We start from the raw sequence: 72,089 nt of genomic DNA, 5'->3' as shown, positions 1-72,089 counted from the left end.
CATAAAATGTTTCATATCAGCCACATCCTTTTCTACTCTAGTCAGTCTTTCTCCTAGCGATTGAGTTATATGCACTATTAGAGAGAGTTGAGAGAGCACAATAGTTTGAAAGTTGGAGCTTGATTCCCCTTGATAAAAGGAAGTAGTTTAAATAGTTGTTGGTATAGGTGGAACAATTGCATCTTGAGGAGAAGGAGACGTTGATCTTGGAGAAATCACACCTTGAATCAGTGGATCAATAGTTTCCATTTGAGGTGGGGTTGATCCACACTGTACAATATCATCTCCAGAGGGAGTGGATGAAGAAGTAGAGGAGAATCGAATGTGCTTGTTCAATATTGGAGGAGAACTCATTCCATGAACAGAAGCTTCACCTTTATCAGTGACAGGTTCATCCTCTTCATATTCGGCGTCTTCATCATCATCAGCATCTTCTTCATCATCAACGCCTTCATCATCATCATCATCCTCATCATCATCTTCTTCAGATTTAGAGGATTCAACAATGTAGGGATTTGAAATCCATTTTTCCATCCTCTGCGTAATATGAAAATCATCATCAGAAGGAGCAGCATTGATGATCTTTGAGGAGAGGTCAGGAATTGGAATGATGATCCCATGATTATCAATATAACCTTCATCACGAGCTAAAATCAGTCCAAGCCAATGGGGATAAGGAACATACGTTGGCTTCTTGCTCCCAGTGATACAATCAATCAGCTGATCAAAAAAGAGTTGAGAAAAATCCAGTCTTTTGTTGCACACAATGGAATACAACATTCTTCGCTAAAAAATATTCAATTGATCTTAGCTCCGAGTTTTGTGTCTAAGGCATTTACCAATTATCCCTGATAGGTATTTCCACCCTACACCAAAGCATTGACAAAGTGTGTATTTTAATGGATCATGAGAGGTGCCCTTAAGAGAAAATTTATACCCTATTTTTTCACCAATGGACTTGAATTTTTCTTCCGATGGAATTTCAGAATAGTTTTATGATCGAGGAAGACGAAGAGCAATTCGAAAAGATTACACATCAATAGTAACCCTAGATTGACCATCTCCAATGGTTTTGGTAATGGTTTAAGCACTAGAATCAATAGAGCAGGAATAGTATAACTCACATACTTGCTTAGGGTAGAATGGCTCTGGGAAGTCGCAGATGGCATATCAAAGAGGGCAGCTTTTGACATAGTTGACGAAGTTTTTAATTCATGATTTCACGAACTATTTTGGTATGACATCAGAGAATGCCATATTGTTTGCTTAAATGACAATGGGAGAATCAGGGGCATGATGGCCTTTGACGAAATTGGCGTTAGGAGAAAACTCGTACATAACCTTTGAGATGATGAGAGCTTGAGGAAGACGACCGTTGATATATTCTTTTTCGAGAGAAAATCAATTGCTTGAATGAATTGCAAAATAACCTGGGAGAGAGAGAATTTTGTTGGGTTTTGAGCATTCTAACACTCTTATGGTGTACATGCAACCCTATAAACCTTGTGTTTTCTCTATTATACATGCAAATATTAACTATTCCAAGGTTTCATCCTAACTAGCATATTATGAAGCACCTATACTACAAAGTTCTAGTTAGATGACATACCTTTTGATGTAGCTTGATGTCTTCAAGCTTTAAGAGCTTAGCCCCAATAGTGTGGAAGCCTCAAATGGAATCACAAATCACCAAAACACCTTGGAAGAACTTGAGAGAATATGTATGCACACTAAAATCGGCCCACTCTTATTTTCACACACTTGTGTCAATTTTGTGAGCCAAGGACCCCTTTATATATTATGGAGGATTAGGGTTACATCCATGTAAACCCTAATACCCATGACCTTTCATTTACATAGGATCCATGGGTTAAAAGCTCCATAGACCATCCATGAAAGCTTAGCCCAACCTAAATGAACTTGGCCCATTCCATATATATAAAAGTCCATATTTAATTAGTTCTTTTTGATCACTTAATTAATTCTAAATTAATTCTTGATCAATACTAATTAAATAATATGATTTCATATTAATATATTAGAACTTATAATATATTAATATAAATCATAAATATACTATTCTCAAAAGACTATCCATATAAATTGTGCCGGTGAAGTGCAACCCAAATGGACCATGCCGGGTCGGGTGAAGTACATACCAAATATAGTTATGGACTTAGACATTAATCCAATAGTCTCCCACTTGGATAAGTCTAAAACTGTTATTGAGTATGACTTCAAAACCTAACTGGCAATCGTAGCTCTTAAAGCCGCTGTCGAACTCTGACCTTGTCAATGACTTGTCCATTAGATAAGGGATCATATATTCCTCCATTCTAGATATCATATGGACTGAGACATGGATTATAATCATTCTCTCTGTCCATTTGTTGTTTCCCGATTTTTGATTTATGATGACTGACTGATTGAACAAATCAAATCAGTCCTGGCTTGGCCAAGCACTCACATGTGTCATCGCTAAATCATCGAGGGGCCCACAGATATCACTTTTATCCCGAAGGTAAAAGGAATGGATAAACTTCGACTCATATGGCTTGTTCTACTACTTGTTGAATCATACACAAAGGCACGTTTTATAACATCGAGTTACCAAATGCGTTTTCGTGCAATCAGTGTATAACCAACTCATAGTAACAACTCATATCTCTAGGTTTGAAGAATATAAGATATTATCGTCTCATGATCACTCGTGATAAAATCCATGAAGTGATTCAAATGAGCGAGGGTTGAATCCAATACTCAGAACTTATGAGCACTCATGAGTGTTGTAGCACCACTTTGTCCACCAACTTGGACCTCTACAAAGCAACCCATGACAGTCTTGATTCATATCTACTTCCAACATATGACCGACTGTAGATGGTTTGAATAATTTAATCATTCAGGAAGAGCGACTTAGTTATTCTGGAAGTCAAAACATGCAAAGTGAAACACAAGAATAAATTAATCAAATATGGTATCAAACCCTATGAATATAAATAAACACTTTTATTTATCACCATACTGATTACTCATTATTCATTGTTTCGGTTTTGTCAACTTTATACTTGAATTAAAAACACTAGTTGTCCCATGCTCCAAGCATGTACACTATGTTTTTCTTAAACAATAGCTTTGCCATACACCAAGTATGCACTCTATGTTTGTCTATGATCCTTACTTTGTGAAATAAACAATTGAACATAATTTCAATGATTCTAATTTCACACTCCTAAATCCTTATCGAAAAATGTGAGAATTTCAAATTCCTATAATTTATCGAAATCTGTTTAGATTTTAAACTTATATGCACTGACCCTCCTGTAATGAATATGTACAAAGTCACAAAGACTTGTCAACAGTCATTATAAGGTATTCCAATGGAGATCAACTCCATGGAAACTAAGTCTCATATTCAAAGTACATTGCTTTGGACATGCTTCTTGCATTAAGTTTTCTAATCTTACACAGATAACTTCCACCTATGGAGACAACTCCATATTCTCATTTTGACTATCACTTCTGAATAAGAGATGCCTCTTTTCAGAATATGTCAATATGGTCCTTCCAAAATTAGCACTATACTTCCAACTGTCCCTGAGCAACCAATCTTTGGTAAACCTCAGATTGTCCTCGACAATTGTTTAATCATTTTAGTCATATCCAATTCAAGACCTTTTCCCTTCGTAATGCCTCTGGGCATTTGGAAAAATTTAGAAATGACAAATATTATAGCACATGAAATCGATCCTGTAACCAAAGCAAATGGTACACGATTCATGATGTCTCACATAAAGACATGATTCTAGACCAGTCTTTTGCTACAATATTTTTTTATTTGCCATGTTTTCAAAATTTGACTATGAAGAGGGATGCCGTAATCATAATCGAATTTTGAGAACGCAATATATAGAATTTCCTTAAGTTGAACCAATACAACATGAAATTCATATATATATTCTTGACTAAAGATGATTAAGGTCTCAATCTAAGCCTTTAGAACTGAAATGAAGTATATCCTCTCCCTTAATTATAGCAAAACAACTTTTTCAATCCCTGCAGCCTCACGAATTGAAACTTTTGTTTTCTATAATTAACATTGCTAACTTGCAACACTAACAATAATTATCATGCTCCCACTAACATGATGATTATTAGCATAACACTTATGCTCCCATTTGCTTTGACATGTACTCAGAAATCAACTGGACTTCTAGAAATCAATACTTTATTGACTTTCTTACCAAAGTTCAGATTTTTGATACGAGATGCTTTGATAAAACTTTATCAAAATCATACACCTTTCCTTAGATAGCATGCATGTGTGTCTAAACAATTTCAGAACTATGAAAAGGGATGTCGTAATCATAGTCTCAATTGTTTAGACCTTTTGCCATCTGCTTCAAATCTACTTGGTGGAAGTGTTTCCTCACCATCATTTTCATGAATCGGAGAGAAACCTTATGACCCTTAGATTTTATGGTTTATGTGTTCTTATTCATGTGAATCGTCAAAACCATAGTCACAAGACAAGGATAATGACAAATCCAAACTCATATGGACTGAACTTATGCAATCTTAACTTCTTGCTACTTGGCAGTACATGGCCTGCCATTGCTTCCAAGTTGTTATGCAACCAATTGAGAACTTTCAGAACTCCTATGCAAAGCCAACTTTAACTGGAATGGGCACAGAATATGTCAACACGATAGGTTATAAACCTCAAGTCGTGTGCTAGTGAAGAACCTCAAGTTTTATTCTTGATTAGTTCTTGAAATTCTTTTTAGGATCTTTAAGACTCCCACTATCCTCTTGACATATAAGACTATCTTGCCAAATATTCAAGAGATAGTGCAGATTCTTTATCAAGACAAACACTTCACACAATTGGCCTTAGTTGGTCTTTGTTTTATCCAAAACATCACAACTTACCAATTTCAAATGTACAAGAGTAGGACACTTTTACTCTTACATTTGACAAGTGTTTTAAACCTTTCTTTAAGATATGTCACTCAAGTTACAATCTTGGAGTATGACTCTAAGAATTGTTTTGGAACGAAGTATGACTCATCTTCCTGATCTAACCATTTCAACAATTCATGACTCCTCTTCTTAGTCATAAGAATGCACTAAGATGACCATTAGAGGACTAATTGTGATATGATTTCTAAATCATTAAGATGATCACAAACATGATACTAAAGTACTCTCCCATCTTTTCAGATTTGAGAAACTTTTATCTTTCTGCCTAATTTGATTCTTCCCATTCGTTCTGCCATACATTGAGACTTTTCCAATTTTTCAGAATTATACTTAAACTTGTATGTATAACCATATTTACTAAACTTTAGTAAATCAAATAGTCTTAACGAGCTTTGTGGTGGACATGACCAGTGCACAAGAATGTGTACTCGATCTCTTTAGTCCTTCACTTGACTCACACATCCATGTGAACAAGTAATTAGTCTTGATTTTCCAATGCTTGAAAGTTCTCATTCATCATACTATTCAACTTGCATGATTCCAAGTTTCGGTCCAATTGAAACTTGGGTGATGAGGAACTTTCCTGATTTGGTAAATTTAGACACTACCACAAATGAAAGAATCAAATCCATTTTCCAATATTGTTGTCAGTGGAATCATATAAGCAACAATTTTCTACAAATGCCATTGTAAGGATACTTCAAATAAATAAAATTAAACAATTTTCTTTTATTTTAAAACTTTGCGGAAAAACTTATCCTTACAATCCACATGGAAAATTGTTGTTATCTATTCCTTAGCAATATATCATAACTTCTTAAGCAACTGCTCAAAATTCTGATGCGATCGAAATCCGCCTTCGCGATCAGAATTAGCATATACTTCCTTTAAGATTTCTCTCTATTCTTTGATTCTTAAAACGTCAACATGTGACCCAGTCACATCATGTAATGAGGATCTCAGAATAGAACTTAACAGAGTTAGATAATGGGCTCTACCTGATGTAGAGTCAAACTTATTGACTTTAACATCCTTAGGTAAATTTGGCAGCTTTGCAATCAACGCCCCTTCCTTTGGAAAAATAAACATATGGACCCTTTGGTAATGGGACTATCTTAGACTTAGCCTTTCTCTTTACCATTTGGTCAACCGGGTTGACTATGGCCAATCCCTTTCCATTGGGAAGAGAATGCTTTTTCTGGATTTCCAGTGTCACCATTGTCACTGTCCATAAAGTTTTTGGGAAGTTGATCTTTTAATCAAATTTGCTTTACTATCATTCCAAATCATTGCTGATTCAGCAGCACCAAGCAAATAGATATGATCATTAAGGTTCATGTCATAGTCTGTTTCATAGTAGTCCCAAAGGAACTCACTCTGTGACTTAGAAAGTGATTGAACATCCAACTTTCTCAAGACTTTGACACCCAACTCTCCCGGCTTGTCAATATCTGACTTCATCTCTAAGATGTGATCATACATAGACCTTGCTTGCCATTAGGGCTTGAGTGACCTTGAACTTGTGGGTTAGGGAGAATAATTGGAGGAGGTGGAGGAAGAGAAGTATGACTTCCATGAGCCAAACTCGGGAAGTCATATTCATTAGGAAAGCTTGGTTTGGGAAGATCATTGTTGTCTAAACCAGACATCAACAATGGGAGAAATTCACGTAAAGTTGATTTAAGTCCTTAATATAACACCCAATATGATATATTAAGGCTAGGACCCAACAAACTATTTTATAACTTGGAAGAGGGATGCCGTAATCCAAGCTATAAAATTTTTGAAGGTAGGTGAATGACGATTCACCAATTTCCACCAAGATAAACGAAATGTATTATTAGGTTTTAATTGGTTTTGAAACTCCTAGATTCTTTTGAGATTCATTGAACTTTTCAATGGCATGTTTCAATCTCGAGTGTGCCCTTCAGGTTTTGTGACTGGGATGCCGAGGATCACAAAACAAGGTGTGAAGTAACCATGCAAATATACTTGGTACCCTTAATATTTACCCCTCAATCGATGTGCCGGTTAACCACACACGCTCCAACGATACTATGATAAACATTAAGTTACCCTTTGCCTACCTTGTTAAGTCCAGGTTAGTGTGCCGGTTAACCACACACGCTCCACTAACAGCTTAAACAAAGTGCAAAGTGTAATTTCATGGATTAGCACCTTATTCACATTTTCCTAAGTAACTAAGATTGAGAATTTATATGTGTTTAGTTACTTAGTATTTATCATTAATACTTTTAATGAAGGGAGAATTATAGTCCTTGTCCTACCTGTTCGGCTAACGACCATCCACCAGTCAAGGAAGCGGTGGGTGAGAGTGGACACCCATTAAACTTCCATTTTATAGGCAACAACCTTATACCCCCCTTATAGACCGGCTTCGTGAATGAGGCCTACTAATGGTAAGACGACTTGCTCTTATACATATAATATATTAAACTTTTAATATTATAATAATATAAGGGTGTATTTTAGACATTTAAAATACTTGGTGGTTTAATCTATTAATTAAACTAGACTTTTAATTTAATTAAACTCAAACCATATATTTATGGATTAATAATACTCTTTTAATTAAACGCTTTAATTAACTATTAATAAAGTCCATAAGAGTTAATTTGAACTATTCAACAAAACATCATAATTCCAATTATTAAACTCAAAATTAAAACCATTTAATTAATTGTTGAAGTTATGAACCCAAGAGTTTTAGAATTCAATTCTTTTTTTCATAAAAAACTTTTCTCAAATTCTAAAACTTGAGGGCAAGTTTTGTAATTCTTGAAAACCTTTGGATTCCATAACTTATGGAATTAATGGTGTTTTATGATGAAACTTTCCATGTTCCATAACTTAAGAACAAGTTATGGAATTCTTTAAAACATTAACACCAAATTTTGTAACTCCATAAAAACTTTGAATCAAATTTTTTTTTTTAAAAAAAAAAAACTTTCATATCCATAACTTATGGAAGTTTCAAAAACCCTTAAGATCACAACTTTAAAAAAAACTTTTGAGCTCCAAAATTTTATGACAAAATATGTAACTCCTTAAAACATTTAGATCAAACTTTTAAAACTAATAAAATAATCATATCATTTTATCTTTTACTAAATTTGACCTAATTCAACTCATATTACAAATGATTCAAATTTTACAAATAATTCGTTTTTCACAAAACAAGTAATTATCTTAAAATTTGACAAACGTCATGTTTTTTTTTTCCTTTTTTTTCAACTTGAAAAAAAAACATTTGCATCAATATAACAGAAAACAACCCATGGCTCTGATACCACTGTTGGGTTTTGAGCATTCTAACACTCTTATGGTGTACATGCAACCCTATAAACCTTGGATCTATGTTTTCTCTATTATACATGCAAATATTAACTATTCCAAGGTTTCATCCTAACTAGCATATTATGAAGCACCTATACTACAAAGTTCTAGTTAGATGACATACCTTTTGATGTAGCTTGATGTCTTCAAGCTTTAAGAGCTTAGCCCCAATAGTGTGGAAGCCTCAAATGGAATCACAAATCACCAAAACACCTTGGAAGAACTTGAGAGAATATGTATGCACACTAAAATCGGCCCACTCTTATTTTCACACACTTGTGCCAATTTTGTGAGCCAAGGACCCCTTTATATATTATGGAGGATTAGGGTTACATCCATGTAAACCCTAATACCCATGACCTTTCATTTACATAGGATCCATGGGTTAAAAGCTCCATGGACCATCTATGAAAGCTTAGCCCAACCTAAATGAACTTGGCCCATTCCATATATATAAGAGTCCATATTTAATTAGTTCTTTTTGATCACTTGATTAATTCTAAATTAATTCTTGATCAATACTAATTAAATAATATGATTCCATATTAATATATTAGAACTTATAATATATTAATATAAATCATAAATATACTATTCTCAAAAGACTATCCATATAAATTGTGCCGGTGAAGTGCAACCCAAATGGACCATGCCGGGTCGGGTCAAGTACATACCAAATATAGTTATGGACTTAGACATTAATCCAACATCTTCGACTCGAGCAACTCCTGGATTTTGGTGGGATTAGGCAGAATCCCTTCCTTGGATATTCTATACCTAAGGAATTCCCCTTCTTCTACCCTCAAAGTACACTTAGTCGGGTTTAACTTCATCTTCTCTTTAGCTAGCATTTGGAAAGTTTCTTCCACGTCGTGGAGTAATGTTTCTTCACTGCGGCTCTTAACTACTATGTCGTCGACATAGACTTCGATATTCCTACCAATTTGATCGACGAATACTTTGTCCATGAGCCTTTTGTAAGTAGCACCCGCATTTTTGAGCCCAAACGGCATTTTCTGGTAACAGAAAGTGCCCTTTTCAGTGTGGAAGGCAGTTTTCGCCTCGTCCTCTCGTTTCATCTGTACCTTATGGTAGCCATTGTACGCATCAAGAAAACATTTGAGCTGAAAACCTTCGAGCGATTGGACTTTTTGATCAATCTCCGGGAGAGGATAACAATCCTTTGGACAGGCGTTGTTAAGGTCTGAGTAATCAATGCACATTTGCCATGACCCATTGGCTTTCTTTACCATGACAGGATTTTTTATCCATGTTGGGAACATTACCTCCCTGAGTATGTCGGTGTTCACCAGATCGGCCACTTCTACATTTATGGCCCTGTTCCGTTCTACTGTCTGGCCCCTCTTTTTTTGTCTAACAAAATTGCTTCCAGGCGTGATATTAAGGCTGTGTTCTATAACCTGTCGATCAACGCCTGTCAGATCTATGGTTTCCAGGAGAAAACGGTGGAGTATTGCTTCAGGAGTGCTACCAGTCGTGCCTTAGTCTCATCTGATAAGTGAGTGCCGATTCGCACGAGTTGTTCTGTATATTCCATGTTTATCTGGTGTTGCTCGGTGGAACATCCCTCCTTGGACTTCTTTGGTTCTCGCACAAGCTCTAGAGCGGCTATGATTTGGTGGAAATGTTGTGCCCTGGTGTTTGTGGCGAGGATCGTCGCTGATCCCTGGCGTGTGCTAAATTTAACAATGTCATGGATCGTCGATGGTACGAGTTGTAGTAAGAAGATTGTCGACTGTCCGAGCAGAATATTGTGTTCTGCTGGGTACCGGATCACAAATAATTCAATTGTTCGTGTGATCCGGTCCCTCTCGTCGTGATTGACCAACGTTAATGGCAACCGAATAGTGCCCAATAGCCACAACCTATGTCCGATGAAACCTACCAATGGCCCACCGGTTGGGGGCCGTAGCCCCTCCTTCCACGCATTTGGTAGTTGCCTAAAACAATGCTCATAGAGTATATCAGAGCAACTACCATTGTCAATGTATATCCGATGGATTTTCATGTTACGAATGAATCCAGATATGAGGAGTGGGTCCCGTAGATCCCAGTTCGATGGTCTGGGATCGCTGCTCGAGAAACTAATATTGAGTAGGTTTCTCGAGAGTACCCCTATCTCGTCCTCCGTGTGGTGAGGTGTGTTCCTCTTACGAGAGTTAGAAATAGTGAGTACCTCTGTGCCGTCATACGGAGGCACCTGCAACAGATCAGGATGTGATATCACCGTCTGAGGCAGTGAACTATCCAACGATCGTTGCCAGAAAATGCTATGGAGTATTGGCTCCGTAATCGGTGGGATCTGTGCCGTGAGCACCTGGGTTGGGTCATGTGTTCTATACTCGTAGTGATGGTTGTTGTTTACCATCACCAGTGTTTGAAACAGGTCGTCTGCTGCAGTCGTAGATATTGTTGGGTTTAGATTGCCCGTTTATTGAGAGCCAGCATCCTTTATTGGTTGTATCACTCTGAGGATACGTCCAGATGGCGCCAAATGTTGTGACATGCTCTACAGGATTTTGGATGCCGGATGATGGATCTGTCCTGGAAGCTTTCGTGAGAACACAACACAGAAGAATCGCTAAAGGACGTACGGGTGTTCACCCAGGACGTCACTCCAACAATCAAGTTGGGTTTTTGAGAGAGAGAATTTTAGGGTAAAATTGGTGAGGGAGAAGATGGATCCCTTTCTTGAGGCGGAAGAGATCCTTTTATACCTGTTAGTAACGGATCGTGGGGACCTCGTCCAATTAGTGTGATACGTGGCATCCTCTGACTGGGAGAATTACGCCCATGTTAACTAACTGCTTGGTGACGTCAGTTTTGGGCGTCACCTAAGCTTCTTGTCATGTCCTGATTGGTCGTGAGTGAATGAGAAGATCACGTGGAATATTCTTTCCTCATGAAGGGAAACGAACTGCCACCCTGGTGCTGTATTACTTAGGCTAAGGTCAGGCCTTAGCCAAGGTTCTGGCGAGATAACGTCCCATTTGTATATTTCGTTACATTTAACATGGCCATTCATGGTAACGTTAACAAACACTAGTAAACTCTTTAGTTTAATCACTTGATCACTGCTTGAATTGATTTGTTTGCTAAAGGATTAATAATAATGAACATGAACCTAATCATATTAGAAATCGGTAATTAATGATATATTAATCCATTGCACTTGCCACGAAATCAACCATAGGAATAAGTGAATTGAATCTAAACAGAAGTCTCTTTAATATTATTGAATCTAGTTGTCTTTTGTTCCTCTTTCTAGTCATTATTTTACTTGCTAATTGTTTTAGTAATTGCATAAGTTTCTAGTCTTGTAAAACTAGAGAAAAACCCCTCTTTAATTCATTGTTAAAATTAGATAATATTAGTAGTAACTTTAATTGTTTACCGTTCCCTGTGTTCGATACCGTACTTACCTTCACTAAACTGCTAATCGATAGGTACACTGCCTACCGTGTGTTTATTTTTGTGTTTAAGTTAGCTCGGATTAAAACTAGTAGATTTTACACGTATCAGGGCCTATGTCATCGATATCGGTAGGAGATGGGACTCCTACCTGCCTCTTTTGGAGTTCTCCTACAACAACAGTTATCACTCCAGCATTGGTGCTCCGCCTTTTGAGCTCTTGTATGGGCGGAGATGTCGTACCCTGGTTTGTTGGGGGGAGGTTGGTCACAGGATGATGGGATGGACCGAAGTGGTCCTTCAGACCACGGAGATGATTCCGCGGATCAGAAAGATATTGTAGACTGCTTAGAGTCGGCAGAAGAGGTATGCCGACCAGCACCGATCCGAGTTGGAGTTTCAGGTCGGCGACATGGTACTACTGAAGGTCTCACCTTGGAAAGGTGTGATCCGCTTCAGAAAGAGGGGGAAATTGGGTCCCCGATAAATTGGGCCATTCCGGGTTATTGCCAGGGTTGGCAAGGTTGCCTACCGATTGGATCTTCCTAAGGAGCTCAGTTAGACTCACAACACCTTCCATGTTTTGCAGCTGCGGAAGTGCATATTGGATGAGTACGCAATGGTGTCCTTGGATGATGTTCATGTCGATGAGCGTTTGATTTATGTTGAGAGACCGATGGCTATTTTGGAAAGGAAGGTAAACGTTTTGTGTAGCAAGGAAGTACCTTTGGTGAAGATATGGTGGTAGCACCCAAAGGGCTCCGAATGGACTTGGGAGCCGAAGGCGGTGATGCGGGGGCATTATTCCGATTTATTTACCATAGCAGACTTCGAGGACGAAGTCTAGTTCAAGTGGGGGAGAATTGTAACATCTTGTTATTTTAGGTATGAAATTAATTCCATTCATGCATGTCTTTTCCCTTGGAACACGGCGTCGTGAAGCCTCACCACGGCATGTTGAGAACTTTTGGGTTGTGTATTTTCATGGACCAGCATGACATGTTGGTGTGTAAACACGGCGTGTTGGCGGCTGGTTGAGAAAAACCCTAATTTTAGGGTTTTGCACCTTATATAATCCACTTAAGTCCAAAGAGATGGCCTTTTATCAACCTCCAATTCTGCAAATTGACCCTTGAAAACCCTAATCATCTTTCCCTCTCATTTGTGAGCTAGTGGGGTGCTTTTGGAGCCAAAAAAAGAAGAAGTTGAGAGAAGAAAGCAAGGATCAAGCAAGCAAGCCCTCATCTTTCAGTGTGGCACTCTTATGGACCTTTGTAAGTATCCAATATCCGATTTTTATTCTTCCATGTTGCTAGATCTTGGGTTTTGTCCCTTTAGCTCCTTGCTCTTGAAGGTTGGGATAGGTAGATCTCATAAAGTTTGCATCTTTATGTATCTCCAGGTCTAGGTGACCTAGTAAAGTCTTGGATCTGGCCTATAGTTGAGTTTTGGTGCCATTCATGGAGATTAGGTGATAAATCCCCATTTTGACCTAATATGGGTTCAAGACATCCATATCTATAAAGCACCAACTTTTTGGGACGCTTTTGGTGCTAGAATCTCTTCTGGAAAGGTTGGGCTTCAGACTCTAAGAATTAAGTACTTATTGGTTAAGCCCTTCTATAGTCAAGCCTTGTGGTTGGGTGTTTAGACCTTTTGAGTAGTCCTAGTGGATAAAGTTGGAAACTTTATCCTTCATAATAGCATTATGGGCTAGATCTGAGCTTTAGAGCCATTGGAATCGAAGAAAGCAGCTAAATGTATTAAGTTATTGGAACTCGGGCAAACACAACGTGTTGGCTGAGGTTTTCCCGATCATTTGGTTATTGGTGGAACACGGCATGTTCATGAGTAAGCACGACATGTTGGGTCAATACGGACTATTAACCTCAACCGTTGACTTTGATTTTGACCAAGTTTGACCTTGACGATATTTTGGGTATTTTGGAGTCTTATGGAAATTGGTCAATTAATGGAATCAGGTATCGTGTAGGGAGCTAATATTCGGAGTCGGGCCTCATGAATTCTATTCAATTTTCTAGGTGAGTGTTCCTCACTGTACTTTTGCGTCAATGGCACCAAGGTCGGCCCTTCGGATTGTCATCCTGATTATCGTATGATTGAGTATTGTAATGATATGTTAGATCTGTATCCTGGTAGATATGATGATGCTATGCTTAGTGATCTGTAAGATCTATATGCTTGTTATTGGCTGGTAAATTGTACGATTCTTTGTTATATATGTGTGTTGACACGGTGTATGTGTGGTTGGCTTGAGGCAGACCTGATTGTGTTGAAGGCCAATGTAACATACACGTTTTGAAATCGTGTTATGTAATTTTAAAAGTGAAAAATATAATAAAATATTATATGAATTTGAGCGTTGAGTTCTAACAGATAGTTTTTACTAGAAATGAAGTAAAACTATGTTTAGAATCACTCGGAAAATATTGGAAGTCTTATGAGATTCCAATCTAATATTGAAATTTAACGAAAATATAAAAATTGAAATAAGTAAAATTTTATTATTGAAAGTTTTAGAGAATCCCATTACAAGCATTTAGGCGAAAACCTCATCGAAATCCGAATTATAACGAAGAAGTTATGACCAATCGAAGATCCGCGACAAAACCGGCACGGCGCCGAATGACGTAAAAAGTGAGTTTTTGATAAACTACTTTTTAGCCTTAGTGATCTAAATGAAAGTCTTATTATTCGTTAAACCGAGAATTTTCATAAAAAGAACGCCAAAATCTGACTTCGTATGAGGAAGTTATGATTTTTGTAAGTTTCAGCTTAGCAGTAGACAGCTAAACACTCGAATTTTAGATCGAGTGATTTTTAGCCGACACAACCTAAATGAGAATCGAAGGTCTCGTCAATAGTAGTACAACGGTAAAAAGTCTGACGAAAACGGATGTCGGATGAAGAAGTTATGAATTTTTAACGGATTTACCAGTCTCGGTCTATTAAAAATAGTAATATTAAAAATAAATTCAAAATTATCCAACGGAGTCTAAACGAAAGTTGTAGAATATATTCCCGCCTACGCGTGCATATAAAGAACGTCAAAAACGGAGCCCGTATGTGAAAGTTATCGATTTTAGAAGGTTTGGGCACAAAATCCGAGAATTTCGCTTGGCTGGTGTTCGGCTACGTCACCCCTGTCCGGAACTCGAACCGTGTCCGATGCTGAAAGCCCCGTGTCCGACGCCGATGACTCAGCCGAAGCAGCAGCCGATGCGTGTACAGTGACTCCTCGCATCCGAGGCGATGGACCAACCGCGGAGCGACGCGTGCCCTTCGCGTGTCCGAGCTTCGCATGAGCCGCGTGGCCTTCGCTGCTGCTGCCACTTGCCCTCGCTGACTCTCCCTTCTCGGCCGACCCTCGCATCTTCGCACCCTATAAATAGAAGGCTGCGAGCCTTCCCGGGTATTTTGAAGATTTTGCCACTTTTTCACCCTAAATCAATATTTTCACTATTTTGACTTCTCCCGAAGCCCCGGTATCATTTTAAAGCCCGAAATACGTTCCGAAGTGCCCGGAGATCCCGAGAAATTTATTTTTTCGGTTTGAAGCTCTACCTTTGCAGAGCCCGGTTTTCAATAAATCTCCCGGTTTTCAACGAAGGAAGTTATATTTAGAGCCGAAGTGCTGCCCAAATTACTATTTTAACCCCCGGTTATTTCACAGTGAGTTCAATATATAGGAACAATTGTATGTTATGTGTTATATACAATGTGCTTTCTTGTGTTATTCTGGTTTTATACCTTTGGTTATGTAAAACATGATTTGTATACTAACGGAATACTAACGGAGCTATACCTTTGACTTGAAGTGTATGACATAAGCATCACTTGGGTATTGGTATGTAGCCTCTGGCCATGTAGAGCATGTCTCGTAAGAGAATGAATTCTATTCTATGGCATTGGCAGATGGTTAGACAGGGCTGAAAGCCTGAAATCTACCAAAATGTTTAATCAGAAAGTATATGTCTTCTGTGCCATTTGGGCCGAAACTTTATTGATGTATATCAATTATTATTGAAATTGTTATGTCTTATTGATTGATATGGAAAGTATGTCATATGATACTCATCTGCTCTTGTTGTTCTTTGTACCTCTTTGCTTCTGTCCTATTGATATGTATATGGCATAGCGTTATATTGTATCTATTATTGAACTCACTAAGCGTCACCGCTTACCCCTCTCAGTGTTTAACAATTGCAGGAAATAAGTAACCGGTATGGTTATATACTGTCGGAAGATGTAGAATAGTTTTTACTATTACTTTTGTATTTCGGTTTATGTTTGTATAAAATTACAATATCCTGGGTAGTTATGTAAAATATTAAAATATAGTCGGTTTGTATCCAATCTTTTGTAATCACTTTATCAATGGAAGATATTGTTTTATAAATATGCATGTAGCATGTTTTGGTGTAACAATTGTCTTTAGTTCGAAAGTTAGGGTCTTTCAGCCAACAGACCCAGGGCGTCCCGGATAGACTGAAGGCCAGTAGGGCGTACCAGTTAGGCCGAAGGCCCGAAGAACGATCCAGATGGGTTGAAGGTCCGGTGTGGCGTACCAGTCATGCTGAAGGTTCTGTGAGCGTACCAGGTAGACTGTGAGCGTACCAGGTAGACTGCAATCTTAACTTCTTGCTACCTAGCAGTACATGGCCTGCCATTGCTTCCAAGTTGTTATGCAACCAATTGAGAACTTTCAGAACTCCTATGCAAAGCCAACTTTAACTGGAATGGGCACAGAATATGTCAACACGATTGGTTATAAACCTCAAGTCGTGTGCTAGTGAAGAACCTCAGGTTTTATTCTTGATTAGTTCTTGAAATTCTTTTTAGGATCTTTAAGACTCCCACTATCCTCTTGACATATAAGACTATCTTGCCAAATATTCAAGAGATAGTGCGGATTCTTTATCAAGACAAACACTTCACACAATTGGCCTTAATGGTCTTTGTTTTATCTAAAACATCACAACTTACCAATTTCAAATGTACAAGAGTATGACACTTTTACTCTTACATTTGACAAGTGTTTTAAACCTTTCTTTAAGATATGTCACTCAAGTTACAATCTTGGAGTATGACTCTAAGAATTGTTTTGGAACGAAGTATGACTCATCTTCCTGATCTAACCATTTCAACAATTCATGACTCCTCTTCTTAGTCATAAGAATGCACTAAGATGACCTTTAGAGGACTAATTGTGATATGATTTCTAAATCATTAATATGATCACAAACATGATACTAAAGTAATCTCCCATCTTTTCAGATTTGAGAAACTTTTATCTTTTTGCCTAATTTGATTCTTCCCATTCGTTCTGCCATACATTGAGACTTTTCCAATGTTTCAGAATTATACTTAAACTTGTAAGTATAACCATATTTACTAAACTTTAGTAAATCAAATAGTCTTAACGAGCTTTGTGGTGGACATGACCAATGCACAAGAATGTGTACTCGATCCCTTTAGTCCTTCACTTGACTCACACATCCATGTGAACAAGTAATTAGTCTTGATTTTCCAATGCTTGAAAGTTCTCATTCATCATACTATTCAACTTGCATGATTCCAAGTTTCGGTCCAATTGAAACTTGGGTGATGAGGAACTTTCCTGATTTGGTAAATTTAGACACTACCACAAATGAAAGAATCAAATCCATTTTCCAATATTGCTATCAGTGGAATCATATAAGCAACAATTTTCCACAAATGCCATTGTAAGGATACTTCAAATAAATAAAATTAAACAATTTTCTTTTATTTTAAAACTCTGCGGAAAAACTTATCCTTACAATCCACATGGAAAATTGTTGTTATCTATTCCTTAGCAATATATCATAACTTCTTAAGCAACTGCTCAAAATTCTGATGCGATCGAAATCCGCCTTCGCGATCAGAATTAGCATATACTTCCTTTAAGATTTCTCTCTATTCTTTGATTCTTAAAACGTCAACATGAGAATTTATATGTGTTTAGTTACTTAGTATTTATCATTAATACTTTTAATGAAGGGAGAATTATAGTCCTTGTCCTACCTATTCGGCTAACGACCCTCCACCAGTCAAGGAAGCGGTGGGTGAGAGTGGACACCCATTAAACTGCCATTTTATAGGCAACAACCTTATACCCCCCTTATAGACCGGCTTCGTGAATGAGGCCTACTAATGGTAAGACGACTTGCTCTTATACATATAATATATTAAACTTTTAATATTATAATAGTATAAGGGTGTATTTTAGACATTTAAAATACTTGGTGGTTTAATCTATTAATTAAACTAGACTTTTAATTTAATTAAACTCAAACCATATATTTATGGATTAATAATACTCTTTTAATTAAACGCTTTAATTAACTATTAATAAAGTCCATAAGAGTTAATTCAATTATTCAATAAAAACATCATAATTCCAATTATCAAATTCAAAATTAAAACCATTTAATTAATTGTTTAAGTTATGAACCCAAAAGTTTTAGAATTCAATTCTTTTTTTTTATCATAAAAAAAAAAAGTTTTTCCAAATTCCAAAACTTGAGGGCAAGTTTTGTAACTCTTGAAAACTTTTGGATTCCATAACTTATGGAGTTAAATACTTGTTTTATGATGAAACTTTTCATGTTCGATAACTTAAGAACAAGTTATGGAATTCTTTAAAACATTAAGACCAAGTTTTGTAACTCCATAAAAAACTTTGAATCAATTTTTTTAAAAACCTTTTCATATCCATAACTTATGGAGGTTTTAAAAAACTCTTTAGATCAAACTTTTAAAACTAATAAAATAATCGTATCATTTTATCTTTTACTAAATTTGACCTAATTCAACTCATATAGCAAATGATTCAAATTTTACAAATAATTAGTTTTTCACAAAAACAAGTAATTATCTTAAAATTTGACAAACGTCATGTTTTTTTTTTCTTTTATTTTCAACTTTGAAAATAAAACATTTGCATCAATATAACAGAAAACAACCCATGGCTCTGATACCACTATTGGGTTTTGAGCATTCTAACACTCTTATGGTGTACATGCAACCCTATAAACCTTGGATCTATGTTTTCTCTATTATACATGCAAATATTAACTATTCCAAGGTTTCATCCTAACTAGCATATTATGAAGCACCTATACTACAAAGTTCTAGTTAGATGACATACCTTTTGATGTAGCTTGATGTCTTCAAGCTTTAAGAGCTTAGCCCCAATAGTGTGGAAGCCTCAAATGGAATCACAAATCACCAAAACACCTTGGAAGAACTTGAGAGAATATGTATGCACACTAAAATCGGCCCACTCTTATTTTCACACACTTGTGTCAATTTTGTGAGCCAAGGACCCCTTTATATATTATGGAGGATTAGGGTTACATCCATGTAAACCCTAATACCCATGACCTTTCATTTACATAGGATCCATGAGTTAAAAGCTCCATGGACCATCCATGAAAGCTTAGCCCAACCTAAATGAACTTGGCCCATTCCATATATATATAAGAGTCCATATTTAATTAGTTCTTTTTGATCACTTAATTAATTCTAAATTAATTCTTGATCAATACTAATTAAATAATATGATTCCATATTAATATATTAGAACTTATAATATATTAATATAAATCATAAATATACTATTCTCAAAAGACTATCCATATAAACTGTGCCGGTGAAGTGCAACCCAAATGGATCATGCCGGGTCGGGTCAAGTACATACCAAATATAGTTATGGACTTAGACATTAATCCAACAAATTCGCCTATTTTATAAGAAGATCTTTTTACCCTTGCGTAATGATTAGTAGAAAAAAGACCGCCGTAAAAATCTCGTGCTTCAAGATTATGAGATAGTCATCTAAAAGTTATCATTGAGATAAGGAAGTTATATCAGTGTGACATAACATAAGCTTCAAAGCCATCAACGGAATCAATCAGCATATCAGAGTTACAGCTCGTAATCTAGTGAGTTTGTGATGTCTCTTTATAGTATAGGTTTGACCTACCATTCATTGACATAGTATTGCGATATTTCATGAAACATCCCAAAAATACAGTCCAAAATTTTCATTTTAAAAACTTATTATAAAACCACAAATCATCCATTATCATAACGAAAATCAAGAATCATGTATCTCAAAACATCATGTCAATCACTATATCAAAATCATATGAGAAAAATATCAGAGTCTAAACATCCCAGGCTAAAGCTGTGGTGTGTGTCATGCGATCATCCTGATCCCTTCCCCTTGCTAGTGGAAGTACCTGAAACCAAAACTGAAAACCATAAGCACGAAGCTTAGTGAGTCTCCCCAAACTACCACATACCATACACATATAACATACAACTAGGAGATACGGGCCCCACCCACACTCATGGAGATACGGGCCCCGCCTACACTTCGCTAACTGGGAGATACGGGCCTCGCCCACACTCAGCTACTACGAGATACGGGCCCCGCCCACACTCGGATACTATGAGATACGGGCCCCGCCCACACTTAGCTGCTATGAGATACGGGCCCCACCCACACTCGACTGCTAACATGCATACAAGTGTTACACAGACAACAAGTATCACTAAATCTATCAATCAAGCATATATCCATAATCAAACTAAGCTGTAAGATACGGGCCCTGCCCATTCTCAGCTAACTGGGAGATACGGGCCTCGCCCACACTTAGCTACTAACATAATCATACTGTGGGCCAGCCTGGGTGCCGTAGACCCGTTCCTACTGAAGGAAACTCACCTCGTAAGGCTGACTGCTGAAACTTGAGTGAAGAATCTCTGACTACTGCTCCAGCGACTCCCCGGCTATCAACTACATAATACACTTAATCAAAAATCTAATAATCCTTCTCAGGGTAACATGACCATTTTACCCTTGTTCTAAGCCAACATCTAGGTCAAATTCAAAGTCAAGGTCAACTCCCAGTCAACCCCAACTCGTCAAGTTATCTCCTAACCCGTCGATTTACATGCTACTTAGTCTCGTGGTCAACCGAGTCAACTCCACGAGTCCTTTAACAAACTCATCGAGTTCTGTCTGCCATAAAATCGGGACAACCCGACTCAACACGTCGAGTCTTTCTTTGGACTCATCGAGTTCTTGAACCCTCAAATCCAAAACTATGTCCAGCTCACTGAGTCATCACCTAAACTCAGCGAGTTCACTCATTAACAGGAGAGTTGGGTAACCACGACTCGACTCGCCGAGTCGCAAGAACGACTCGTCGAGTCCCCCATATGCCAAATCCATACAGTCGATTCTAATCAATTCCAATGCTTCCAACTCATAGATCTGGACTCCTTAGACTAGCATTACACGTAAATTTGCTAACTTTACGTGCACGCATGGTGTTATGAAGCTAAAACACCCACCACAAGCTAAAATGGAGGTCTAAGGAGATGTCTAGAAACATGGTTTAGGAGTTAGGATAATTTAATAGATTGCTATTACTCTTAGGAGATGTCTAGAAACATGGTTTTTTCATTTTATGCATTGTAAGGATAAGTTCCAATTTTCGTTTATTTTCAATAAAAGTGAAATTTTTGTTTATCTAGTTTCCTTATTCTTATTTCCTTGCAATGGAATTATGAAAGTGTTCGTTATGTTCCTAATATTAGCAATATTATTTGTGGATTTGATTCTCATAATATCGTGTGTGGTATTGTTATAATTGACCAAGTGAAAAGAAATCTCATCACCATCTGGACATATACTTGGTGTTGTACAATTCACATTGTATAGTGTATGAGAATCTTGTTCATTGGAAAATTATAACTAATTCATGGATCACATATTTATGTGAGTCAAGTGAAGGACTAATATATCTAGTACATATTGATATGGACTCTCTAGATCCACCACAAAGGACGATAACTCTATTCATCATGATTTTCTGATGTTTCAGTAAATATGTTTTTGTTCATAAGATTGAATAGAATTCTACTAGTTTTGAAAAGGTTTTCAAAGAATAGCAGAACAAATAGAAGAATCTATTAGGCAGAAAGATGAAAGTTTCTCCAATCTGTGAAAGGAAAGGAGAGTACTTTCGCATCATGTTTTATGATCATCTTTATGATTGTGGAACTATATCACAGTTGATCCTCAAAGAACATCTTAGTACAATTGTATGACTAAGAAGAGGAATTGGGTATTGTTGAAATGGTTCAATCAAGAGATGAGTCATACTTCGTTTCCAAAATCAAGTTTTAGAGCCATACTCTAGTTACTACAAATCGTATCTAGAAACTAATTTCAAACTAATAAGGTTTATAACACCTTGTGAAATGTGGAGTAATAATGTTTTCTTACTCTAGCAGATTTAGATTTGGAGTTGTGATGTTTTCGTCAAAACAAAATGAGACCAATTCTATGAAGCGTTTTCTTATCAGGAATCGATACGAACTTTTGAATAATTGTTTTAGCTCGTCAAAGGAATGTTCATTGAGAGAAAACTCATATCCCAAGAAGTCAGTGGGAGTCGTATTGATCTTGAGAGTTTCAAGAGTCAATCGACAATAAACCTTTTAGTTATCACTAGCACGTGACGAAGTTGATAACCAATCGTGCATGTTTGATACATTCTTATTTCTATGCACCTTCCAGTTGAGTTGGCAATGCTTATGAGTTCTATGTTTTCATTTAACTACAAAAGAAAAGCACGTTGGTCAGTAAAAATACATTGATCAATATGGGTGAGTTGCTAACAACACAGAAGCACTGGTAGGCCCTTGTGCTACCAAAGGGCAAAAGATTTAGAATAGCGAAGTTCAGTCCATGAAGGAAATCGAAATTTGAATTTGTTTTTTTTGTCCTAAACCGCGTCTTATGATTGTAGGTTGGAAATGATAGATTCACATGGATGGGAACGTATGCACCATAAAATCTAGGTGGCAAAGGTTTCACTCTAATTCATGAGAATGATTGTGAGGAAATGCTTTGGCTAGTAGATTTTAAAAGAACTGATAAAGATAGTATGGATATTGATTGTGTTAATTGCATTCTCAAATTTACAATATGATTACGGCATCCCTCTTCGCATTTCGAATTTTGAGGAATGTCAAGAAATTGTTTGAACTTTCAAGACATATATCTATAAGTTTTTAAAGGGTTCAAACACATACACACAAGCTATCCAATGAAGGTGTATAAGCTTTATAAGTCTAGTGGGAGCATAACTGTTTGTAGGGAACAAAGTTTTTAATTTGAAAATTGTAAGGTTTAATAGAACTTTGTCATAGATACATGTGAATATCATGTTGAAATGGTTCAACATAGGAAATTCCATATATGGAAATATTATAGCAAGAAACTGAACAAATATCGGATATAATGAGTCGAGTCCCATATGCTTCAGATATAGGATCGATTACATATGCTATCATATTTACTTATTCTGATTTTTCCAAATTCATTAAGCATTGAGAGGAAAAGGATTAGAATTTTTTGTGTGACTGGAGTTTTTAAACAACTATCAAGAACAGTCTGAGGTTTACTGAAGATTGGTTGCTTATGTATATTTGGAAGTATGGTATTGTTTGGGAGGACCATAGTGAAATGTTTTAGATTGCGATGATTCTTGGTCAAAATTGATGGTCATATGGGAATATGGAAAGGTTTCCATAATGGGAATTGATTATTAAATCTACATGTGAATTGGAAAATTTAATGCAAGAGAAGAGTTCAAGGAGTGTACCTTGAATTTGAAACTTCATTACCATGGAATTGTTTCTAGTAACAAAGTTCCAATGGAGCATTCTGTAATATCGTTGGTTCGGTCTCTATGACTTTGAAGTCTCGTTATGACAGAAGGTCACTGCATGTAAAGTTGGAATTCCAATACATTTTAGATAGTGACAAGAATTTGGAATTGTGAAATGAGCAACATTGGAATAATGTCCAGTTGATCTGTTCACAAAGGAAGGACCATAGAGAGGCATAGTATGAATGTTCATAACATGGCATGACTGATGTTATTTAATTGAAGTGGTTAGTTTGATTACTCGAAACATTATACAATGAATAAAGTCGTAATTATTATGGTGGTTAATTAATAGAGATTAGTTATATTCAATAGGTTTGAGACCATAGTTAATTAGTCTATTATTGTGTTTCACTTTGCATTTTTTACTTCCTAAATAATTTGATTATTCGAATTCCACAGTCGCTCATACTTTTGGAAGTAAGTAGTGAATTAAGACTGTCATGAATTGAATTGTAGATTGTCTATGGAGATTAAACATTGAAATAAGATTGCTACAATGTTCATGACTACTTAGTAAATGGGGATTTAGGGTATTGGATCAACCCACGCCCAGAGAATTGCTTCATAGATTCTATCACGAGTAATTATGAGATGATAATACCTTATATTCTTGAAATGCAGATATATGAGTTGTAATTTACAATTCATTTGTGCATTGGTGTTACGTAAATGCATCAGTAACGTGATGTTATAAAACGTAGTATCATGCATGATTTGGTGAGTAAAAGATACAAGCATATGAGTAAAAATTTATTTGTTCCTTTACCTTAAAAGGCAAAAGCGATATCTTTGGGCCCATTGATGATTTGATGTTGATATTCATATGCAAGGCCTTGCCCGGACTGAATTGATGTGTTCAATTAATAGTCTGAATCTAGTCATCATAAATTGGAAATCGAGAAACAAAATCTTGGACTAAGAGATTGATTATGATCCATGTCTCATGTCCATATGATATCTTGCATAACGAAGGAATATTTGATCAGTTATCTTAGGACCAATGTCTGATCGGATCAGATTTTGGTAGTTGCTTTGGAAAGCACACTTTGTTGTTTGATTTAGAAGTTATACCTATAATTTAGTTTTAGACTTATCCAAGTGGGAGACTGTTGGATTAGGTGTCTAAGCCAATAACTAAATTAGTATAATCTTGAATTATTAGCAAAGTTCCTTTTGGGTTACCGTCATAACCAGAAATAGCTAGAAATGATATTAAGAGAAAAAGAGATCAATAATTTGTTAATATATTATGTGATTAATATATTAATTGGAAACAGATAATTGATATGTTAATTTATTATGTAATCAATAAATTAACCCGAGATCAGTTGTTATATAGTTGATTTATTAATTTATATAATTAATAAATTAATATGAAATCAATTAGAATTAATTAATTATTAATCAGAATTAATCTGGAATTAATTTGTGATTAATGTGAATTAATTAAATGTGCAAGGGGTGAATTATAATTGTTCAATAGTTGAACAAAAGAAGCGATTGTAGAACAATCCAAGGGGTGGATGGTTTTGGTAGCTTCCTTAGGGTTTCCATAAGCCTCCTAGATGTAGATAAGGAAAAGATTTGAATAATGATTAAATCTATTATTTAATTATTCAAATCTTGCTTTGTCCCTAAGTTACCTAAACTATAAATAGGACCCTTTATAGCCACAATTTTGTCCATTCTCTTCCCATAAGGCTTAGGAATGAAAATTATACCTCTTTTCTCTCTCTCTCTCCTCTTCATTATAGGGTTTCTAGATTTTGGGTGTGAGCCATTAAAGGAACGATATTGATGGTGCCTGCTTTCCAACGTTTTCAAGACGGAGATTGGAGTGATTTGTTTACTATAACAAATCAAAGGTATGTAACCCTAATTATTCAATTAATTATACTAGAGATTTATTAGGGTTCAAGTTAATTTTTGTTGTTCATAGCATGTTACATTCAAAGTGTTCAAGACATAGATCCTTTAGGTTGCATGTGCCCTTAAATGTTTAGTGAAATTATGCAAGCACATTGTTATTGTAATCTATAAAACCCATCATGTTAAGCTAAAACACCACAACTTACCACATGCATCAATCCATTCTTTCCATAACTTATTCTTTAGAATTTTATGATTCGGCGTATGAAGCCAGGCGCTAATGAGAATTCGAAAAATTTGTGTCGATGGGTATATCAATGTCCGTGATGTATTACACGCACCTACCCATCCTTTCCCAATAATTATTCTATTAAGAATTTAATGAATCACTGTACTATCCATAGACCGATAAAACTTCGACACTCTTTGCTGATGGGTACATTTCATTCTGGAATGTATTACACACATCATTCTACTCTTTCCCTTTTCTTCTAATAAAAGTGATTAATGAGTCAGCATATGAAACCACATGCTGATGAAATGTAATGCCTTATTCCTGATATGCACTTAAATTAATTATTTTTTCATTTTGGAAGGGCTACTCGACGAGTTGGTGGCCCTAACTCGTCGAGGCATTATATGCACGAGTTTTTAGCGAACTACTCGACGAGTCGAAGCCCTGACTTGACGAGTAGGACAGTATGGATGAAACCCTAATCTTTAGGGCTTGCACCCTATTTAAGCATCATATCTGGCCTCCGCCCCAGCCTCCATCACCTCTAAACCCTAATTTCGAAACCATAATCAACCTTGAGTGATCTTGAGCTATTTCTTGCCATTTTTGTGAGTCAGAGCTAGAAGAAGGAAGCAAGAACTTGGAGTTGCAGAAGGAAGGTTGAAGATCCATAGCTTAGGACTCATTTCTGATTTGATAAAGGTATAAAGCTTATACCTTGGCTTCTATTCACTTAGATCTTCATTTAAGCTTGTATATTGTCACTTTTGGGCCATCTCCAAGGTCATTCCGAGATTTGAACTCTTGGGGATGTAAGGACTTCAGATCTGGGCACTCTTGAGCTTTAGGAGCTCAAAGTTGCCACCTTTATTCAGCCATGGACCTATTCCATGACTTATACCTCCATTTTATCTTTTGGTAGGTGTTTTAGCTTCATAACACCATGCATGCATGTAAAGTTAGCAACTTTACGTGTAATGCTAGTCTAAGGAGTCCAGATCTATGAGTTGGAAGCATTGGAATTGATTAGAATCGACTGTATAGATTTGGCATATGGGGGACTCAACGAGTCGTTCTTGCGACTCGGCGAGTCGGGTCGTGGTTCCCCAACTCTCCTGTTAATGAGTGAACTCGCTGAGTCTAGGAGATGACTCAGTGAGCTGGACATAGTTTTGGATTTGAGGGTTTAGGAACTCGGTGATTCCAAAGAGAGACTCGACGAGTTGATTCGGGTTGTCCCGATTTTATGGCAGACAGAAATCGACGAGTTTGTTAAAGGACACGCCGAGTTGACTCAGTTGACCACGAGACTAAGTAGCATGGAACTCGACGAGTTAGGAGATAACTCGATGAGTTGGGGCTGACTGGGAGTTGACCTTGACTTTGACTTTGACCAAGGTGTTGGCTTTGACCAAGGGTAAAATGGTCATGTTACCATGAGAAGAATTATCATATTTTTGATTAAGTGTATTATGTAGTTGATAGTCAGGGAGTCACCGGAGTACTAGTCAGAGATTCTTCACTCGAGTTTCAGCAGTCAGCCTTTCGAGGTGAGTTTCCTTCAGTAGGAACGGGTCTACGACACCAAGGCCGGCCCACAGTATGATTATGTTAGTAGCTGAGTGTGGGCGAGGCCCGTGTCTCCCAGTTAGCTGAGAATGGGCAGGGTCCGTATCTTACAGCTTAGTTTGATTATGGATATATGCTTCATTGATAGATTTAGTGATACTTGTTGTCTGTGTGATATTGTATGCATGTTTAGTAGCCGAGTGTGGGTGGGGCCCATATCTCATAGCAGTTGAGTGTGGGTGGGGCCAGTATCTCATAGTAGCCGAGTGTGGGCGGGGCCCGTATCTCGTAGTAGCTGAGTGTGGGCGGGGCCTGTATCTCAGAGTCAGCGGAGTGTGGGCGAGGCCCGTATCTCCCAGTTAGCGGAGTGTGGGCGGGGCTGTATCTCCATGAGTGTGGACGGGGCCCGTATCTCCTAGTTGTATGTTATATGTGTATGGTATGTGGTAGTTTGGGGAGACTCACTAAGCTTCGTGCTTACAGTTTTTAGTTTTGGTTTCAGGTACTTCCACTGGCAAGGGGAAGGGCTCGGGATGATCGCATGGCACACACCACAGCTTTAGCCTGGGATGTTTAGACTCTGATATTTTTTGTCATATGATTTTGATACAGTGATTGACATGATGTTTTGAGATACATGATTCTTGATTTTCCTTATGACAATGCATGATTTGTGGTTTTATTATAAGTTTTTAAAACGAAATTTTTGGACTGTATTTTTGGGATGTTTCAAGTTGGTATCAGAGCCTTGGTTTGAGGGATTTGGGCACACTCTTGGGTGTGTCTGAACTCAAACTAAGGACATGGTATGAAAATTTTCAAAAAAAAATCATTTTTACAAAAGAATTTAGTAAAGAAAAGAACTTGGAAAAGAGAAAAAGGGTGTGGTGCATGCAATCAGCCGAGCTCAAGTAAGTACTCCCAAATTACCCATACAAGTTATGTTATGATATGTTTATGAGAATTGCATGCTAGATTAGGACTAATGATCTACGAAGGATGCCTTATTTGCCTATTATATGTGTAGCAGCTTTATGAGAATTGCATGCTAGATTAGGGCTAAGGATCTAGGAAGGATGCCTTATGTGCCTGTTATATGTATCTCAGCTTTATAAACCGCATGCTAGTACAGATTAGTCAGTGATAGCCTGAATGTGATATGCTTGATTATGTGTACTCGATGCTCGAATGCTGCTTGCTTTGTGCTTTTAGGAGTTCTAGTTATCTCTTACTAACTAGTAAATGAATATGTTAAGTTATATATTGCAAGGATTAAATAATTTCAGAAGGTTAGGTCTAGCTCTATCGCGCAGCTCTTGTTTGAGTCCAACCGTTGTAGGGTAGGATCTTTCATTTGAAGATTTATCTAGTCTTAGTGATATGTAATAGTATTCACAAGCTAGTTAGGGGGAGATAGCAGACACTTCTTATGCAGCTGATAGCGGAGAGTGGGTTGGTGATTACCCTAGGGCAAGCCTAGGATGAGTTTAGCATTAGATCAGCAGTAGTAGTAGAAGAGACTTGGTGGAGTCGAGGCAGTTCTTGAGGAAAGTATGGATAGATGTGGAATGTAGTATGGGCCCGTACTACTAAAAGCAGAGGATGCGTACTCGAATCAACGAAGGCTGAGATGAATCCAGGAAACTTGTAGTATGTGAGAACCCTCGAGATATGATGAGTATACTGATGTTTATTATGGTGTATTTTTAGTATGGTGACGCTACGCACTAGGCTGGTTGGCACTTTAGGCACTAGTGAGGGATTAGGCTCGGGCTCTGGAGCTGGGTAGCTTGACGAGCAGACGAGGGAGTTCATCTCTTCTGAGGTCACACATACTATTCTAGGCCAGACTCCTGTGATCTTTGGTTCGGTCAAGGAGGGTATTTTGGAGCTTCTAGATGAGAAGTTAAGCGCCTTCCGCACTGAGGTGGAAGCCATGATGGGGCCGCGCACGCTGAATTTCAGGGAGTTCAGGGCTAGTGGAGCTCCCGGTTACCATGGGGCTCGGGACCCCATTGCTAGCACCAGATGGTTGACAGATGTCTCCAACACATTCCGCACCAGCAGATGTCCCGAGGAGGACAAGGTCAGACTTGTGTCATGTCTCCTGAAGGACAAGGCACGGGACTGGTGGGAGGAGGTTGGGAGAGCTATTGGAGATGATGCAGTGTTGGATGCGATGACCTGGGGTGACTTTTCGACCAGGTTCAGGGCCGCGTTTTCACCTGTAATAGAGGTGCAACAGTTAGTGAGGGAGTTTCAGGATTTAGAGCAGACGACAGAGACTGTGGCGGAGATCACCACCAAGTTTAGGGAGAGGGCCCTTCTCGTTCCACAGAATGTGGCGGACAAGGAGATAAAGAAGACCCGATATCATGAGATGTTGCGGAGTGATATCCGCCAGTTTGTGAGCCGCTCCAGCTGCAAGACGCTGGAGGACATGATTACTAGGGCTCGTGAGAAGGAGATTGATTTAGAGATGGAGAGGAAGAGGAAGCCAAAGTCGGTGTCTGGCTTGGAGGGTTCGGGCAAAAAGCCCAAGGTAGATTCCGGAGGGAAATGCCAGCAGGGCCGAGGCCGTTGCGGCAAGTGTGGCAGGTCGCATGAGGGGGACGTGCAGGGTGGGTAGTTCGGGCTGCTTCAAGTGCGGCCGAACTGGACATCTGAGCAGGGATTGTGCTGCTGCTTCTACCACTACCACCACCACATTATCTGATCTGATTTGCTTTCAGTGTAATCAGAGGGGCCACAAGAGGTCCCAGTGTCCGAGTTTGGCAGTAACAGGGAAGGTGGTGGCACCTGCCTTTGCTACATTGAGGATTACAGACGGCCGTCAGGGCCGGACCGAGGCGCCAGTGGCGAAGAGCAGAGCCTTCCAGTTGACAGCATAGGAGGCACGAGCAGCTCCTGATGTTGTTACGGGTATGTATCTTCTCCCTATCTCTCTATTTATCTTGATTATTACTTATGTTTATGTGTTTGTTATAGGATCGTTCTTAGTGAACGGTATATCAGCTTTGGTACTGTTTGATTCGGGTGCAACCCGATCTTTTGTGTCGCTCGTGCTCAGCAAGCAATTCGTAGGAGCTCTGGGGGAGCTAGATTGTCCACTGGATGTAGAGATAGCGGATGACAGGACCGTTAGGGTTGCGAGGGTTCACAGAGGTTGTACATTACAGCTATTCGACGAGCAGTTTTCAGTGGACCTGGTTCCTATTCCCCTGAGAGGGAACAAGGTTATAGTGGGTATGAATTGGTTGAGCCCCAATGGGGCAGTGATCGACTGCGAGCAGCAGCTAGTGAGGATTCAGACTCCTAGTGGGGGAGGGTTAGTGATACAGGGTGAGAGACCGCAGGGTGGATTGACTTTATGCTCATCAGCGAGGGCGAGACACTACCTTCAGCAGGGATGCGCGGGTTATGTCGCCTATGTTATGGATACTCGGGATAAGGGTAAGGCGACAGTGGATGATGCACCGGTAGTGCGAGAGTATCCGGACGTATTCCTGGAGGATCTGTCTGGGTTACCTCCGGAGAGGCAGGTTGAGTTTAGGATTGATCTGGTCCCTGGTGCGGCTCCGATAGCCAAGGCACCATATCGGTTGGCTCCTCCTGAGATTTTTGATTCTATTACTTCAAAATTTCAATTTATGGGGCAATTTAATTGCGTTGAAGAACTCGATTCCAAGTATGTGGCAAATGCTCGATGATTTTAATAAGGAGCTTGATTCTATATTCGTGTTTATTTGTCGACAGAAAATTTAAATTTGTGTTTTGTGTTATAACAAGGGTCATACATGAATTTACATGTTTAAAAATGTATATGACACTAATTTTTTTTTTTTTGAACGGTGAATACATAAAAAAAACACTAGCAAAAAGCTAGAACAAGAATATAATTAGTTCATGAGTGGGTTTAGCATCCACTCATTCCAATTCAAACTTGCCTTCTGACGTATATATGACACAAATTAAATTAATGTGACACGCAACATGTGTAAACATGTATAATTTAATAAAATTAAAACAAAAACTTTAATCTATTAAATTTTAACCCTGATTGGCTAATAATCATCAATGCCCTTATCCTAGTTGTCCTGCCTTTCACTAGAATCAAGATTCACTCTCAAGTCTCACCATCTTAGGCTACTCAGTCATGCTTCACGACTTCACTCCAATTTTTGTCGAGTCTCACTATATGACCTGAATTACACCAAGCTTTTAGAATCTAGATTCAATCCTCGGATTCCTGTCAAGTCTACTGCAAAAGTTCAAGGCTTTCTCTTTCACGACTTGACTTTCCCAAATGAAACCTGAAGCTCCGCTCAAATTTCTAAATTCCACCTTTGTTTCTTCAGAATTTATGGCTTCTAACACCATGGTACGTTTCTTTTTTCCTTTTTCTGTATGACCTCTAACTTTTGATTTTAGTCTTTGATATTCATAAAGCTTTCAAAATTTAGATCCTTATGTATGTGGATTTTGGTGCGATTTGTAGCAGATGTGGTATTTAGAAAGCTTTCACCATAGCTTCTTGAGTTTAGTCTTTGGTATTCCTTTTTATGTGGTGTTCATAAAGCTTTCACCATAGCTTCTTTAGATATACGGGTCCCAGAAGGCTAAATTTTGACTAAAATCTCTTGTTTGAACAATGAATTTCTTAGATGGTTTACTGTATAAACTCTCGATTTTAACAGTCAACTATATGAACTAGTTTTTTTAACTATTTGTTTCTTTTAGATGGATGATTTTTTTCATCCAGTGACACTAATTAAAAATGGACAATTTTTTTCATATAAGATGTACTCACATACTAAATTTGATGGTTCAAGATGGGTAGAAAGAGATTGATTATTGTGTTCAAAAAGCAAGACAAAGTGTGAAGTGTAAAAGGTTTGTCAAGATCGCAAATAAAAGTTTTGGTTGTGTGAAGTTAATTTATACCAAAACAGGGTTAAGTAAGTCATTTACTTGTTTTAAAACATTTTGGGAATGCCATAAGGAGTTTCTATTTTGTACAAAATATAAATTCGTATAAACCTTTTTTTTCATGTTAACACCGTTAAAAACATATCATATTCGTGGTGTGTCACAAGCCACACAAGTTATTTGATCAATCAGATAACACATTAAAGAAACAGCTACTACAAGTACACAAAAATTGTTTAAAGATGGACAAAGGAAATTATTATTACTTTCATTAAAATAAGAGAAATATGAGTCCAAAGTTCATACAAGATCATACCATTGTTTAAACTTTAGAACAACAATCACAAATGCATAAGGGAGCACAAAAAGGGGCAAAAACACCCTCCAAATTAGGTGTTACCTTATACACAAATGATCACCTCTATACATGAAACCACAATCTCTCTCTCTCTATTAGGAATATATATTGCATCTCGGTTGAAATTGTGCGACCTATTTCTCTGCAACCTAAAAGAATACAAAAAATATAATTATTATCTCTATTAGGAATAAATATTTAGTAAATAGTCTAATTACAATGAGTTTATAATGTTATGTTGATCATGAGCCTACTAATGATTGAAAAAACTGCATGTTTATCCCTGAAGTCAGAGTCACCATGTAAGTATCTCTTAAGATGAGATAACACCACACATCATCAAAAGCCTACTAAAATACTAAAACAAAAGTAAGACATAAGATCATCAAATATATACCTGGTTAAGTGGATTATCAGGAGATTTTTTCCATAGCTTCCATATCATGTCCTTATACTGGGTGTGAGTTAGGCCAGGCTTTTCAGCTTTCAGATTGGGAAGCTCAGCTTCTTCAAAAGCCTGCAAATTTCAATAATTCAACACTTGAGAAAGACCAAATAACATCATAAAATTCAACTTTTTAGTTCTAATATAGGCAGGTTGATGATGTATTAACCAACATATATGTAGCCAAATTCAGCATTCTCACAGCAAAAAACAAAACTTCTCAAACAATCAAACACCCAATAATCAAAACAATCAGAACTGTAATCTGTAGAAGTTATCCATTGTCACTAATGAACTAAGAACCAAAAACGCACCTTAAACGAGGCTTTAAGCCTTTTCTCAGGATGTTTATCCACAGGCAAGCTATCCGCAACCGACATCTGAGCAATCGCCTCCTCCACTGACCTAGCCTCGATCACTGCATCATCCCGATTAGTATTCTCAACAAGCACCATTTTCTCATACTCCTCCTCCTTCGCCGTTCGACTCTGCTTCCGTTTTTCCTCCTCCGCTTTCTTCAAGATCTGCGCCTGCTCCTCCTCCTTCCGCCGAATCAGCTCCGCCTCAGTCACCTTCGGCACCGGTATCGAAACCCTAGTCGCTTTCTTATCCACCTTCTTAAGAGACTTCTCGAGCTCTTTCTCCTCAATCTCTGCCAGCCGCCGCACCTCCGCCTTCCGAGCAGCAGCCTCGGCTTTCTTCTCCGACTCCTCCTCGCGTTTCTTCGCAGCACGTGACTTCCCTCCCTCCGCTTCACGCCAGTATTTCTCCTCCTTCTCACGCGCGTCCTTTTCCTTACGCTCCGCCTCCGTGGCGCTCTTCCGTGCCCTAGAAGCCTCCGCTTTGCTGTTCACCCCCATCTTCTTCGGCGGCATCGTTACGATTTCCGATCACAAATTCCAATCCCCCGCTACTAAATTGTTTTGATTAATACGTTCAGTTCGGAGAAATGGAGGAAATCTTTGATCGGTTTTCTGTGTTTGTGTCAGTCCGTGTTCATTATGTTCTAAAAAGTTAGTTTAATACATTCAATTTAACACGTTATCGATGTTGGGCTTTACTTCAAGGCCCATCGCACAAACATCCTAAAATTAAGACAGAAATTAGCCACTTATGTCTAGTTAGGCATGCACAAACCGGTTTTTTTATGAATAATACAGGTTCAGAAAATCGGTTTGATTCTGGTCAACGTAGTCAAAACCAGTTCACTCGGAAATCGGTTCGGTTCCAAACTGGTAGTCCTAAAAAAATCCGAATATATGTAAACCGGTTCAGAAAAAACCGATTCAAAAAACCGGTTCAAAAACGGTTCAAAACCGGTTCGGCTCATATAAGGTTTTTTAAGTGTAAAATAGGAATGGTTTTTTTTTAGATTATATTGATTTTGATTGTGTTTAACCATAAAAAAAAAAAATTAGGCTTCACAATAGGTTTTTGGGGGTTGAATGAATTGGAAGGTATAAAGCCTTATAATACACACATATTACATATACACGTCCATATATATGCCAAAAGATTTTTTTCATTTTTTTTTATTTGTTTCTTGTTTAATAATAAAATACATATCTTTTGATGTATTAACTTTTTTTTTTTTTTGGTTTTATATTTGATGTTTGTGTATATGTACAAAAACATAATGTATGTACAAAATTGTTCAACTTGAATGAACACATTTTTTGGAGCAATTTTCAACCTTTTTTTTTTGTTTTTTTATATTGGAAATACATAATACAACTTCAAACATAAAAACACAAAACATCCAAATTGTCAAACTAATACATCTTCAAATATAAAACATTGTTGTCGTCGTAGTCTTCATTCCAAGTTCGTAGTCATTGTATTTATTCGTCATCCGTCATGTCGTTACGTAATCCTCTCTCATACTCGATCTCTTCTAGGGTGAGTGGCACCTTCTTCCTCATGTACTCGTGCTTCGGCATGCAATGATGTGCCTTCTAGTACTTCAACGTCTTGTATCTGTTCCACGCCATCAAGGTAGCATTTCAAGCAAATACACACTTCCACCGACAAAGGGGTTAGTTTTGTTCTTCTTGGTGATATTACCCTGCCACTAACAGAAAAAGCCGATTCCGAAGCTACCGTAGAAGCTTAGGAGCTTAGTAGATCACGGGACATAGCGGCTAGAATCGGAAATTGGGTTTCCTTTCCTTTCCACCAAGCCAAAATATCAAAATTTTCAAACTCTTGAATACTCATTTGAGACAAGAAATCGGAACCAATGTACCTTCCGAGCTCACTACTAGGGGTGTTAGACCGAGCTCGTTTCGAATTTTCATTCCTCAAAGTATTATAAAGCCTAATTGTTTCGTTATTTTGGTGAGAAGTGGATCCGGATGCCCCCGTATTTTGCATCATGTCATGAATTAGGGGTGAGCATGATGCGGTTTGGTGCGGTTTTAGGATCAAACCGAACCGCAAACCGCACGGTGCGGTTTTTGAATTTTAGAAACCGTTGTGTGCGGTTTTTCAATGGTTCGGTTTTACGGTTTTTAAGTGCACTTTCGGTTTGTACCGGTTCGGTGTGGGTTTTAAACCGAGTTAAACATATGGTGTAGTTTTTTATGTTCACTGGTACGATTTTTTTAACTGTGATGTTCATGTGAAGATTTATGATTGTATGACATGGTGTCATTTTATTTCCTCACATTTAGAAGCTGTAATTTTGAGTTTTTTTATGTTGTTTACTTGATCACTTCATTTGCAACTCATATTTCCAAGCTCATTTTTTTATTCAATTTGCACTTTGAAGTTACAAGCTTGCAAGTTGTAGCCCACATAGTGTTTACACTTACACATAATCATTAAGTCACAAACATAAAGTGACAAACTCACATATTAAACCTAATACCCAATTACTAATTACTGTCAAGTGTAATATATAATATATGTATAAATTAGTGATTTGTTTTAGTGTTAATAAGCTTGCGGTGCGGTTCGGTTTTGGAGGTCCGGTTTCTAGAAAAAAACCGCACCGCACCAATAAATTCGGTTTTTCAAAAAAATAAACTCCGCACCATCGGTTTTTGAAGAACTTTGTTAAATTTTGAAACTTCATTTGATGCATAATCCATGTCATCATCCAATAAACCCAAATCGTAACAAATATTTTCAATTAAAGTCTCAACCCCCCCAACATTTAGAGCCGGATTCAAAGCGGCAGAACAAGTAATAATGGGAGGCATTTCTTGAAAATATTTTTTTAACTTTGCTTTCATCGGTTTCATCATATTAGCAAACATTGTGCTCATCATTTCAAACTCATTTATTTTCGCACACATTAAAAAAATTTCGTTTAAAACTAAAAAACTTGTAGGACAATAAACCCCCGATAAAAAAGTAGTTGTTTTTTAAAAAACATCAAACATGTCCATGACAAGTTTGATAGTATCCCAACTTGATTCCGGATAAGCCATAACCTTATTACGGTCCGCAAGGTTGTCATGGAACATTTTTAAAGTATCTTTTTGACGTAAGGCACATTCAAACATTTTGCAAGTGGAGTTCCATCGAGTATTATTTTCCCAATTCGGACCTAAAAAGAGGGCATTCGCATCGACAAAAAGTTGCATATAATTATGATATCGAGCGTTACTAGAACTAAAAATATCTTTTAGCATGTCTTTGAAACCATCTTTTATAGTTTCAATGCTAGTTAGTCCATCTTGCACAACCAAATTAATGATATGTGCAACACATCGACTATGAAAAAAAACACCATCACAAATTAGTTTATATTTTAGTTTTAGTTGTCCAACCGTGACGGTGTTGTTTGAAGCATTATCAAAAGATATAGAAAAAATCTTTCCTTCAAGTTTATAAGTTTTGATCCACAATCGAAAATTTTAAATAAGTTTCTACCGGTGTGCGGGTACTCAAACAATTCAAATGTAATCGTATGCTTCATCATTACCCAATTAATTGGATTAATCCAATGAGCGGTAACACAAAGGTACGCATCCGGTGAACCGTGAGGAGCCGTCCAAACATCAGAAGTTAAATTCACACCGGTTTCTAAAGATTAAAATCCTAAGATCATTTCATTTTTTTGCAAGTTTCCAAATTTCAATACAATCACGTCTAATAGAAGTACGACTCACATGGCAATATCGTGGTTGGAGAGTATCTTGGATGAGTGAAGTCAATCGTTTGTTGTCGAAGTGGTCAAAAGGCAAGCATTCTTGAATCACGAACTTCGCCATCCTATCCCGAACTTTAGCCAAATCGTAACTCCACAATGTTGCATCATTCGCCATTGTTGTTTGATTATGTCCCGACCCAAATTTCAACGCGGGGCATCTTTTGGTCATATGAGTTTTCAATGTCGAATTCCCATCTTCATTAAAAAAAGCACCACATTTCTTGCATCGCGCTTTTTTTATACCGTTCGACATTACACACAAATCATAGTTGCACCAAATAGCCGGATTTCTATTTGTTTCTTTGATGCTAACAAATGTAAGATTGTTTGATGAATCTCCAACACCAACGGAAGCCGAATCCATTGTTTGAATTAAGAGCGTTTTTTGAACTAAGAGAGGTTTTTTAAGGTTTGGTTAAGGTAAAGTTGAGACCTAAACATCTAATACATATATATACTATAAGCAATGGTTAATATGGTCAAAAAGGAGCCAAAATCGGGTCCTCAACAGCCTCAAACATCTATATAGCCGTTAGGAAAAGACAAAAAATGGTAACACTCGAAAACCGGTTCAAAACCAGTTCACCAACGGTAATAATCGCAAACCGGTTCAGAAAAAACCAGTTCCAAACCGGTATCAAGGGTACAAAGTGCGAATTGGTCCAATCCGGTGGTTCGCTTCGGCATCGATTCGGTTCTTACGTGAACCGGTTCAGGGCTAAACCGGTTTTCGGTTCAGCTACCGGTTCGGTTCCTGAACAGGTTTTTTTGCCCACGCCTAGGTCTAGTAGTCTATAGGTCCAAATCAAATAATCTAATTGGTGGTCCAAGATTCGTTGGATCGATCTCGAAACGGTCCGATCTTTTAAAGCAGGTCTCCAAAAGGTTCGACATTTATCTGACCATTCCCGAATGGTCTCGAACCTTGGTCTGGTCTTTTTGGGTCTGAAGTCTTTGTGTGCGCTTTTTTCTGTTCGATTTTGGTAATTTTTTGGTTTTTTTGTTTGGTTTCGATTTTTTTCGTTAACAAATGTGTGATTAATACCAAATGATACATTAAGATTTAATAAAAATGGTACACTGAAATTTACTAAAAGAAAGAAGGGAAAAGTTAGGTAATGTCTGATTAAAAAATGTGTAATTAACATAAAAATTATATGTATATTGTAACTCCAAGTTTTTTAACATAAAGTACATCCAAAACATTTCACTTATTATTTATAAAACACATTGGTGTATATTTTCATTATCAATCCAACATAAGTAGTTATCAACATAATTGGTTCAAAAAAAAAAAATACAATGATTTGAGTCGGGTATTACTCTCTCTCTTCTACGATCTTTATTTCAGAAATAAAGTTACCTACGAAACTCATATCAACAAAAGAATAATCTATAAAGAGCTTAATGAGTAATCTTTAACAATGATAAACATAATAATTATGACAAAAATACACCACTCATCGGTGTATATTTTCTCGAAACTCGGTTACCTATTAAAGTTTATATTTACTCATTTCTCAAGTTATCATATTCTTTCTACATTCACTCTCTTTTGCTACTCTCTTTGTACTCATTCTCTTTCTTTCTCTCTACTCTCTCTCTCTCTCTCTCTCTCTCTCTCTCTCTCTTTCTCCCTACTCTCTCTTTCTCTCTCTCTCTCTATCTATCTATCTATCTATCTATCTATCTATCTCTCTCTCTCTCTCTCTCTCTCTCTCTCTCTCTCTCTCTCCATCTCTCTATCTCTCTCTATGTCGCTATACAATACTTTATCTCTCCCAACCTTATACTTACAATCTATCTCTATACTTCTCTTGTCTATATCTCCTTCTCTCACTTTATAATTGTCTCTATCTCTCTTGATATATATATATATATATATATATATATATATATATATATCCTTCTCTCTGTCAATATCTCTCCCACTATATAATTTTCTCTATATATCTCCCTCCCCATCTCTCTTATTCTTTATAAATATCTCTCTTATTATATATCTTTTTCTATCTATCTCTCTTATTATATCTCATTATATAGATAACTCACACTCTCTCTCTCTCTCTCTCGCTCTCTCTCTCTCTCTCTCTATATATATATATATATATATATATATATATATATATATATATATATATATATATATATATATATATATATATATATATATGTGTGTGTGTGTGTGTGTATGTGTGTGTGTGTATATATATATATATATATATATATATATATATATATATATATATCCCTGTCTCTCTCAATATCTCAACTATAATAACTCATTAACTTGTATAATAATACTCTATTATTTATCTTAGTAATACTTGCTCCTTAATGCCTATAGTAATATACAACTATATGTCTCAATCATAGTTGTTTATTAATGCATCTGCTAATACTCTATTTTTCCTTTCGAATGTACTTGTTATGAATATTATACTTTGTTATGTATGTCAATCATATTCTTCTATTTACTCAAATAGTAGTAAAGTACTATAATTCCCAATTATTCTGTTAATAACTCGTATATCATTAGGAAGCTATAATTCTCAATTATAACAAATACTCAACTCATACAATATTAGTAAATAATAGTTCAAATACTATACTCAACTCAAAATATGTACAACAATCATCACATATCTAGATATCAATAATTTAGAGAGAGGCGAGGTTACTTACTTGATTAGTTAGTGAAGACTAACCATTATTCTGGCATCCATATCTGCACTGCTTTCAATTCATCACTTGTCCAACCCTATTTGGACAATATATCAAGTTCGTTGGAACTTGTCTAATCTCTTCGGTATATCAACTACAATGATAAATTATCTGATCACTAACCAGACCCGGTGACTCATTCCACTACGCGTCGTGATAACCTAATAGTTGACCATTTGACTTTGACTTACGTTGACTTTCTCGAAATAGCAACATACTTTTATCTCAACTTCAAACGGTTATAACTTCTTCATAAGAACTCCGTTTTTGACGATCTTTATATCCACGAAATCGTCTCAGAGTAATCTATAACTTTATTCCAATAAATCTTGTACATTCATGCATAATAATACATGTTATGAAAAACAAGTGTCACCAGTTCTCCCCTCCTTAAAAGGATTCCGTTCTCGGAATCTCGCTAAGTAAGTAAGGGTATTTCAATCTATATATCTTCTCAGAATCTTATGTCACAATCTCAATTTGTTATAAGACATTTCCCTCGTCAAATATTAATATATAAGTGTCTTGAGGACTCTTATTCTTTTCTCATACCATATAATACTCGTAGGTATTTTAAATTTGTTTTCTCTTAAACTTTCTCCAATAACTAATTAGTCATTTATCTCTATCATAATAGTAACCCAATTAAGTCATACCGTGACTTATCATGTTGATTACTGTACTCCTACCATACTAGTATCTGAAACTCTCACCGTTTGTTATAATGCATAAATTTTACATGTATCTCAAACATGTTTGTAAATCTCTAAAACTTTGGTCATTAAAGACCATTCTGCAATTAAAAAGCATATTGATTGCTAAAGAAATTAGGAGATCTCAAAGATAAATCTCAAAAGTAAATATTAGTATAATGCGGTTAAGTCAACTAACACATAACTGCAACAACTCTTAAACTCTACTAATGTAACTAAGGGCTTCACATTTTATTATTTATTATCATAATACATTCTCAATGTATGTTCTCTCTCCGACTCTAATCATCCTTACCGATAGTATTTTACTTATTGCTAATCACAACTCTTAACTCTTTTCAACCAGTAGTATTCCTCTTACTACTATTCACAATCGACTAGTATTTGGCTATTTTCAATTAATAATATTTCTCTTACTATTAACCATAACTTATGGCTATGACTACTCACTCATCCCAATTCGTCATCTAATTCTCATTAAAGACATAATTCAACTTCCACTCTAAAAGAACTCCATACATGATCTCTTTATAATACTCATAATAATTACAATAAAATTTTCGAAATCTCTCGTTTCACTATTTCAATTATTTATACTCTCAAATCTTAAGTCAGCTATGCACACAATGAATAATGTATTATATAATAATCGATTAACCCTTTGATTCTTAATAATGATGTCAATCTTGTGATGATATCACATTTAACTCTTACGAATACTTTATCTCAGGTCTTCATGGTCATTCTTGTAGACATAATCAATCAAAAGCTCATTTTCTTCATATGTACATTACTCTAACTTCACTTTTGTTCTGTCATAACAATATGTTCTTTTCATATACTACTCTGGCTGCGTTACTTACGCAATGCGCCACTTGTTTCTTCTCAAATACTTATTACATTTTCTCTAGGTTTAAACAACTCATGTATTTCCTTATGTTATTAATAACTCTAGCTCGTCTTTTCACAAACCGTGTCGTGACCTTTCAAAAGAGTGCCACATTTTCTAATTAGTCTTTTGAATATAACAATATACTTCTTAACTGTGTCACGGTCTCTCTTCAACCGCGTCACGAATCCCAAGTAAATTGTCATCTTTTTCTAAAAGTGTTACTCTAACTATTTGGCTATGGATAACTTTAATCGATAGGGAAAATAATCCCGATGATTTCAATCAAACATATCATTCTTAATATACCCCTTAAGAACTCTAATTTAATATTTGTGTTCATTCGATAACTCCAATCTCAAATACATCCATTTCTTCTTTTGGTAGCTTTAACTCTAGCAACCAGACTTTCTCATTTCACCTCCACTTAAGCGTATTTCACGTATGCCTCTCAAGCCTATTTAACACCATAAATTTATCAATACACAACTCTAAAGATGTTATTTAATATACGACTCGTAGGCATCATAATCACATAAGACTTAAGGATTTTTATAAAGGATAAGTCATTTCACTTACTCATTTATATATACCAAAGTACATTGTTACTTTTAACTCTACTATTATGATTGTATTGTTTAACAATTAATCTCGTTAGTCAAACGATTTCAAATATGTTTAACATCTTGTCACTAATGCTAGTTTTAAAAATATCAAAATTTATTCACGTATCACGGTAATAACTAAGTCATAATTATAGTCGAATAAATCTCTCAGCGTTACGAACGCATAAAGTTCACATAATTATAGGCAACAACTCTATGATGCTGAAAACTTATTTATAATGATAATACTTTTACGGTTGCTCAGACCATCATCGTAACTAACAATTCTTAGTAATGCATTTTGAGTTACTCAAGCTACCATTACAATCGTCACAAAATACTCATTATGTGACCTCAATTCTCTCGTTACTACATATCACAAGAAACTTGGTATGTGATTTAGTTTATCTAATTACTCTATACCACTATACACAATCTCAACTTTCTATTCTCAATGCATACAAGGGTTATACTCAATTCTTTACACTATATAGCTTCAATATAGTTATATTACACTTACTTAAAATATTTTACCACAAAATACCCGTTATGTTGTTTACAATACTCATTCTCTCTACTCGTCAAGTATTATCACAAAAAGCTGGTATTGTGACTCACTGTACTCTTTTTATGGTGATAGTTAAAACTCTCACTCTTGTTACTCAACTCCTATATTCACAATATCATTCAATAAAAATTAAGGTATAAACAGCACAACATTCTCTAGTTACATATAATAGTTAACTAACTTACCCGTATAGTTAAGTTAACTAACTTATACTCGTATAGTTAAATTAACTTATACTATTCTTCTCTATTCATTGGTTTAAGTTTAGGAATCGAACACTAGATGCCTAATTCATTCAAACCACGTCTATGATACTAACTTATAACAACCAACTTTTTAACACACGCTATACCCAAAATTTTAATTTATTATTTATAAAACACATTGGTGTACGCTTACAATAACAATCTACCACAAGTAGTTATCAACATAATCGGTTCAAAGAAAATATCATACAATGATCCGAGCAAGGTATTACTCTCTCCCTCTCTTCTGAAATCCCTATTTCATAAATAAAGTTACCTACAAAACATATATAAATAAAAGAATAAGCTACAAAGAGTTTAGTAAGTAATCATTAACAATGATAGACATAATAATTACGAGATAAAAATACATCACTCATCGGTGTATAGTTTCTCGAAACTCGTTTAAATTTAATCATTTCTCAACTCATCATATTCTTTTTCTACATTCACTCACTTTCTCTTTCTTTCTCTACTCTCTCTATACTCATTCTATTCCTTTATCTATACTCTTTCTTTATATGTCTCTCTCTCTCTCTCTCTCTGTTGCTATACACATACTCTATTTCTCTTTATCTTTATACTAACGCTCTATCTCTCTATCTCTATACTTCTCTTTTTCATCACTCACTCTCTCTCTCTCTCTCTCTCTCTAACTGTCACTATCTCTCTTGATATGTTTTGCTCATTATATATATATATATATATATATATATATATATATATATATATATATATATATATACCTATCCCTCTCTTTTATTCTCTATCAATATCTCTCTCATTATACACACACACACACAAACACACACACACACACACACATATATATATATATATATATATATATATATATATATCAATATCTCAGCTATACTAACTCATTAACTTGTATAATAATACTCTATTATTTATCTCAGTAATACTTGCTCCTTAACGCCTATAGTAATATACAACTACATGTCTCAATTATATATATTTTCTATTAACGCATTTGTTAATATTATATTTTATATTTCAAATGTACTCGTTATGAATATTACTTTGTTATGTATCTCAATCATACTTGTCTGTTTACTTAAATAGTAATAAATTACAATAATACTTAACTATTCTATTTAATGACTTATATTGCATTAGGCACTTATAATTCTTAATTAAAATACTCAACTCATATGATACTAATAAATTATGATTCAAATATTTTACTCAACTCTAACTATGCATAATAATTATCACATATCTAAATATCATTAATCTAGAGGGAGGTAATGTTACTTAATTTATTAGTTAGTGATGACTAACTATTATTCTGGCCTCCATCTCTAGACTGCTTTCCAATTCATCACTTGTCCAAGCCTATTCGGACAATATATTAAATTCATTAGAACTTGTGTAATCTCATCACTACATCAACTACAGTGATCAGTGATCAATTATCAGATCAATAACCAGACTTGGTAAACATTTGTCACCAAACCAATCAAGTTTTTAATATAATCGCCTAACGACTTAATCTTGCAACCCATTAACTCATTCGACAAATCTCGGTAAATTAGGGTATTTAACCCGCAATGACTGGATTAACATTTAACAAATCACCTAGTTCACCATATCACGAAATCTCGTAACACATACTCGGGTCTAACAACCCTCTGCGAAATATCACATGAACGTAATTATGTAATAATAGGATAAAAGATACATCAACTAATCCTATAACACAACTGTTATATCCACTATACACTAGTACAACTCGTCTGTTATAGGCCTTCGGGAACACCTCCTGAGTCGCTCCCCTAACTGAATGTGCCAAAACCCTTAAAATGACACAAGTGCAAGCTATTTATACTATTGTGCGCCGCGTCGCTGCAAGAAGCGCATTGTGCCACGACAAGAAGCACACTGCGCCGCGATGATGATGATATCTCTGTCTTTGCCACATGTCGTACTCCTTCGCCACATGTATCGGTGACTCATTCCACTCCGCGTCGTGGTAAGTGTGCAACCACGCCGTCGTAACCCAAGAGTTGATCGTTTTCGTTTGACTTTTGTTGACTTCCTTGAAATAGCAACATACTTTTATCCTAAATTTAAATGGTCATAACTTCCTCATACGAACTCCGTTTTTGACGATCTTTTATATCCGCATAATCGTCTCAGAGTAATCTATCATTTTCTTCCACTAGCTCCTATCCATTCATGCATAATAATACATGTTATGAAAAACAAGTGTCACATATATAAACTTTTACTTCCATTTTTTTAGACCGGTCTTGCATCGTTCTCGAAAACGGTCCGATCTTTTTTATGACCGACCTCGAAACGGTCCGTTATTTTTCGGACCGGACTCGGGCCCATCTGATTTTTTTAGGGACTATGAGACCTGTCTTTTTTTTCATATTTATTCTACGGTTGTGGTATTTTAATTAATTGTCCTTGCATAAGATCCATGATGATTATGTCACATATAACATTTAGATCAAATATATGGAAAAATCTTAAGAATACATATCTTATAATTAAGTGACGAATGAATGTTGATTAATGAAGATTCAAATGGGAATGTGAATCTTGACTAGATTTGATTAGATGTTAAGTAAACACATTGGGGGTGGTGTAACAATATATTGAACAACTAGTCATCTACGATTAATACAATATGCGTAGAGTCGATTCGGAAAAGAGATTTTTCTTGTAAGAACATGACAACCTAAGTTCAGTAATTCGGAAAGATGAAAGAAGAGAATATGAAAATATCGATAGTGCAAATTTGAGGAAAGAATGATGGAGAATTGTGAAATAAGTATGAAATATAACTATATTAAATAATACGAGTTTATAGGTTAAAAAGTTTAACTAAAATAATAGAGTTTCGAAGTTGATAGTCACTTTTTTGATTATGGAGATGAACAGTGACAGTATTTTATTTTTATTTTTATTTTTTTTGGCTTTTCCAAATAAATTCTTTTTTGTATTCTGAAATGCCAATTCAAGCTCTTGTTTCTAAATGGTATATATATATATATATATATATATATATATATATATATATATATATATATATATATATATATATTAGGTTACAACCCATGAAAACTACAGGTAAAAAATTTATAAAATTTTATTAAGCTAATAAGATATAAGGTTTGTTTAGACTATTATATTGATAATTTAAAATTAACATATAATTTTAGTTGAATATCCAATATAGACATCCTACCCTAATAAATGAAAATATTTTTACCACTTGTCATTTCCTCAAAATTTTTGCCACATATCATTATGTGAGATTTTTAAATTACTTAAATTTCACATGTCATTATGTGGTATTTTCATTTTTTTGTTAATAAAAAATTAATCAATTCCATTAATTAACATCTCTATTATTATATATGTAAAATATTAATTATATTAAAAATGTATAGATCAACACTATAATTAATGAAACATTTATTATTTAAGATAAATATATTTTTCTCCATAAAATGAATATAATAATAAATAGTTGTTATGAAATATTAGTTTGTGAATGACCATTGGATTCTCCATTTCTCCCATAACTCCCCATCATTATTTAGCATTAGTAACACCCATTTCAATGTGTTTTATGAATGTAATAATGCACCATCATAATGTGCATTCATATTATAACTCATCTTTCATCTTATTTGGATAGTATAAATAGTGAGCCATATGTATTAGAAACTTGATGATTTCATCACAAGTATTGGAATAAGAGTTCTATCTACTCTCATATCTTTCTTTACTTTATAATTTATCTTGTTATTTGATCATATTTTATTACACGTTATCAGCACGACTCTACCATAGAGCTCTAACTCTTTATCGCTCATATTATTTTCAGGTATGTATTTTTTATAAGTCCACATGTATAATGATTACAAATTATTTTACGAAATTTCTTAACTAACAATTCCTTAACATACAAGTCTTTATTTTGATTAGTATTTTCACTATGGAAAACTATGTTATGCTAGAGAAAACTTTCTCTACTTTCCATGCCACCAACATGCTCCTGTAGTAGCAATATCGTGAGAAAGGTTTAAAAAAGAATCTGAATTAATCTCATGTCTTCTTGTGGCTAAACAAAACAATGAGTTATTGATGAAAAATCACCGATCAATCCTGACCGGTTCTAGTGCATTCCCTATAGTGAATGCAACATCATATAATCATAATAGTCGTGGGTCTAACCGAGATCGTGGAGGTTATAATAATTATCATAAAAATAACAAGATTACAAGTAACCACCAGAAGTTGGAAAATAGCAAAAATCGACATCCTAATGATAAAAGTGGTCAAGGAAAAAGGAAAGTTGAAAATGTTTGTCACCGATGTGGAATGACCGGTCATTGGTCTTGTACATGCCGCTTACCAAAACATTTTGTTGATCTTTATCAAGCTTCTCTACAATCTGAAGAAAAATAAAATATCAAAACAAAATTTATTCAAAATGATTTTCACGAAGATCGACCATAAATGACACGTTTGGATGTTGTCGATTTTCTTGTCTGCCCAGAAGGGACAAGTGGTGTTATGGATGGTGATGGAAGAATGATGTGTAGTTTTGTTTCATGTCATTTATTATGTTTTTATGTCATATTCATATCATGAGAAATGATGCCATCACAATATTCTCAAAGTAGTAAAATATGAATTTATTTCTCTAAGTCGAATGTATCTTATGTTTTATTTATTTATTGAAGAGAAATACGGATACTCGCAAAAGAAATGAGGAAAATATATGTCTTGCAGACAGTGCAAGAACACATAGCATTTTTAATATGAAAATTATTTTACTTACTTATCAATTAGAGAAGCAAATGTTAATACAATAACGGGTAATGCAAAAATGATTGAAGGCTCCGGAAGAGCGAATATCATATTACCAGAAGGGACAATAATTATAATTGGTGATGCATTATTTCATCAAAATCACCAAGACATTTATTAAGTTTTAAGGATATTCGGTCTAACGGATATCATGTTGAAACAACTAATGATGGTGATAAAGAGTATCTCAATATTACAAAATGATATCGGGAAAGAAAAGTCTTTTGGAAAAATTACCCGTATTGTCCTCCGGATTGTATTATACAAATATTAGAATGATTGAATCTCATGCTATTGAAAATAAAAGGTATGATAACACCTTCAAAGTTTGGCATGACCGGTTGGGTCATCTCGGATCAATTCTGATGCGCAAAATAATTGAAACTTCAAGTGGTCATTCCTTGAAAAACTAGAAGATTTTTCAAGCTAATGAGTTGTCTTGTGTTGCATGTTCTCAAGGAAAATTAATTTCTCATCCATCATTGAATAAAGTGGGGTATGAAAGTCCTAGTTTCTTAGAAAGAATTCAAGGGGATATATGTGGACCAATTCATCCACCATGTGGACAATTTAAATATTTTATGGTTTTAATTGACGCATCAACTAGATGGTCACATATGTGCTTGTTGTGTAGTCGTAATCTCTCTTTTGCAAGATTACTTGCACAAATAATCTGCCTAAGGGAACATTTTCCCGATTACCCAATTATGAAAATTCAACTTGACAATGTTGGAGAATTTAAGTCACAAGCTTTTAATGACTATTGCATGTCGATTGGGATAACTATTGAATATCTTGTTGCATATGTTCATACACAAAACGGTTTAGCTGAGTCGTTAATCAAACGACTTCAATTAATTGCAAGACCATTACTAATGCATTATAAACTTCCTATAGACATAAGGGCATGCAATTTTACATGCAGCATCACTTATACGCATCAGGCCAACTAGTTATCATAAGTTCTCCTCTATTCAACTGGTTTGCGGTCAAGAACCAAATATTTCCCATCTAAGGATGTTTAGATGTGCAATTTGTGTACCCATTTCTCCACCTCACCGCACAAAATGGGTCATCAAAGAAGAATGAGAATTTATATTAGATATGAATCTCCATCTATAGTAAAATATTTAGAACCATCAACTGGAGATTTATTTACAGCTAGATTTGATGATTGTCATTTTGATGAATCAGTTTTTCCAACATTAGGGGGAGAAATAAAGAAGCTGGAGAATAAATCTCTTGAAATGAATTATCACTTTCAGTTTTAGATCCTCGTTGAAGTCAATGTGAACTTGAAGTGAAAAAGATAATTCATTTACAAAATATAGCAAATCAATTGCCGGATGCATTTACTGACCCTAAGAGAGTAACAAAGTCTCATGTACCAACTGTAAATGCTCCAGTTAGAATTGATATCCCAGAAGGAAAAATGTGACATCCCCATTTTCTCGGCTAGAAAAGACCGATTTTGTTTTTGCTTTATAAAAATCAGAGTACCTCTTTTAATAAAAATGTTGCGGAATTTGTTCCCAGAAAAAAACATGATAAATACGTTATCAAAGGATTTCCGAATAAATGTGTTTTTATCCATTTTAAAACATTTGGGATGTCATCGTCAATACAGAAACATAAGCATAAACAGAACTTACATTCATTTACACTAGTGATCTACATCTCTTTTAAATCTCTCAGTGTAAAGTAGCTTCATATCGACACCTGTGATACAAATAAGCTTGAGTGGGTCAGGTTGGGAAACCTGGTGAGTACATAGGGTTTTCAACCAACAATAATATAATTATTATGTTCAACATCAAACAATCAACCCAATTACCCATCCCCATTATCTTCTTTACTCTTAAGGATCTTCCCTAAGATTTAGCTATTCCTCGTTCATTCATTCCTATAGGTTGCGAGCCTTCTAGTGTTCCACTAGCCTATTTAGAATAGTCCGTGGTTGTCATCCATACTCTGCTAGATGACGGGGCCATCACTTGGGTCATCGTTTGGCTCGTCGTTTGGCTCATCGTTTTGGCTCATCGTTTTGGCTCATCGCTTTGGCTCATCGTTTTGGCTCATCGCTTTGGCTCATCGCTTAGGTCATCACTTAGGTCATCGCTTCGCACCATATTTTATCACTCATATATCATTGCTCATCATTCATCTCATCTTTCATCGCTCATCATTTATCTCATCTTTTATCGTTCATCATTTATCTCACCTCTAATCTACCCATGTTTTACCCAACACATTTTGTAGATATAAAATACATATACAGTTTAGATAATTTAAAACATGTATAAAACATTTCATCTAACATAGACAACAAGTATTCAGATAGTATACACACATAGCATGTAATTTATATAAAATACTTCATATCTATGTGTAAGATGAAAGTAACTATGCACTCACCTGTAAAGGTGGTGACTCGGCACTCGGACATCACTTCGTTACTCTTAAAACAATTTTCCTTTGACAAAACCTAGTATCATTACCACTAGAGTTTAGTCTAATGTTCAACGAGACTAATTAATAGTCTTGCTATTATTACTATTATATAAGCGTTAAAACAATACTCTTCACCCACTATGTACATATAGGAGCCAGACATGAAACAGCGGAGGGCAGAATCATTTTGGCATATAACACTTCTGAAAACCAACAACCCAGGCGGCCCTTCAAATCGGATTCCCCGTACCGCGAATGGTTACAAAGATATTATAACGACACTTATATAACCCATAATAATAGCTCAAATAATTATTATAAGGTCCTAATAACGTTACTATATTTAAATAAAAGCTATATTAAAAATTAGGTAGACGTATCTTACCTATGAGGGGGTTTGGCTTGAAGCCGGGCTCTGCAGTGGCAGGACTTCCGAGCCGAAAACTCTTTTTCTCGAGCCGTCGAGCGCTCCGGGGCTTTCTTCTAGTGCTAGGGGAGTTTTTGGGAGGTTTAGAGAGAGTGTAGAGAGAAGAAAGAATGGGAAAGGTGTGAAGAAAATAAAGGTGGGAGAGGTTCTATTTATAGGGTGAAATATGGCTAAACTTGGTGCCACATGTCACCATCTGGTGGCAAGACTTGGGGAGAAAGCAATAACCAAGATTATGCCACATCACCCATTTTCGCACAGCACACTTCTGACTTCTAAAACCCATAACTTTTGCATATGAGCTCCATTTTTGACGTTATTTATATCCACGTGTAGGTAAAAATAAGATCTACAACTTTCCTTTTGACTCCGTCGGCTGATTCTAGACCGATCTTAAATGTAACAGTAGAAGGTGACTACACTGCTAAATGTCCGCGTAAAATTCATAACTTCTACATACGGACTCCGTTTTCGTCTGTCTTTTTGTCGTTTAGTTACTATTAATGAGATATTCAATTCTCATTTAGGTCGCGTTGGCCAAAAACCGCTCGATCTAAAATTCGAGTTTCGGGTCGTGCACTGCCATGCCTAATCTTAGAAAAATCATAACTTCCTCATACAAAGTCAGATTTGGACGTTCTTTTTATGCACACTCTCGGTTTAACATATACTACGAATTTCGTTTAAACTGCTAAGGCTAGAAAGTATTTTATCGTGAATTCCTTTTTACGGTTCACGGTGTCGTGTCGGTTTTGCCGTAAAACTTCGACGAGTCATAACTTCTTCGTTATAACTCAGATTTCGGCGTTCTTTATATGTACGGAACCCTTGTGAAATATAATATAACTTGGTTAAGATTATTTATTATAAATAATCATCTATTAAAAAGTCATTTTTTGACGCTTATTATCTCTAAATTTACTAGCCCGAATCTGCGGGCGTTACAAAAAAATACAACTACAAATGAATCAAAGGCACGCCTGAAGCGTAGAAGACCAACTGGTTCCAAAGATAAAAATCCTCGAAAACGAAAGGGATCAAATATAATTGATGGTCCAAAAGAGAAAATAGAATCTTTTGAAAAGATTAATGAAGCTCCAGAAGAGCCCAATGACATAACAAAAGAAACCGGGGTACCTGATAATTATGAAAATGAAGAGATCTCAATAAATTATGTCATGACAGGAATAAGATGGAACCGAAATAAGATAGACGTCGACGATACTTTTTCATATCATGTTGCGCGTGAGATTATGGAAGAAAATGAGGATCTTGAACCTAAATCTATAGATGAATGTAGAAATAGAAAAGATTGGCCAAAATGGAAAGATGCAATCAACAAAGAGCTTAATTCTCTTACTCAACGAAAAGTTTTTGGACCTGTAGTCCGTACACCAAACGGAGTAAGACCAGTAGGACACAAATGGGTATTTGTGCGCAAAAGAAACAAGAAGAATGAAGTTGTGAGATATAAAGCAAGACTTGTTGCACAAGGTTTTACCCAAAGGCCCAAAATTGATTATTAAGAAATATACTCTCCTGTGGTTGATGCAATTACATTCCGTTATCTAATAAGTCTGGCAACACATGAAAAATTGGAGATGCGTCTGATGGATGTAGTTATCGCCTATTTATATGGTTCACTTGAGAATGATATTTATATGAAAATCCCAAAAGGGTTTAAGGTGCCAGAAGCACAAAATCCTAATTCTCGTGAAGAATATTCGGTAAAATTAAATAAATCTTTGTATGGATTGAAACAATCTGGCCGTATGTGGTTCAATTGTTTAAGTACATTTCTTTTTAAAAGAGGGCTATAAAAATGATCCATTAAGCCCATGTGTATTCATAAAAAGATCTGGATAAGAATTTGTGATAATTGCTGTTTACGTAGATGATTTGAACATAATTGGAACTCCTGTAGAATTGGAAAATGCCACTTCTTGTTTGAAAGAATTTTTTTTAAATGAAAGATCTTGGTAAAACAAAATTTTGTTTGGGTCTTCAAATTGAGCACACCAAAAATGGAGTTTTTGTACATCAATCTAGTTATCTAGAAAAGGTACTTAAAAGGTTTTATATGGATAACTCACATCTATTGAGTACCCCGATGGTAGTAAGGCATTTAGATGCCAAAAAGGACCAATTTTGGCCTTGTGAAAAACATGAAAAACTTCTTGGTCCCAAAGTACCATATCTTAGTGCTATTGGTGCACTAATGTATCTTGCTAATAATACGAGACCGGATATATCTTTTGCTGTAAACTTAGTAGCAAGATATAGTTATTGTCCAACAAGAAGACACTAGAATGGAGTCAAACACATTCTTTGGTATCTTCGAGGAACAGTGGATATGCATTTATACTAATCAAATTCTTCAAATTCAAAGTTAATTGGTTATGCAGATGTTGGATATTTATCTGATCCATATAAAGCTCAAACTCAAACAAGTTATTTATTCACTTGTGGAGGTACCGCAATTTCTTGGCGTTCTGTTAAACAAACTTTAGTTGCTTCTTCTTCTAACCATGCAGAGATTATAGCAATTCATGAGGCAAGCCGTGAATGTATTTGGTTAAGAAATTTAACTCATCACATTCGTGAGAATTTTGGTCTAACTTCTAACAGGGACGTTCCAACCATACTATATGAAGATAATGCGGCTTGTATAGCCCAATTCAAGGAAGGGTTTATCAAAGGAGACAGAACCAAACATATATCAACAAAGTTTTTTTTTTACTCATGATCTTCAAAAAGAGTGTGGCATCAACATCCAGAAAATTCAATCAAGTAACAACTTGACATATTTGTTCACTAAAGCGCTTCCTACATCCAAATTTGAAAACATGGTACACAATATTGGAATGCGGCGCTTTAAGGAAATCAAGTGATGTGATGATCAGGGGGAGTTGGAAACATATTGTACTCTTTTCCTTAGCTATGTTTTTCCCACTGGGTTTTCTTAGCAAGGTTTTTAACGAGGCAATTGTTCCAAATATCTATTATTAATCATGTACTCTTTTTCCTTAATAAATGGTTTTTCCCATGAGGTTTTACCTATTAAGGTTTTAACGAGGCATGATACAATCCTCATTCAAGGGGGAGTGTTATGAAATATTAGTTTGTGAATAACCATTGGATTCTCCATTTATCCCATAACTCCCCATCATTATTTAGCATTAGTAACAACCAGTTCAATGTGTTTTATGAATGTAATAATGCACCATCATACTATGCATTCATATTATAACTCATCTTTCATCTTATTTGGATAGTATAAATAGTGAGCCATATGTATTAGAAATTTGATGATTTCATCACAAGTATTGGAATAAGAGTTCTCTCTACTCTCATGTCTTTCTTTACTTTATAATTTATCTTGTTATTTGATCATATTTTATAACAATAGTTTGTTTTTTCTACCACTAAAATCATTTATTATGATTTTTTGTTACATAATTATAATAATGAAATATTATAAAACAATATTGTCAAAATTGAGATATAATAAAGTATATTTTGTTAAACTTTGAAATGAAGTAGGCATTAAAAATATTTAATGTTGACATCTTAATATAAAAGTTTTATTTTTAATAAACTCGGGTAGTACACGGGTCTCACACCTAGTTTAATATAATATGAATTAATTACATTGTTGGTTAGTAGTGTGATTTTAAAGCTTACCAAATTAAACCATTTATAACCGGAAGTTCAAAAATAAAGATAAGTAACTCAACCTTTATATCCACTATACACTAGTACAACTCTTCTGTTATAGGCCTCCGGGAACACCTCCTGAGCCGCTCCCCTAACTGAATGTGCGAAAACCCTTAAAATAACACAAGTGCAAGCTATTTATACTATTGCGTGTCGTGTCGCTGCAAGAAGTGCGTTGTGCCGCGAAAAGAAGCATACTGCGCCGCGGTGATGAGGATATCTTTGTCTTTGCCATGTGTCGTACTCCTTTGCCACATGTATCGGTGACTCATTCCACTCCGCGTCGTGGTAAGTGTGCAACCACGCCGTCGTAACCCAAGAGTTGATCGTTTGAGTTTGACTTTCGTTGACTTTCTTGAAATAGCAACATACTTTTATCCTAAATTCAAATGGTCATAACTTCCTCATACGAACTCCGTTTTTGACGATCTTTTATATCCGCATAATCATCTCAGAGTAATCTATCATTTTCTTCCACTAGCTCCTATCCATTCATGCAAAATAATACATGTTATGAAAAACAAGTATCACATATATAAAATTTTACTTCCATTTTTTTAGACTGGTGTTGCATCGTTCTCGAAACAGTCCGGTCTTTTTTATGACCGACCTCGAAGCGGTCCGTTCTTTTTTCGGAACGTACTCAGGCCCATCTGATTTTCTAGGGACTGTGAGACCTGTCTTTTTGTTCATGTTTATTCTACGGTTGTGGTATTTTAATTAATTGTCCTTGCATAAGATCCATGATGATTATGTTACATATAACATTTAGATCAAATATATGGACAAATCTTAAGAATACATATCTTATAATTAAGTGACGAATGAATGTTGATTAATGAAGATTCAAATGCGAATGTGAATCTTGACTAGATTTGATTAGATGTTAAGTAAACACATTCGGGGTGGTGTAACAATATATTGAATAACTAGTTATCTATGACTCATACAATATGCGTAGATTCGATTCGGAGAAGAGATTTTTCTTGTAAGAACATGACAACCTAAGTTCAGTAATTCAGAAAGATGAAAGAAGAGAACATGAAAATATCGATAGTGCAAATTTGAGGAAAGAATGATGGAGAATTGTGAAATAAGTATGAAATATAAATATATTCAATAAGATGAATTTATAGGTTAAGAAGTTTAACTGAAATAATAGAGTTTCAAAGTTGATAGCCACTTTTTTGATTATGGAGATGAACAGTGACAATGATTTTTTTTTTCAAATAAATTCTTTTTTGTATTATGAAATGCCAATCCAAGCTCTTTTTTTAAATGGTATATATATATATATATATATATATATATATATATATATATATATATATATATCTTTATACCTTAATAAGCATTTACAAGGTTTTGCTGAATTTTAAGAGATACAACCCTATATGCGATTTGTACTGTGAATTTATGCATTGCAAAATAGATAAAACTTATACAGTCAACATCTTGAAAAAGTCAAGCAAAGTAATAAGCAGATTCAAATTGAAGTCCTGAATTATAGTTTTTTATCTTCAGCTCCTACTATAGCTCAGTGTTGAACGAGTATTTCTCACGCCAATGAATCGGTCAACAAATACATTTTATATACTATCTTTCACCCAATTCAACCAGTTACCACCTACAGGCAATTCCAGCGACATGATCGCGACCACCATCATCGGTTACCACCTACGACCGCCAGTATCCTCGCCCACCCCCTTTAATACCACCACAATACACAGAGACTTGTCGCTGCCGTCCACAAACCCTAGCCAACCCCACGACCAACCACCCCTCCACCACCAACTTTCGACATCGTCATCAACCTTCCCCTCCACTTACAACGGCGAAGGTACATCAATTCTATCTTTCGGGCTCTTTAACTGTGTGATTCTTTGATTGTGTATACAGGTCTTAGTTTATGCATGCCACCACCGACCTACTTTTAATTTAGGTCTTCATGTTGATGCTTTTGAAATTTGGACCCTAGAATCGAATGTTCAGGTACTTTCTACATCTGTTTCATCTGTTGTGTTTTTGTTGATTTGTCTCATCTTTTATTTTGGTTTTAGTAATTTTGAATTTATTTTAGTGTGCAATTTGGATTCAGGTTTGGCAAGCAAATCATAAATTCTTTACACATATACTTTTTATTTGTGGTTCGATCTCCTTCCAATGGAAGTTCCTACAAATACTTTTGATTTTAGGGTCGATTGATACCATATTATATTTACTGATTTCTTTTGAGAACAAGAAGGCTAGAAAGTCGCCGCCTTTCACTGCCCTCATTACCCAAGTTCTCTTTCTCTCTCTCTCTCTAACCGTGTTGTGGTCGATTTCAAGTTTCTTTTTAGTTTTGATTTTTCAAGGTTTTATTTTGATTGGGATGGATTTGAACGAGTCCAGTGATTAAAAGGTTATTTCTTCATTCCTTGGTGATTAGACTTGGTTTTGCAAGACAACAAAGGGTTATTTTCACAACCACCGTCATTTATCTCTGTATGTACGCTTGATCCTACCGACTTCCTAAATACAATGATTTCATAAAGTATTCGTCGATGCAGGTGTAGTTCCAGTTGATTTTGATTTTTTGAAAGCTAGGGCTTGGTTCACCCTTTTTTTGGATAGGATATGTTCAACTCAAAAATATCCCACAAACCTCTTTCTATATTTACAGATTTGACTGAAATCTTGGGTCTTTGATGCTAAGGTATGTTTTTTTTAGGTTTCTCATATGCAAATGAAGACACATGTTAGAAGTATGCAAATTATCTAATTTGTCCATATCTGATGATTTTTATTTGTTTTCCCAGGTTTCTAGGTAAATCTTTCTATTGTTTTTGCCATCGACTTACTGCAGGTGTAGGAAACCACAAATCTCTCCATGTTCTTACTTAATACACCATATGAAACTCAATTAGTTACCATATGAAACTCAATTAGTTACCATTAAACATTGAAACTTACAAGAAAACACTCAAAATGTGGCAGATGCAGTAACACTTAACAGTTTAGTGATTAGTGGGAGCTAATTTAGATGAAGTGTACCAAGTTTTGGAGATTTTTAGGTGACGAAAGTAAATATCTTTCGATTGATACACATATAAGATTCTATGATTAAGTTAATAGTTGTATCTCTGCTTCATACTTATAGTTGTAATCACTGGTTGCTGTCATTATCTTCTTAAAAAATTTTAGGTCCCACCAACTTTGTCATCACTTATACTGAAGATGCTATTGAAGTTCAGTGAAGATCCCTAAGAATGAAAGGTAACTATAAGTAAATCAACCATTTTACTAAAATGTTATTTAAGCACTATTATTGGCATATAAAAGTGGATGTTTTTTATTACGGGCTACAATGGTTTGTACATTTATAGAATTGATTCGTTTGTTTGGGGGTTGTGGAAAATTCTTTACACACCTTTTCCCTATTTAATTATAAGGTCTTTCGGTGCCTTTTAATTATAATTGTACTAAACATGTATAGTTTCATTTATTGGGTCAAGATTGTTCCTTATAAAAATCAAATTTCTTTATTTGTACTTCATTTGGGATAATATTTTTTCTTAAAGTGAGTATGGTTACCAAGCATTTTAAAATGGTTTATACTAACTGTGATGGGGTGTTTGTAACAGGTTGATCAAGGAACCATTGAGCTCTTTGATTGTTTTGACTATAAATTTGAATGATGACTTCTTTCAAAAAAAACAAGGGCTATCGATTGAATGTTTAGTTTTCTGTTATTTTGTCTACTATCAGGTTGGGTTTTAATCATTTGATCAAGTTTTGATTTGGGTTTTCAACCATTTGGTTAGGTTCTTTTTCAAATAATTCAAAAAAGAAAGAAGTGTAGGAAGGCTTTATCTTCAGGGTTTGTTTATCATAATCTCAAAAGATTAGGAAAGAAATCTTCTTTGATTTGAATCTTATACATGTATTTTCGTTCCTTCATATTTATTTATTATAAATCGTGGGATTCAGGTTTTGAAATATGAATTCCTCATCTCCATTTTCTTATAAAACACTTTTTCTCTACTCTATTAACCATGTTTATCTTTTTCCTAATTCTTTTCCTAATTCTAAGTCTTCTGACCAAGCTATTGTTCTTGATTTTTCTAATACAGGTGAGCTAGGAAGGGACATGGAGGTTCAAAGACTGCTACGGTGGATGTTAAAATGTTTGTGATTTTGGATGATTTGGATTTCTATATATTTTTGAATTTCTCTCTGAAGGAGATATGAAAAGAAATATCACGATGAAGAAATAGAAAGTGTTGATGATGGAGATGATAAAATTTTGATGGACCCAAAGGTGAAATTTCTTTTGGCCTTAAGGTACAAAATTTATTGCTTGCTACTTCTCTAAGTATTCTTCCAAATAAGCTAGCTGTTGTGGCCATGAATGGTGTTGTAGCTAATAAGAAAAAAAATATTATGTTGTTTAATAACAAATAAACTAATGTTAGTGTTTGTTTTGTTATAGAGAGAGATCAACGGGAATTTTCTACCAAGTTTGATTTTAAAAAAACATAAAGCTTTTAAGTGCATGCAACTTGTTTGTTTTGATGCCACAACGAAACCCACTTCATGATCACTTGAAAAATGCTTTTTAGCTTTACTAGCACTTTTTTTTATAAAAAAAAATAACAAGATCTTTAAACTTTTCAGTCCATAGACCATAATCTTGTAGTTCATATGCAAGTAATTTTACTTCTGAAAGACATTTCGACGGTTGTACTCAATTTTTATTAGTGTTTAGTGATATGCATATTGTTGGTTGATAAGTATTGAACCCTAAATATATTAAACTTCTAGAAACTAAATTTAAAGACTTGCAATTAGATAGCGATAATAAATGTGCACAATAATAATTAGATCACATAAAACCTTAATTTACAATATATGAGCTTCGATAATGTTCTGTTTCAATCTTAAAGATGACAAGATTTTGGACATAAGATTGGTTGTAGATATTCAGTTGCTGCATGTTTTGACCAATGTGTTGTTTTTCACAGGATCAATCAGTTGTGGTTATTGGTCATGACAACTATGTTGTTTCAGAAACTGAGGGAGATCATAAATTAATTGTTGCTGATGATTTTATTAAGTTTGATGAACTTTAAGTGTGTACAAAAATTGAGGTCAGTTAGTGTATTCAAATAGTTTGTTTCGTGCTTACTGTATTTATTCGTTCATACTGTCACAAAAAGAAATGAAATATGCAATATAACCCTTGAAATACCAAACAAATAAAACCCATTCATGTTATGTGGTGTATATCTTTACATCTCTTGGATTTGTGTGCCTCATTTGATGTAACAGTTGATGACATTGAGCAAAGCATCATGTATGCTCATGAAAAACTTCATCATTGATCAGTTTTTGTAGACAAAGGTAATATGAATTTCTTACAAAAATATATTATCTTAGTTACCATTATAAAGTGTCCCATTTAATAATTTTGTAATTTTGGTTCAAAACTTGCAGGAGAGATCTTAGACGTCGCCTGGGTGTTATTGCATTGTACTTTATAAGTACATTGCTAAAACTGCTATAATAGTTGGTTAAAAATGATGACATTATATCTAGCGCCTTTTTTTTAATCTAAAACCTACCCCTAACTTCCATAACGATAACCGATGATTTTTCATATTTGACTTACCTATTTTATTCTTACCAAAGATAACAAATAAAGGGGCCTGATCGTTGGAATCATCACTATGATTATGATAAGTATTTCTATTATGGTACTATCATTAGCCATAATTACTTTATAATAAACAAAAACTATACATTTGGTGTTTGGATGTAGCATCTATGTTATTTTAAGTTTATGTGTTGTATATGAGTTTATAACCTACTACATTAAACAAATGAATAGAGGGGTATAATGGTCGTCCATAAATCAAATATTCACTTAGATGACTTGATAAGTTATGACTTGATCCATTAAATTCATAAACAATAATCTTATATATTTCTCTTCGTTAGGTGATGTATCCATTAATGTTACTAGGATAAAAGGAAACATATAAATCTAACAACCAATTATTTAATGGTAATAAGAAAATATCAATAACATACCACAGTCATACCATTATTTAATTTACTAAATGACATAGTTTTATTAAATATAAATAAAAAATATATTTTATATGACATAATTTTATTAAATATAAATGAAAAATATATTTGCAATAAAAAACAGATTGTATACAAGGCAACTCGCATTCGATTTTATATTATATGTAAAGTTAATTAATAACAATCTTAAAATGATCTATAATTGTAATTTTGACAAAATGTTAAAAAAATTATTAAAAAATATATATTTTTCGATTTTTTTTATTGAAAGTAAGAAAAAAAAAATGAAAAATACATAATCTATGTTATTACAAAGTATAGGCACAAGATAAAATAAAAGAGTTATTCTTTAGAGTGACATATACAAAAGTCTAATATACCCAACCAACTAATTTTCAAGTTTTCACAAAAATCAATGGTTTATTTTGTGAAAAATGGTCAACTAAATGCACATGAAATAGACCCTTTATGAAGATAAAAAAGCTCTCGGATTTTGATCGCAAATTCACGAATATACCTAAAATTATGAAATTTTGAAAATTTTCCTGAGTAAAATTGTTTCCCCAGTGTGTTTTTAGGATTATGACATGTTTCGTAAAAAAACTAAGCTTCTCCTTGAAAATGATAAATCCTTAAGACGTAGACTATAAATCAACATAAACCTTAAAGGCCCACCGAAAGGAAACTAATCGCCTATAGAAATTAATTTTTGAAAAAATTATTCGTACCCGTCGCTTAGCGCGGGTAAACGGCTATATATATATATATATATATATATATATATATATATATATATATATATATATATATATATATATATATATATATATATATATATAGGGTTAAGTTCAAATGAGAACACTATTTAATGTGAGAACGTGATAACACTACTTTATGTTACTATTCTACTATGAATTTTGTATATACAACGATATGACATTATTCATCAACAAATATACGAACAATCACACATTAATATTCACTTTAAAATTTTGTATGTACAACTTTATGACATTATTCATCAACGAATATATGAACAATCACATATTTAACATTCACATTAGAATTTACTAAATTACTACATATATATATATATATATATATATATATATATATATATATATATATATATATATATATATATATATATATATATATATATATATATATATATATATATGTATATTATAGTAGAATAACAATATAAAATTGAATATATTCATATTATAATTACTACAATACTATACATATTAAATTCATAGTAGAATAATAACATAAAGTAGTGTTCTCATGTTCTCACATTAAATAATGTTCTCATTTGAACTTAACCCTATATATATATATATATATATATATATATATATATATATATATATATATATATATATATATATATATATACACACACTAGGTTACATCCTGTGAAAACCACATGTATAAAATTTATAAAATTTTATTAAGCTAATAAGATATAAGGTTTGTTTAGACTATTATATTGATTATTTAAAATTAACATATATTTTTAGTTGAATATCCAATATAGACATCCTATCCTAATAAACAAAAATATTTTTACCACTTGTCATTTCCTCAGGATTTTTGTCATATGTCATTATGTGTGATTTTTGAATTACTTAAATTTCACCTGTCTTTATGTGGTATTTTCATTTTTTTATTAATAAAAAATTAATCAATTCCACTAATTAACACATTTGTTATTATATATGTAAAGTATTTATTATATTAAATGTGTAGATCAACACTATAACTAATGAAACATTTATTATTTAAGATAAATATATATTTCCCCATAAAATGAATATAATAATAAATAGTTTGTTTTTTCTACCACTAAAATCATTTATTATGATTTTTTGTTAGATAATTAAAATAATGAAATATTATAAAACAATATTGTCAAAATTGAGATATAATAAAATATATTTTGTTAAAGTTTGAAATGAAGTAGGCATTAAAAATATTTAATGTTTACATCTTAATATAAAACTTTTATGTTTAATAAACTTGTGTAGTACACGGGTCTCACACCTAGTTTAATATAATATGATTTATTTACATTGTTGGTTAGTAGTGTGATTTTAAAGCTTACCAAATTAAACCATTTATAATTGGAAGTTCAAAAATAAAGATAAGTCACTTATCAATTGCTAAATAAAATGGAACCGAAATAAATTCTATATAAATTGAAGGGCAAAATAACGGAAAAAAAGGAATGATGGGTATTAGAGTAAATTCACATTTGAAGAAAAACGATCTGTGGAGTGCCATGTGACAATTGGATTCTTTTATTAAGATTATATATGTATATATATATATATATATATATATATATATATATATATATATATATATATATATATATATATATATATATATATATATATATATATATATATATAGAGAGAGAGAGAGAGAGAGAGCTAGGTTCATATGTGGATCAATAACTATTGTGTGGTTGTAAGAACCAATCAGATTTTAGAAAAAGAATAAATAATTAAATAATCTAATAAGGGCAGGTAAGTGATATTACATATAAATTTAATAATAACCAAAATTAAATTCCTTAAATCATGGATGAATCCCTTTAAAGCATGGCTGCCATCGATAACCCTAAGTCGACTTCATCAACACCATGACACCATCCTCTACATCACCATCGATCAGATGATGAGGAGAATGATCTTGAAGAGGGAGGGGATCAATAGTAGAAGAAAAGAAACGCAGAAGAGGATGAAAGGTTCATTGGTTGCACACTTATCTGTTCTAGGTCAAATCTCCTTCAATCCGTCGCTTCCTCAAAATAATAACAATCCTTCACTGTTTCAAAATTCTTGATAAGGAGGTTCACAGTCCATCGATATATGATTCGTCTACAAGTGTTAACAAGACCCAATTAAGCAAGCGCGCCATTGTTCGATGGTCATAGTTGAAGTTTGGCGATTTTGAAACCTACCCATCTGATGTTCATTGTCGCCTCTGAATCGGATGATTCGCTTCAACCTCAAATAAAAGCGAGAAGTTTACCGACAACCCTCCTCACCGTTCGTCCTCAATTCCACTTTCACTCTCGTTCGTGTGATGATATGACTGGCAAGATGGGCATGGGGAACAATGAAGACACGAAAAGGAAGCACAAGCAATTTATTTTTACGATGAAGGATAAGTTTATCCAATCACATGCCCATTATTTGGCTGCCATTTTAGAAGTTGGGGAGGTATTATCGGGATTTTTGGAAAAGGTCAGCCCCTATTCTCTCACTATTATAATTTCTAGTTTTCTTTCCGTAAATCTAAATGTTTCTTACATTTGTTTCAACCGAGGTTTTCTAATTGTTTCTCACTATTATAATTTCTAGTTTTCTTTCTGTAAATCTAACTGTTTTGCTTGATTCCACTATCTCGTACACCTCTTATCTTATGCAGGTATGTTATTTTCTTTCCCCCTTTTTCTAATTTAGTTAATTAAGTTTTGTTTACATATTTTTTTCTCATTATCTTCCGGTCATAGTAATACTACTAGATAGTAGATACCAACGATCTTCTTCTTGATCTGTGGTTGAGTATAATTTTTCAAGAAATATGTGACCAATGTTTATCTTTAAGAGTTATACTTGTATTTCACTTGACAAGATCTGATGTGTATATACATGCTTGTATGTGTTTAATAGGTCTTTGATGGACATAACCAAAGAACAAATTAGATACAGTAACATCAATATGTGTGTAGAATACGCATAAAATCATTCTATTAGAATATTTAAATGATCATTCGGTTAAAATAACATCATTTTGTTATAATATACAACCATTCATTCTATTAGAATCTTATGACAATATAATGTGGTATGCATTCTATTTTGGAAGATTGGACTGTAATTTGTGAATTTGGTTTAAGGATTGTCATATGTGTTGGTTGTAATTTAAAATATTGATTATAGTTAATGTTGATGTTCTTCATATTTGTTTTATAGTTTCGTAAAACCAAGAATGATTGAAGAATCCAAGATTGATTCTAGAATACCACATATTTCGAAAATCAAGAAGCGAATAATGATTCCATACATCTCAATAGTCGGACATTCAAGAAGTCAAGAACAAAAGCATTTTTATCCTCTCAATGAAATTGAGAGATATACAAAAGAAGATGATGGATTCTGCTAGTTTTACCACCTACAACTTCATTAAAAATCCAGATGAAGAAGACCTAGAATTCGATTCTATTGTTGCCATTATCACAGAACGAGTTTTTGTATCTCATTCTTCAAGAATGCAAAATTAAATATTGTTATTGGTTTTCAGATTTTTCAATTTTTTGATGTAGACTACTTTATAGAATGTAATTATTTAATATGTTATTAGTATAAAAAATGTTTTTATGTATTACATTCTGCTTAGAATAGATATTTTGTAAAAAGAAAAAGTTGATTTCATATTCTTAAATATATTCTGTCAGAATGCACACCATAGTTACAAACATATTTTTTCAGATTTTCGAATTAAAAGAATGATTATCCTTCAAAATCAGAGTTTTTAAAAATAAGAAAAAGTATCCATAAATTCCGTAATTTGCCTTTTTTAAATCTAGCTAAATTGACTAAAATATAATTTCAATGAATTTTATGTTATTATATGGTACATGCTATTCCACTGTAATACTATAGACCCTAGATCATAACCATTCTTGATTTTTCATCTGTTGGTTTAGAATTGTCCTTACAACCACACAATTGGAATATATATATATATATATATATATATATATATATATATATATATATATATATATATATATTCCAATTTTACAAAGTCACTCCAAAAGGAGTTGTTCAAAGTTGCAAGACGAAGATGGGAGTGATGGAAGGAAGAGATTTGAGTTTATGTTAGGAATTTGTTGAAGTCAAACTCAAATAATGTTATTTTTTTTTTTCAAAAATAAACAAAGCATGGACATGAGCTTTTTTCCTTTGTCATTTTATCAGTTTAGTATATCTTTTTTTTTTTTTTTTTGGTTCCTATAAGTTTTGCTATTGTTAATTATTTAACTTGTTTACTTATCTATTGGGTTTTCATGTGCGTGATTCATGAATATTCCATAGCCTTTTAAAAAAATAAATCATCTGTTTAATCTGTTTTTTATTCACCTCTGAAATCAGCAAGGTCGGTTTTCAAATATAGCCATTTGATTAACAAGCTCCCTGAGACCCTGAATGTCCCGAAGTAAGAGAAAAGACGTTATTTGTTAATATCTATAAACAAATGAAAATACAGTTAACAGATCTCATGATTGAAGTGTCTGTATGATGCTACAATATTCTGTCGCTATACATTTAGTAAAAAATAACACTTCAACTCCTCTCAAAAGCTAGAAACTGGCACTTGGGATTCACTATGTTCTAGTTGAATGTTCCAACTCAATAAGCACTTTTCTGGCGTAATTAAAGACATGAGAAGTGCTTTCTCAATACCATTACACACAGACCTTTCTATCAAAAATATCATGTACTTATAAATGTGGCTTCGAACGGGAGCCTGATTGGTCCATCTGTCTGCAGCCCATACTCATCCTCAGCCACCTTCAAGAGCTCTTGAAATATGTCGTTCTTTAGATAACCCAAAGGCAACACAACCCGTATTTCATCACATGTGTACACTGCAAAGTGACCCTTATCAATGCCTCTGGTTGTGGGGTTAGCGGCTCTTGGGAGTGTGATTCGTTTCTGCTTTAGTACTCCTGCACTTCTGATGAGTTTGGTGGGGTTTATCATTTTTATGAAACCTTAGATTAAGTAGATAGATAGGGAGAAGATTCACTCAAAATTCGAGTTATGAACCTTCTTGATTGATTTGTTTTGAGAAAGTGTATTTGCTTATATATATAACAGCATTAGAGACTCTCATAATTCTAGCTATTGATATGTAGTGAGAAAGGACGATGCGGCAACACAAGGTGTAAGGTAAACCAAACATAATTACATTGTTGTCGGATGGTTGGGTCACATATGGGTCCAAACAACTGGTTCACACAATTAGCAAGGATAGTGTGATTTGTGAACCACAATTCAACATTGCGTGGATACAAATTAAAAGTATATTTAATGTACAAGAATTTGTCAACCATTTATCACCACTGAACATGATCCTTCTTATATGATAACGAAAATATGAATGTACTTTAGATCATCACCCGATAATCAATAGGTCATGCATGCAGGTTAATTAATCCCAGATGGGATTAGATGGGGGATTAAATAACTGTGTTAACATATAGATGTATTAATTTACGCCTTAAGTTTTTTCAACTGATCAAGTGTACGTAATTAAAGACAACAGAAGGTGCCCTATATGTGGCTTTGAGTTCTTGAATGAATGTTGGTAAAACCATGTGCTCGATGAATCAATATGGATGGTGGGTACGTATGGTAGTTGTTTAATATCAAGAACCTATCATTCGACACAAATCCAAGGCAAATCTGAATCGATGTTGAGTGGTTTATTTGCATATGGGCCCGAGGCAATACCAACTCTCGCTAGCAATACGTGTGATATTTAAGATAATATAACCCCTTTTTTTCTAAAACCCGGGTCCTATATGATGGTGTGCCATTTTGTAGCAGGGTTACGATCTGGACTGTTTGCTACAGGAAAGGAATCGTAGTTAACCTAAGAGCAATTATGTCCATTAAATGTGAATTTTAGTCCATGCACTCGCGAAAGGGTGACGAATAGTGTATATTTTGGTTCTTAGGAAAAACAAAATCATGTGATTAGGTTTACTCATACATTATAATTTCTAATTGGAAAATTGTCAGAAAAGTCCCAATATTTTCAGGAAAGTTACATTTTAGTCCCAAAATTTTCTTTTTTGAACATTAAAGTCCCGATTATTTTTAAAAACACGACAATATGTCATTTCCTGTTAAAAGAAAAAATGATTTTTTTGTAAACTTGAGCCAAAATGAAATAATCGGGACTTTTTTGTTCCAAAAAAAAATATTGGGACTAAAGTGTAACTTTCCTGAAAATATTAGGATTTTTCTGATAATTTTCCTTTCTAATTCTAGAGAACTTATACAATTGCTGACAAGATATATATATATATATATATATATATATATATATATATATATATATATATATATATATTGAAACCATCTCCCTCCCCCCCTCTCTCTCTCTCTCTCTCTCTCTCTCTCTTTCTCTCTCATGTATACCCCTTAATTATAGTTTCTTTCTTTTGCCCACTGTTTTATATGTAGATTGCTTTTGTGATAATGTGATTAACCCATTTTGGTATCAATTTGTTTATGGTATCAGAGCGGTCAATCCAGAAACCTCAGAAAACAAAACCCTAGCCAACCCTATGGCCGACAACGACTCAACAAAGAATAAAAATGAAAAGGAGTGCATCGATCATAACTCTCCTCTCTACCTACACGCTTCCGACTACCCGAAACAGATGCACGTAAATGAAGTGCTTACCGACAAGAACTACAACGATTGGGAACAAGAAATGATGAACTTCTTGTTCGCCAAGAATAAAACCGGCTTCATTGATGGCACAATCAAAAGACTGGAGATAGGGTCAGACAAATACCTACCTTGGATGCGTTACGCTGCAACGATCAAAGGTTGGTTGACTACGCCCATGGAGAAAGAGATATGAAACAACGTAAAATACGCGAAAACAACAGCAGAGATCTGGCAAGACTTGAAGGAACACTTTGGGAAGGAGAGTGCTCCCAAGGCATACGAACTAAAGCAGTCCCTTAACAACACCCGGCAAGATGACGCCACCATATCAACACACTATACCAAGCTTCGTGTTCTGTGGGACGAAATGGAGAAAATTATGCCCATTCCTCAGTGTTCCTGCAATGGCTGCTCGTTTGGACTTTCAAAGAAACTAACAAAATTGAAAGAGAAGGAAAGGACTTATGAGTTTCTCATGGGACTTGATGACCAGTTTAATGTTATCAAAACATAAATATTGGCCATGAAACCAACACCAAAACTGAGCATTGTCTATCACCTTGTGGCGGAGGATGAACAGCGGCATATGATCACTACTACAAAGAAACCCATCCGTGAAATGGCTGCCTTTCAAGCGAGTTTTCAAGGGCGGCGAGACCAAGCTTGTAACCAGCAAGAAAAAGGGTTGATAAAAACTGAAAAGGGCACCACCTCCATTGAACCTTGCAGTCAATGTGGAAGAAAAGGGCACGATCGAGATGGATGTTTCAAGAGGATTGGTTACCCCGAATGGTGGACAGGCAAAGGAAAGGGAGACAGACCGAAATCAAAGGCAGCCATGGTGGAGACAAAACCGTGCCCGATACCGGGCATGCCGGAAGAACAATACTCTACTTTGTAACACTCATAAAAATCATGCCAAATTTAAACTTTTTAAAACATTTCAAAACCCATGATTATTACAAAACTTGTATTCAAAATAGCATAATGTCAGAGTATCCCAGAATCAAATCATAAAATCATGAAATATGAGGAGCTGTACGATCACGCCTTCGCCTTTCCGGGATCATTAGAAGTACCTTAAACAATAATCAATAAATGCAAGCTCGAAGGCTTAGTGAGTTACCCTCAAAATACCAACACCATAAAACATATCAATAACATATAAGCAAACAACATGCATAATGAGCCTTCAGCCTGACTGGACCGCCTCGCAGGACTTCAGCCTATATGGACCGCTCTCTAAGCCTTCGGCATGTCTGGAGCGCCTTGCAGGGCCTACAGCCGATCCAGACCGCTCGCCGGGCCTTCGGTTTAACTAACATGCCCTCCTGGGCCTGTAGTCTATCCGGACCGCCCTGGGTATGTTGGCCTTCAGCATAAAGCAGGACCGCCTCAACCCAACCCCCAATCAAACAAACATGTGCACATAAATATCATACACTAGCATATATATCAGTCAAACCGATCACCAATCATAGCAACATCCTATAACCAGGATACAGACCTAACCGGTCACTAACATAGCATCATCCTATATACCAGAATACCGACCTAACCAGGTCACTAAGCATATCACCAGGATGTAAATCAATAAGCATATCATGCAATAAACCCGAATACAAATCCGATAAGGGCCGACATTGGTGCCTTAGACCCTGTTGATATAATGAGGTGAACTCACCTCACAGATGTCGAACTGTAGTGATAATGCAAAACTCTCGTATCACAGCTACGAACTCAACCACCTATCACCACCATAGAACCAAGTCCATCAGAATCCCAATTACCAAAATACCCTCAAAGTCCAACTGGTCAACCCTTGGTCAAAGTCAACGGTCAATGTTGACCCGAATCTTCGAGTGCATCTAGCAACTCGTTGAGTTCCTTAAGAACTCAGGAAGTCATGAAACCCTAACTGACTCGCCGAGTTTCCAACCAACTCGTCGAGTCCATGCGTGTCCAGAAGTCGGGGAAAAGCCTTACTGACTCGCCGAGTCCCCCTACTGACTCGCTGAGTCCATGCAGAACCCAAACACGGTAAACCTTCATCGAACTCGCCAAGTCGTCTATGCGACTCGTCGAGTTTATGGAGTCCATTTCTTGTCCAAATGATTTTTAAGCTACTCCAATGCTCCAATTGGTAGATCCAGTCTCCTAGGGCCTAATTACCACGTAAAGTTGCAAACTTTACGTGCATGCAAGGTCTTAAGATCCAAAACTAAGCTAAAGAAGAAGCTTAAGGCAAGGAGAAGGCCATAGCTTGACAAAGACTAGAACTTTGTGACAATAAGGGGCTAAAGGAGTCCATATCTGAAGTTACAACCTCAGATCTTTCCCCAAAAGCAGAAATACCACAACAATACAGCAAAAAGGGTTCTAAAACCATGAATGAAGAGATCTAGCTAATGGAGAGCCATGCAACGACTTATTTCCTTCAAAGTGATGCTAAGATGGAGTAGAATTCGGATCTACAACTTCTCCTTCTTCCAAGCTTCTTGAACTTCAAGATCTTCTCACCAAGATCCACCTTCTAAGCTTAAAAACACACAAATATGGAGAGTAAACACGATTTAGGTTTTCTGAGCTCAAGGGGGGCTGTAAGGGAGGCTAAGGACCCTTTAAACAGGGTGCAAAACCCTGGAAATTAGGGTTTCATCCTCCAGCTCCAACTCGTCGAGTTGTATCCTCCAACTCGACGAGTCAGGGCATCCAACTCGTCAAGTAGAACTTTCAAAGTGGAAATAAGGCTGTAAAGTTTATACCTGAGAGTCAGGGTGTTACATACTTTTTTGGAACTGTTTAGGGAAAACCGCGAAGAGCCTATCATTGCTAACATGACAGGTAGAATAAGAACTGATGATGATGACTGGGTTGTGGACTCAGGTGCCACCGACCACATAACCCCTTCTAAGACACCTCCTTGACAATTTCTTGATAAACACCATTGGAGGGCCAGTCACCATTTCTTACACCCCAAAACCGGAACGGCGGAAATGTTCTGGGGCGGAGGACGTCATGTTTAGTATCACAAGTCATGCATCATAGTAAGCGAAGTAATAAACAACCATTTAATTAGAAAGAAAGTGCTTACAAAGTATGTGATTCACATAATATAGAATACATAGCAAATAACAAAAAGACATAAAGCTGTACTGCTCCATCTTCTGAATCCCAGTGCGCGTACCTGTCTACTGGTCTCCAGAGAATACAAGTTATTTTGAAAGCGTAGATCAGCATTTAAGCTGGTGAGTTCATAAGATTTTAGTGAATGTAGGAAGTAGTAAGAAAGTTGTAGAAAGTTACAGTAAGTTGTAGTAAGTTCTGTTTAGAAAAGTTTGCCTGTTCCTCCAGAAAATCCTATATTTCATGCTTTGATGAAAGATAAGTAAAAATGACTCAACAGTCCTTTCTATGCGTATTAAATGGATACAAGTTATATAAAACTCAGAGTAAACAAACAATCGGTTGTGGGTATCTGCCCTAAGCCCACAACCAAACAAGGAACAGGAAATGAGGCGGAAGGCACACATCCCATTGTTTGTTAGATCCTCGTTGTGTATAACCCCTGCGTATTCACTCGGTACTCAGGGAATTAATTGTAATAGTTCCTTTATATTTGATGAAAAGATCCTTTAAGAAAACCCTTATTTCTTATTATAAAATGATAACCACAGTAGTTCCTTCTATAATCACTTAGTTTATACTAGTTATATATAATCTAATATCGAACAGATAGTTAATTGTGTGAATTTGCCCTAAGCCCACAACCAAACAAGGAACAAGAAATGAGGCGGAAAGAACACATCCAACTACCTATCGGATATTAATTGTATATAACCCTGGTGTATAAACAAAGGTATTATAGAATTAACCACCTAAGGTCCTTTAAGTTTTACTGGTTTAATAAAATGGATTAAACCCTTTACTGGTTAAGTTTCTAGTTTTGTATTGCAAAAGTTCTTCATTTGAAAAGTATGTTTTGTACTAGAAAACTGTGCATTGAATTAGTGTCCTATGACCTGACCCATACATGGTACCCCTTATGATTACTTGGTGTATACGGAACATATATGTATATAGCTAAGCTCGGATAGATAGTAGGTTGGGTGTATCTGCTCTAAGCCCACAACCAAACAAGGAACAGGAAATGAAGCGGAAAGCACACATCTTACTACCTGTCGGACCCGATT

At 35.1% G+C, this 72,089-nt stretch overlaps 1 protein-coding gene, 1 long non-coding RNA gene and 1 pseudogene across 10 annotated transcripts; 1 reads left to right on the top strand and 2 right to left on the bottom strand.

Moving 5' to 3' along the window:
- The first annotated feature begins 31,336 nt into the window (after positions 1-31,336).
- On the top strand, positions 31,337-60,024 carry LOC145129162 (uncharacterized). Of its 9 annotated transcripts, XR_013717334.1 has the most exons (9): positions 31,337-31,624; positions 55,855-57,028; positions 57,132-57,178; positions 57,310-57,588; positions 57,957-58,080; positions 58,446-58,656; positions 59,337-59,462; positions 59,644-59,715; positions 59,809-60,024. It is a non-coding gene; the product is annotated as an uncharacterized LOC145129162 (long non-coding RNA). The 9 variants fall into 9 exon arrangements; XR_013717333.1 differs by having other exon boundaries at positions 55,855-56,170; positions 56,230-57,588; XR_013717332.1 differs by having other exon boundaries at positions 55,855-56,817; positions 56,883-57,588.
- On the bottom strand, positions 32,416-33,968 carry LOC145134111 (coiled-coil protein). The gene is made up of 3 exons (XM_079069020.1): positions 33,290-33,968; positions 32,928-33,047; positions 32,416-32,679 (listed from the first exon to the last, which is right to left on the bottom strand). Exons 1-3 carry the CDS (start codon positions 33,848-33,850, stop codon positions 32,665-32,667), a joined length of 696 nt encoding a protein of 231 aa, XP_078925146.1. The 5' UTR covers positions 33,851-33,968; the 3' UTR covers positions 32,416-32,664.
- A 5,897-nt stretch (positions 60,025-65,921) lies between the features above and the next one.
- Positions 65,922-66,191, bottom strand: LOC145131365 (auxin-responsive protein SAUR62 pseudogene; annotated as a pseudogene).
- Between the last annotated feature and the right edge of the window lie 5,898 nt (positions 66,192-72,089).

The sequence above is a fragment of the Lactuca virosa genome, chromosome 8 (assembly GCF_052849685.1).
Source record: "Lactuca virosa cultivar CGN04683 chromosome 8, Lactuca_virosa_CGN04683_v6, whole genome shotgun sequence".
Classification (NCBI taxonomy): domain Eukaryota; kingdom Viridiplantae; phylum Streptophyta; class Magnoliopsida; order Asterales; family Asteraceae; genus Lactuca; species Lactuca virosa.
This window is presented reverse-complemented; position numbering and strand designations above follow the sequence as displayed.

Bases quoted from the DNA above. Each gene is read 5' to 3' on its own strand.
- LOC145134111 (XM_079069020.1), bottom strand. From the start codon at position 33,850: ATGCCGCCGAAGAAGATGGGGGTGAACAGCAAAGCGGAGGCTTCTAGG. The intron at 33,048-33,289 runs GTGCGTTTTTGG...TGAAATTTGCAG, and splicing joins GGCTTAAAGCCTCGTTTAAG to GCTTTTGAAGAAGCTGAGCT.